The sequence below is a fragment of the Rhinolophus ferrumequinum genome, chromosome 17 (genome assembly GCF_004115265.2).
Source record: "Rhinolophus ferrumequinum isolate MPI-CBG mRhiFer1 chromosome 17, mRhiFer1_v1.p, whole genome shotgun sequence".
NCBI classification, from domain to species: Eukaryota; Metazoa; Chordata; class Mammalia; order Chiroptera; family Rhinolophidae; genus Rhinolophus; species Rhinolophus ferrumequinum.
The window spans coordinates 62674844-62730273 of NC_046300.1; the positions used below are offsets into that span (position 1 = coordinate 62674844).

Genomic DNA, 55430 nt, shown 5'->3' on the forward strand with positions numbered 1-55430 from the left:
CAAAAACCAGCGTCTATCCCTCCTTTGCTATTACAAGTGATACAATCAGCTACCCTGTTTTCCAAATCTGCATCCTGAGTATCGTTCTTGGCTTCTTCACCCTCACCCTCTGCACTAAATTGATAATCATGGCCTATAGATTCAAACTTCTGATACCAACTCACTTCCCTCCATCCTCTCTGCATTGTCCTGGCTCCTGGACTTCCACGCTCCTCTCCTACTTACCCTGCCTCCAGTCTTGCTTCCATACAATCTAGAGTGACCTTTCTGAAATTCAAATATGAGTATGTCACTTTGCTTTTTATTTGAGAGGCACACGGTTGAAGATAACATCCGAAGTCTTTAATGTAAGTTACACATTTTGTTCCTGTGTGATTTGCTTTGAAGACACCAAATGCTCTACTGCCCCAACAGATTCTTCTCACAGTCACTGCCAATAAAACGTCCATATTATCCGTTCCTTCCATCCAGGCATCTGGAGTCTCTGTTAATCGCCAATGGTATCTAAGAGGATTAGCCCCCATTAACACCTTATCAGCCATTAACTCCTTTACTGCAATTCATTCATCAAAGCATCTCTGTGGCTATTTAATCCTTTGGGGAGAGGTCACAGGGCAGATAAGATTTGAAAAGAGCAAGGGTTGTGTAAGTTAGTGCCTGGAGTCATTTCTGATGCACAAAAATTAAAATAGACTAATGTACATAGAATATTTAAGGATCTAGAAAGCTTCTACATTGTGAAATTATCCTATATTCCACTTTTTGAATGAATTGGATAAATAAGAAAATAAAGGAGGTATCCAATGAATGGAATAATGGATATAGCCACTTTAGATTCAAAATTTCAAAATCATCTAGGGAATCATTTAACTGTCTTCATTTGATAAGATTAACATAGCTAGAAAGCCAATCAAATCTCCAAAACTTAAATTCCAACGGTTGATTTACATGCATTAGTCACATAAATTCGCATTATTGATCATTTCTGGAAATTAGGGACACATCAGGCAAGACTCGAAAATTGTTTCCATGTATAGCTCAACTTCTCCATCACAATAGCATTTATTACTATGACAGAACTTGACCTTTAATAGAATTTAACATTGTTTGAAATTCAAGTTCTGTGTCCTTCTTATCCGTCTTCCACTGCTGTTCCACTTCTCCAAGTTCTTATCCAAGAAATGGAGCGCCGACTGCCCCTGCCGGCGGAATGCCCACGCTCACTGTCCTACAGGCCCAGGCGACTGGCGGTGTCCGCCGATGCCCCTGCTTCATGGGTCTTGTGCTTTACTCATTTTTTTTTTTTTCTGACACCCCTGCCACATTTTCCATCTTCTTCTTTCCCAGCAGCCTCTTAAGCCCCTACATCTTACCACGCAATTTTCCAAAGCGCCCATGTGTCATTTTCTGTAAAACCTGAATTCCGGTGATGATGATGACATTGACGATTAGTTAACCCTTCCCTCACTTTGATGTTATGTTATACACTGAACTCTTACCTGTAATCCTCACAAAACCACCACAACGTCTGAGTATCATTAGCATCTCTTTTACACAACAAGAAACTGAGGCTCAGAGAAGTCAAATAATTTTGCTGAGGTTGTACAATTCGTCAATATTTTAAAAAGATATTCTGATAAAGCTGAATCAGAAGATTAAATAGATTAGGACCAATCATTGAAAATCATTTGTATACACTAAAGTATTTATGAGTGAAATGATATGATAGCAAAGATTTGCTTCAAAATAATCCAGTGCAGGAGAGGATGGAGTGGAGATGACACAGCAGCTGCCCTGAATCGATCAGTGTTGTAGTGGGTGACAGGTACATGAATGCTCATTGTACTATTCGCTCTACTTTTGTGTACATTTGAAACTTACCAAATAAAAATGTGGGGTTCTTTTTAATGTCATTTTAAATACAATTACAAACAACCCAAGCCTACGGATCAGAATAGCCATTCAGAGTTTGTAGATAATTTCAAAATGTTGCAATATCCATTCAGGCTTCTACCTAACACGGGGATATGGGGAGAGCACTTCAGCTTTAGACACAAATGTCTCATCTTTGTCACACAAGTTTATTTTTTTCTAGACCTTTGTAATATGCATTGCATACTTGTCTTAGTGGAAGAAACAATTACCCAGGCTCTGTGTCCAACTGCATGGTATTAACTTTTAATTAACCTGTGTAGCCTTTTTTACTTAACCTAGTTTGAGAAGTGACAGCCACTTGGGCAGTCTAAATAACGTTTGCCACTGCTCCTCTATTCAATCAGAACAATAGTTCCCAGTGCGTGGTCCAGCTCTGCAGAGCTGGTTATACTTTCTATTCAGCCACGATCCTGTCACAAACATCAGGTAACAACTTGTCTTACTAACCACAGTGCTTAGAATGATTTCAATACATGAAACACAGATTAAACCAATATGTTCTCTTCTCTCAGTGTTTCTGTGCTAAATATTCTACAACTCTACTTCAAAACCCTTCTGCCAATTTATAATATCCAGTGTTGTGAATATGTGGGGAAGTCGGATGCTTGCATATCTGCTAAAGGGTTAAATGAAAAGTGCCACTTTTCTGGGTAGAAATTCATCAGTATGCCATCAGGTCTCTAAAAATGTGCACGCCCTGGGCTCCAGCAGTGCTCTATCTGGAATTTATCCTAAGAAAGTAACTGGGCAGATATACAAAGATGTATGTGCAAGGATATTCAAGGCAGTGGCTGTTTTTTTAAATATTAAATAGTTAGAAAGAGTCTAACTGCCCAATGATATGAGATTAGCTCAATGAAATTATCTGCAGACACTAAAAATGTTGATATAAATATTTTTATGGTAATGGAGTGGTTCCATCAAATCCTGCTAGTAAATGGCAGGTTACCCAGAAATATGCACTATATATATATATATATATATATATATATATATATATATATATATATGAGGTGGGACAATTTAGTTCACGAACTCATCCTAGAAAAAGTGCTACATACCTCACTGCTGAATATCACTATGGTCACTGTCATGTGGGGTGTCGTGCGGGGCGGCCTGTGGGGTGTCAGGCGGGGTATCCTGCCGACTACGCCAAGTGTCGTGCGGGGTGTCCGGCAGGGTCTCTGGTCCCGCTCCCCACACAAGAACGCAGGATATGGCTAGGCCAAAAAGGAACACCCACGGAGCCATAGGTAGGGAAGTCATACCACTCTGGTCTCACTGGAGGCTGGGTTTACACGACGTGCGACCTGCTGTCCGCTTTGCTGCCAACCGACTGACTCTCCTCCACTCTCCTTCAGTCTCCTCCTCTCTCCTCCACTTCCCTCCGTAGCCGCGGCAGTTATATTAGTGGCCAATGGCTCAATGGTTACAGCTGACAGCCAACCAGCCACAGCTGATGGCCATTTACTACCTGAGCCAGCACCTTTCCACATGAGGCCGAGAGCCTGGAAACTGCTTTCTGGGGCTCTGTCCCTACAGTCACCTTCCAAGTACTCCCCTTGGGAATCTATGCACCAACACCAGCACCTAGTCCACCCTTCAAAGCAATTTTGGAACTCTTTTTCTGGAATGGCCATCAGAGCTGTCGTCGTATTACCTTGATGCCCTGAATGTCATCAAAATGTCTTCTTTTCAATATTTCCTTTATCTTTGGGTAAAGAAAGAAGTCATTGGGGGCCAGATCAGGTGAGTAGGGGTGATGTTCCAATACAGTTATTCGTTTACTGGCTAAAAACTCCCTCACAGACAGTGCTGTGTGAGCTGGTGAATTGTCGTGATGCAAGAGCCATGAATTGTTGGCGAAAAGTTCAGGTCGTCTAAGTTTTTCACGCAGCCTTTTCAGCACTTCCAAATAGTAAACTTGGTTAACTGTTTGTCAGTTGGTACAAATTCATAATGAATACTCCCTCTGATATCAAAAAAAAAGGTTAGCAACATTGTTGCAACCTTTTATATGTATATACATATATGTGTATGTATATATATACACACATATATACGTATGTGTATGTATATATACATATACATATATGTGTATGTATATATATATACATATATGTGTATATATGTGTGTGTGTGTGTGTATATATAGATATATATATATACATATATCCCAGCATGATAAAAGTTATACTGTAGGTGTGTGTATAAAATTTGTGTGTATGTGTCTGAGGAAGTGTTAGGTTGTGAGCACAGCTTAGGTCTGGACTGATAAATACTATGGTTTCCTTCAAAGAAACCCATCTGTATTTTCATATATTTCTGTAAAGAACATGGAGTATCTACCTAAGAAATAAAAAAGAAGCAAAATGAACAGATAAAACCTACTCTGTCTAAATGGGTTTCAAGTATTCAGATAAAAGGAAAATGAAATAACCTGGAGAGGATGTAAAAAACCTTTGGGAGCATTGTTTCAATAAAGAAAAGCCTTTCAGTATTAATTATTGAATAGAAATGATGGAAAGGTAATGGGAAAGGAGCAGAGAGCAGAGCGAAGAGTCACTCTGCAATCGGTAAAGCTATCCCAACTTGAGGCTGAGAGCTCTGAGTGAGATGTGGCACCCAAACCAGAGAAACTGTGACACGTTTTTGATCCATTTTTGGGGGTGCCAGAGCTTTTTGGAACTTCTATAAGGTGCCAGGTATTATTCTCTGACCTTTCAGCAACCCCCTAAGATAGGTCTTCCCAAAGGGTGGCCCAGGGGATTTGCTCCTTGCCCAAGGTCATAGCTGGTAGACTTGAGCTGAGACTATGCACCCAGCTGTGCTTTTTATCCTCACTACACTTCAGGGACTCTTCATTACAAAGAGAAGAGGGATCCACATAAGCTCAGAGAGAGGCATTGTTACTGTAACTTACACAAGTGACTACGATAGGACCTGGGTAACGTCTGGGTAGAATTCTCTGAAGAATGGGGTCAAGCTCAGGTGTGCAGTCGGGAATGAGAGGACTTGTTTTAGGAACAGAAATGAGCCTCTGCGATTGTAAATTATTCAGGCTACATGTTTACAATGAGCAGTTTAGCTTCAGGCCAATACTAAGGTCCGTTCCTATTACTATCAGATTAATTGCCTTTTGTTGCTTTTTCTAAATATACTTCAAATCAGGAAACCTATAATTCAGCAGTTATTCATTAGAGTAGCAGTGGTTCTGCAACTGTGTTATCTGAAGTTTATCTACAAAATAAAACAAAAATCGAGGGTCCTTCTTTTTAGTATGATAAATAGAGCATTAATAATAAGTAACTAGGATATTGTTTTTAAGTTGAAAAATGTCTAAATTGAAAAATTCTTCAGATAACAAAGGATATCAAGGCAAAGAGACCAAAGAGGATTGAATGAATAGGGGTAAGTTTGCATTTTAAATAATGGATCCATAGAATATGTAGAAAAATACAGTTACAAAAATTGTCATTTCAAGATTAAATAAACCATAAAATATATAAATATTGTGTATGCTAGTATGTTCATGTACAAAGATAAGATGGACTAAAAGGGAATTAGTATTATCTGACAAATTTCAAATACTAAAGTACTAAAAAGTATTTTCTATGCACTTCAGAGACTGCATATATATTACATATATATATGCATATATATATGTAAGATTGTCTTCATTTTACATTACTCCTCATGATCTCATGCCTTTACATGCAGCTAATATCAAGGACTGTTCACAGCTGATCAATAAAACACAGTTTACATCAAATGACCAGCGAGTCGTCAATTTTTAAAAATCCCAGCCTCTCTTGTGGATTGCTAACTTCAAAGGCTTGCATTAAGGTTATTAAGCAAGTAATGATTGATTTATTACATAACATTAAGAAATGTTTTCTTTGAAGCACAAATTAAAAGGTCACAGATACCCAGATTTTTCTTCAGGTTGATAGTTAAGCATGCAGAATAGATCATTTTGCTGGCCGTGAAGGACACGTGAAGGGCATTTGAAATACCTCTCCTTCCCAGCAATATTTCAATGAAATGCTTAATATTCTGCAGTGGGATAATAAAATTGTTCTCTATTTTCAAACAATGGGTGAACAATTAAATCCTGAAAACAAATGGGAGTCGCTGTTATTTTGTGATGATATTTAACACGACCACTATTTAACATAACATTACATTTAACATAACAATAAGGCATTATTTAACAAGACAGAGAATAACTATTTACATCTAGCAATTCAGTGGAGACATCTGAGAAAAATAAAAATGTATATGGCAGTTACAGTTCCTGGAAATAAAGCTGACGTTTAGGACAAAAGCAATTTGACCAGCTGAAACCTAAACATGCCATGTGCCAGACTCAGAAATCACCCAAAATGCATGCCAATGTGCCGAACACTCCCCGTAAAGCAAGTGAGTTGTGCAATTTCTCACCCCGGTTTCAGAACACTTAAGGGAGAAGAGATGGGTGCAAATCGTTGAAGAGGTCAGACTTGAGAATGAAAGGAATTAATTAGTCACATGAGTATTTAAAAATAAAACAACATACAAAAAGTGTGGGGGAAATAATCTACATATGGAGATTAACTGTAAAACATTGATCTTCCACCTAAACTCAAAGTCCAATCCAAGACCGCCCTAAACACCTGTGTGCTAAATAATCAGGAACTATATTGCTCAGCAAGCTTGCATCACGGTGCAAACAGAATAATAAATTACCTCACATTTTCCCAGAGCAGTGTTATGGAAAATTAGGATAAAATTTTGGTATCATCAGTGTGATATGTAGATGATGTATTACAGAATTGTACCCTTGAAACCTATATAACTTTACTAACCATTGTCACCCCAATAAACTTTAATTAAAAAAAAAAACTTGGTGCCATTCTACAGGTAGCCAATGAGAATAAACTATTTTCCATGTTCGAGAGTCATATAAAAATCAAGGAACTTTTCTTATACTTTTGTGAATTACAATTGTGTTTACCTCAATATCTTCCCCGAGGAACACTCTTTCTAATTCTACTTCTTTCCAGTCTTTCCTTCCCAGGTTACAAATTTACGTTGCTTGCTAGTTTAGGTAAATTCTGTACTTCAGTCATGCTCCTCCCCTCCCACCTCTTCAAAAGAAAAGTCTGTATGGCCAAATTGATGTGATGAAATGATAGGCTTAAAGGATAATTCATTATACTATCAAGACCTTGGCATGCCAATCTTGAAAAGACTATTTTGAGCTGTCAGTTCTAAAGCACGTATTTTTTCATTGACTGACATGCCAAGTGGTTGATGGAATAATGAATCGCTCCCACTGACATCACCATTACACACCACCCTTGGGCTCTCTGCAGCATTTTTCAGAGTGATAAATAATGTTGCTGCTCTTTCCGTGATGTGTAAAACTCGGAGCGTGAGGTCAGTTTCAGGGACATGTTGAAGAGGAGTTTGGCTGAGGGGTGGTGGGAAGCGTGGGGTGAAGGTCAGCATACGCTGGACATCAGCCATGACTGTGGCACATGTCATGCACGTCACAATTTAAAATACATGAGTCTACATTTTTTTTTCTACTTTATTGGGGAACAGTGTGTACTTCCAGGCCTGTTTTTTTTTTTTTTTTTTTCAAGTCAAGTTGTTGTCCTTTCAATCTTAGTTGTGGAGGACGCAGCTCAGCTCCAGGTCCAGTTGCCGTTGCTAGTTGCAGGGGGCGCAGCCCACCATCCCTCGCAGGAGTTGAACCGGCAACCTTGTGGTTGAGAGGATGCACTCCAACCAACTGAGCCATCCAGGAGCTCAGCGGCAGCTCAGCAGCAGTTCAGCTCAAGGTGCCGAGTTCAATTTTAGTTGCAGGGGACGGAGCCCACCATCCCTTGAGGGAGTCGAGGAATCGAACCGGCAACCTTGTGGTTGAGAGGATGCGCTCCAACCAACTGAGCCATCCGGGAGGCAGCTCAGCTCAAGGTGCCGTGTTCAATCTTAGTTGCAGGGGGCGGAGCCCACCATCCCTTGTGGGACTCGAGGAATTGAACCGGCAACCTTGTGGTCGAGACCCCACTGGCCCATGTGGGAATCGAACCAGCAGCCTTCGGAGTTAGGAGCACGGAGCTCTAACTGCCTGAGCCACCGGGCCGGCCCCGAGTCTACATTTTGACATGACTGTAACAAAACACCACCTTCTAAGTATTCCACTTTGTTGCTTGGGAAAGTTTTCGTGTTTTTGTTTTTTACTGACTCAAAAGCTATTTGCTATTACTGCATTTAAGGAGAAACTAAACTACTCTGACTCAGAGACAAAAAAAAAAAAAAAAAGGCAGGAAGAAGCTACCCAGATCCAAGCCATGGGGGCACTGTCCTCAGCACCAGTCGAATAAATGTTCCCAAGATACACTCTGCCCCTAAGGTACCATCATCCAACCTGTATCTCCACGTAGGCCAAGTGCAAACCATTCCAGCCAGGGGAAGGCCTTCAGGAGGCCGTAAGACCCACCAAGCAAACTTGTCAGGAGTCCTGGGTAATGTCAGGGACCAGCTGGACAAAGTGCTGAATGCTGACAAAGATCACCGCCCACAGCGGCCATGAGCACTTCCCGTCTAAGCGAAGACCGTTTTTTCTGTGTTTAAGAGGCAGGTGTGGGCCTTCCCTGAGACCAGTGTCTCGCTGCCAGGCCCCGGCCTCCACTCCACGCTCCCTGAGCAAAGCGTCATTAGTAACAGCTGCCTCGAGAGGTCCCCCCAACTCCACCAAATAGCAATTCAGTCTTTTTTTTTTTCCCCCCACAAACCCAGCTGTCCTTTGCCCCCTCCTGACAGTCGTCCTTTACACAATGGAAAGTTTTCGGCTACAGCAAGATTTTCTGTAGGTCTCCGCCCACTCTAAACACTTCAGCAAACGAGTGAGACCCCCTGCTCAGAATTAAGAATGCATGTATTTTGTAAGAAGACTTTGGAATGAGGCCCAGAACCCCCCGCCCCCACAGCAGAGCCACCTGGCTACGTCACACAACTGAACTGTGGGTTTACAGAGGTGCATATACGTGCACAGATGCGCGTCCCATCGCCAGCTACTCAGAGACTTCATGAGCAGTTGCACGAGTTAGATATAGGTCCAAACTCTGCACTTACCAGCCGAGAATGCCAAGGCTGGGAGAAGGAAGGCTCGCAGACACCTTTCTACCCACGAGGTTCTCAGGTGGTGCTGACAAACCCACTCAGTGGGAAGCAAAGTCCAGTCCCAAGGCCTGGAGCCTGGGACTTCTGTCCAGCCATCTGGCCCGCGAGGGCCTTCGCCCAGAGGCTGTCTCCCTCCTAGACTGTCAGCCCATTGCTGGACGAGCATTCTGGAGTTGCCGTCCTTGGTGGCCCTGGCTGGGGCATTTCCGATTAAAGCTGTCACCTCCACAAAAGCTCCCCTGGTGCTCCCGGGCACAGGACCCCGAGTCCTCTGTGCCTGTGCATCCTTCCTCCTCATCTGCCCCCTCTTCTTCCTATACCCCGTTTATTGAGGCCTCACTAGTTGCTGGATATTAACTGTTACCTTACGTTGCCCTGGGAGTACCCTTCCCGGACTCCTCTGCCCCTCCCACCCGAGCCAGCAGCTTTCTCCTGGCTTTCAGCCCGTTCCGTTCCTTCCCTTCAGGGCGCCAACCCTGTTCACGCTTACATACCCTCCCTCAGTGCTTGTCTGATTAACCTCAGTGTCCCCTATTCCCTGATCATTGTTTTCCCAGCAAAGCGCCTTGCACACGGAATGACCAAATAAATCCTCACAACAACACTGAGGCTGATGGCTTTAATAGCCCCCATTTACAGACGAGAAAACGGAGGCTCGGTGAGTGCAAATGATTTCCCTCGAGTCACTGGAGCAGTAAGTGGCAGCACTGGCCTGTCTGACGCCAGGTCCTAAAACCATCACCACTCTACCACAGCCTCTGGTTATGGCTCTGCAAAGCCCTCTAATTTCTTGTAAGACTTCATGTACCTGCACTTGTCATTACCCTCAGTGGGTCTCAGGAAGTCTCAGGGGGTGAGGCAGGTATTACCCACAGGCTGCTGTGGGACCTCTTCCACAGCACAGCCACAGGCTGACAGAGCAAGTCCAAAATCAGCTGCAATGTCTCATCGCCATGGATGAACACTTGGAACAGGATCCCGTCCACTAGGAACCAACTAGCCAAGACCTTTCTGCAGGATTCCTGGCTGACGGGTGCCATTTACTTCCACTAAGAAAGCAGACTTTTAAATGCTAATATTGGAAGAAAGAGGAGGAGAAATTGTTGTTGGAGGAGGAAGGAGAAGCAAAAGGACAAAAAGCAGAATATAACATCTTTCCCAGCTGTTGGCCCTTTTCACTAGTTTAAAGCAATGCCGTAAAAGAATGGGTTCCTTTTCCTGCATATTACTTTTATTTCATCCTCCGGATTTATTGCTTGCACAAAGTAGCAGCCACCATAATCTCTTCTTTTCAATAGAATACTATTTGAATTGCAAAAGCAAGACTACCCAAGAACATACAATCTAGTAAAAGTAAATAGATAGTATTACAAAGTGATTTCTGAAAGGCGATGCATTTGCATAGCAATACCTGACAGGCGGAAGCAGAATTCCATCTTGGCTCCACGTTTCAGTTTGGTGATGGTACTGTGAGATGCTTCACCATCATATCTTGCTTTTAATTTTACAGAAAAGCAGACCTAGTGACATCCTTCTAAACTAGGGGAGGAAAATCTCCTGGTTCCATTTCTACAAAGATGAACCATAAACACTTCTAAAAGCAACTTGTGTACATCCTCCGCCTGAAAGTTGCTGAATATCCCCTACATTAAAAAAAAAAAATGATATGTAAACAAAGGTATTTCTGTAGAAGATTTACATTTTTTCTGTCAGTGTAGAATTGCTCCTACTGTGAATCAGTGCTTTCTTGCTTTTCTCCCCATTTTCCACTTGCCTTCGAAGTTTGAAGAGTTCCTACAGTAGGCAGGTTCTTGCTTCCTTAGATTTCCCATTTTCCTCCTCCTGCTCCCTCCTTCTTAGCTGCGTTTCCAATGTTAGTCCTGGCCTCTGCCTGCCTCGCCTGCAGTCTGTTCAATATATGTCTAGTACTTGCCTCACTTTCGTCTTGTCATAGATTTTATTTGCATGTCCACACCACTTTAACTGTGGGTTTTCTCCTGGGACTTGGATCGCCTACTTGCTGATGCCTCATCCAACTGCCTGATATCAAACTGGCTGGATTTCTCTGGCACCCTATTTAACATTCTGCCCAGCTTAGCGTTCCACCCAAGATAGTAGGCATTTCAACAGAATTGTGTCCTTGCAATTTATTTTCCAGATTTTTCTAGAAACTACCATTACTTTCTACCTACATTTGTCCTGCTGATTGCAAGACCGCCACTTGAGAGGCAACAAGATGTTAGGGTAGCTGGATGGAGTGGGAAGGCCTGGTCCAAGGCCTTGTGTCTCCAGGGTGTGGTGTGGAGATAATGACATCTGGAACACTGAGTGCCATGCTCCTTAGGACCTCTCAGACGGCCAGGGTGATACTCCAGTCCGTGACCTGAGGGGATGAGTGGCCTTGTGGATAACTGGGCAGTGCCTCTGAGGTATGCTGACCCCAGAGAAGCAGCAGTAGCTCAGATCTGCTGTCTTGGAACGAGGGACTTTGGTGTTCTTGCATCTCGCAAGCAAATGTCTCTTGCAGAAGGGTTCTGGGTGGGTCATTTATTTACCCTTTGTCTTGCAGCCTCCTAATTGGATAGACATTGGCTCAGCTATTGATCCCTGGTCCCATCAACTGTGACCAGGTAGCACAGTTGATTTAGCTCACAAACAAGGTGCAACTGACTAAAGCATCTTCACGCGGAAAGCTCTGCCTGGTACTCCTTTCCCCAGAGAAGGCCGTGGTCACAGCAAATGCTCATGGCAGCCGGCCTGGAGGGGGTTCTGGCCAACACTGATCCTCACGCTCCTTAAGAAAAAGATCCAGCGGTCAAATACAGTTGGAAACTGCACATATTACATCTTCCTGTTTAGAGATTCACAATGCACAGTAGTGTATCAGAGGTGCAGAGAAGCCCTGCAATAATAACCAACTCTAATTTGGCTCGAGGCAGCATTTCCAAGTAAACCGTCTTTTACGTAACATATCGATACACAGTGGAAGATACTTTGACAGGTGCTGTCTTGGACGGCATGCACTGTCTAGTACCACGAGCTTTATCACTGTCTCCTCAACGGCGGTTCCCAGCTCCTGTGCATGGAAACCACCTGGGAACATTTAAGTAGAGTCAGCTGGCTATACCCCAGAGGTTCCGATTTACCTGGTCTGGGGAGAGGCCTGAAGATCAGAATGAAAATGCTCCCCAGGCACTAGAGCTTTAAGTAGTGATTGTTCTATGTGTCATGGTAAACACAACAATAGCATTTACTGCGCATAGGCTCTGCGCCAGGCACTAACCAAGTGTGACTTTATTTCATTATTTTATCCTTAAATGTACCCTGCCAAATAGATATTACTACCACCAGTTTACAAGTAAGAAAACTGAGCAGCCAGGCCATGATCACACAGCTTACGTGCTGCGAGGCTGAGAAGTCAGGGCCTCCTGACGTCTATATCCGAATTCTTTAGTCCACGCAACTTGTCTCTCCCAGGAACCCTCCTCTCTTGGTCCGGAAGCGCCTGGGTGGGCAGTCGATAAACCACTGTGGAATGGGCAAATGCCATAAAGGACCTCCAAGGTCCTTTCAGAAAAACAGCCCTAAATTCTGCGACTGGAGGTTGTGAAGAATAAAAGATATCACACACTTGGAGAGCTGCATGAGGTCAGATCCACGGGAAGGCCAGCATTAGCACTGCATTGTTGATGCAGAAAAGCACTCCTTAATTAACACTGCACAGTTGTTGAATGTCTAGCGTTCGGTGAACTCCTCTGCTCACAGTTTGGTTCTGCTCAAACTAAATGACAACAGTAATGGAGTTTGCAATCACCTATAAAACCAATTCGAGAAAGAAACTAGCTCCTAAAAATAATGGAGGGGCTAATGTGCCATCCATAGATCCTAACACGGAGCTCCCATCCCAAGAAAATTCGTTTGTACATCAACGAAAATGCATTCCACTAAGCAGCTCCAGTCACTGAAAAGCATCTTCCCGGCGGTCAAATGCTCTTTGCACGAGGCGTTCAGGTATTGGGTGCAGCTAAAAAACTCCACACTTAAATCTGAAAACTTCCCGTGATAATTTGCCTACTCTTCCTCAAATCAGCAATGAAAAAAATCCATCACACACAGAAAGAAGGCCTCACTCCTGGCGCTCAGGACTCTGGAATCTGCGATGTGGTTTATTACACCGGCTTCCGAGCATAAAGAAGCCGTTTGGAAGGGCTTGACTGCCACCTCGTGGTCGAGATGTGCATTACCTCCCAAAGCAAGGGCCCACACACCTGTGCACTGCTTTAAGCCATTTCTTTTCTCACAGGGATGATTACGACGTCTTTTGACACCCGCCAAATAAGCTAAAACAGAAGAAAGGTATTAAAGTGTCTGGCAATAGCCCTTGGTTGGGAATAGGTTCTTTTAAACAATTCATTTCTCCAAGACAATCATAGCTGAACTGATTTACTTTTATGTGCCTAGTTTCAAAAAAGCAAGTATTTTTCAAATTCTGTTTCCATTAATTATGTTTCAAAAAAACTATTTTGTAACACCAAGAAAGGGCCTACCTCCAGGACTATTTCCTCTATTTCCTATTTCCCCCAGTTAATTTCTCTCTTCTCTTTCCCTCCCTTCCTCCCTTCCTTTCTCCTTCCTTCATTTTTCCTTTCCTCCCTACGTTACCTATAAACTTCCCTGTTTAACTTTAAATTCCTTTACAAAGAAATTGCTATATCCAATCCATCTGTTACTTACTAGCTGTGTGGCTTTAGGAAAGTTCCTTAACCTCTCTGCTCTCTATTTAAACATCTAGTAGAAAAATGGTTTTTACATTTTGAAAAGATGGTGGGGGCAAAAAATAATACTAATATGGGCCATGGCCCACAAAGCCTGCACTAGCCTTCTACAACGTGAAATACTTGGCGTTGTCTATAACTCATGTTTGAAACAAATACAGCCTGAACTTCATGAAGCCTTGAGATCTTTCCTTTGGCAGGCAGTAGAAGGGAGAATGGAAACAGCTCAATGGCACCACTTGCCCCTAGTGGATGCTGCACTGGGCCACCAGAACACCCCTGGAGGCCCCACCCCCACCCCACCGGATTGCTGAGAATGAGGCTGCTGATGGATCACAGCTGAGCTCCTCTCCAGGAACTGCCCTCAGCTAAAGGGAGCTGTCCTGCCCAGGTTACACCCCTCAGTGGGGTGGCCCATACGCGAAGATTCATTGATAAAAGGAACGCCTGCCTCGTCTGGGACCCCTCTGAAGGAACGTCCAGCTCTGCATCTCCCTGCTACTGCATGACAGTTCCATTTCTCCCTCCGCCTAAGCCAGGCCCCTTACTCACAGGTGCTGATCATGAACACCTTCCCCAAAAAACTACCTGCCGACAAACTGCCATCCTAGCACCTGTTTTCCAGAGAACACGACCTGCCATCCCTCTAGCCTACTCCCAACATAACAGCTAGAGTTACCCTGTTCAAAGTAAGTCAGATCATTACACCTTGGTTGAAATCCCTCCAATAGCTCCCATCTCATCAGAATCATAGCTTTGCCACGTGCACCCAGTCGCATTACCTTTTGGACTTTATCTTCTCCTCTGCCCCTCGATCACTCCAGCTGCACTGGCTTCTTTGCTGTCCCTCGGACGTGCCAGGCACCCTGCTGCCTCAGGGCCCTTGCTCGTACTCTCATCTTCCTGAAATGCTCTTTGCCCGGTTATCTGCACTGCTTCCTCCCTCACCGACTTCAACTCTTGAGTCAAATGTTGCCTCCGTGAGGACTTCAGTGACCCTCTACTTAAGCCCGCCAACTCTGCTCATCCTAGAATCCCCCATCCCTCATTCCTGCTTCAGTCCTCTCTACGGCAGGTATCACACCTGGCACACAATACACTTTCCTTGGTTATGTTGTTTAATATCTGTCTCTTCCACCAGAATGCAAGCTCCGTGAGGGCAAGGACTTTTTTCCTGTCCTTTTAACTGCAGTGTCCCCAGAACCTAGAATAGTAACTGGTACATAGTAGTTGCTCCAAAAACATTTATTGAATGAGCAAATGAGTGAATGAATGTTAGACTATGGATGTGGCATCAGAAGACCTGTGATCCTTGGTGAATGAAGAACCTTGAACAGCATCTGATTTTCTTCAAAAGAAAAACGGGAACAATTCTTATGTTATTTTTATGAGGACTATGCAATATGCTATTTGTGAAAGCATCATATAATAAACTGCTAAATAAATGTAAGGTGTAATTTTTATTTAAACTGAATTCATCAGCAAGCTAATTTTTATAATTTAGAGGTACCAGATTGGCAAAAAGGAAGCATACAATATTCAGACACAGAAAACTCTGAAAATGGTCTGGTATTCAAATTAAATATAAAAAGATTTATTCCAAAGCCATATCCAAAATGTACAAACTATGAAATGCATCTCTTTTAAAGACTTAATAAAAAGAGTAGTCTTTACATTGTAAATTTTATAACATTTGAAGATTTCTTTTGCTACCATACAAACCTGATAAAAGTTAATTCCATAAAGTGTCACATGCACTTTCTTATTTATATAAAACACATTCTCTTTAAATGCAAAATATTCAGATATAATAGTTTTATTATGAAACTGTTCCCAATTTCTTAAATTCTCGCTAGTCTTTTACTAGTGAGTAAATAGAATCACATTTCCACACGCGTATCTTAAAATGAGGTAAGAAGATAATTTTTTCAGGTGTTTATCTCTGACTACAAGTGCAATATGACTTAGCAACTCCTTTCATGAACTATCTTCCCAGTGGGCATTCAGGTTCTGCACAAAAGCCACTAGCAATATCACTCATTTAAAAATCCATATGTTGTAATTCTTTTTACACAAATTTAAGGTCCAAATCAAAGCTATTGCTACAACAATTTACTATTTTCTTTGTAGATATTTTCATAGATATTCCTAAATTCTGAAAGACTGTTAATAATCCTTTAAAGCAGGGGCAGCAAACTTGTTCTGTAATGGTCCCAGATAATAAATATTTTACGTTTCTCGGGTCATTTCTCTGCTACATGTTCTTTTCTTAAAAACTCTAAAATGTGAAAAAGAAAATATTGGCTCTCCTGTAATCTGCTAATTTTTAAAAGTAGACTTTAAAATATAGTCACTAGTTTCTAAGACTACTCAAGTGTTAATAAAATGTAAACGTCACCTTTTGCAGTAAAATAAATCCATGATTTTTGACTGCTAAATAGAAAGTTGATCAACAGTAAGAAATGAATCCCATTCAGAGTGGGCTGCATTTTTAGAGATACTTTTCCATCAATGGCACTTTCTATGGCTTTTCATTATGAATTAATTCACGTCTTTTTTTTTTTGGCCTTTACTTTTTTATAGGGAAACATTCCCTCCATGTAGCTAATTTGAAGTTTGCGAAATCAAACACATACTGGAATACTTCCTTGCTAAAAGAGGTAGATGCATACACCTAGGTACATGCAGTTACAATGCAGTGGAAACCACTATTTGATATATAAAAGCTCTCCCCAGTGAGGTGGAAAACAGCTAGAAGGTAGACAAAACAGTCCTAAAAAGTGTTCTGTTTTTATCATGTGTAGTTGTACAATTTGGGAAAACATGACTTGCATATAGGAAACATGTGAATATAAATTAATACATCAGCATGCTTCATTCAGGCTCTTGATGCACAGAACCTGAAGCTGACCAAAAGATACAGCAGAGGATTCCGTAGCAGTTAGTGTGGACTCTGATAGAGTAAAACTGATCCGTTTAAAACAGTTTGATCTATAACATGGTCCTATAGCCTGGTACTGAAAATCACAAGTGTGTGTGTGTGTCTGTGTGTTCCGGTTTCCTTTCCTACCACGAACAGTGCTATGAATAAATTATGGCAAATAAAAAAGCCATTGTGAATTTACTCATATATATCATAAACCACTTGGAAGTCTCTAGAATTACAATCCCATGGTATTCTGCAAAACATTTACAAATTCTAAAGCTAAGAAAGTTGAATACTTTGGTATCCCTAAGAAGGAAGCTCAATTACATCAGTGAACCCATGCCTGTGTTTGAACTATAAAAAATAAAGTTTTCAGTGCAAAAATAGTATCTTGATAAATAGCAATGACACAAAAATTCCACGAAACAGTTAAAGACTATAAGGCCCGTAAGTAATGTCCTAAAGGCATGGTTTGGTATAGAAAAATTAATTTGGAGCTAAGAAATACCAGGTCATTTCACTAATTTAACTGTAAGTGGGTGGTGCAGTGTTTAAACATTCCCTTTTTGCAAACAAACTCAACACATTCACAGCTCATCATGTTTTTTCTTAAATGGCCACTTTGGGTGTCGTGATACATGGTCTGCAGCCTGAAGGACGAGGTACATAAATTCTTCTACATCAAAAGAGTAGTTAGTAAATTTCGGATGCTCCCCCAGAGTTGGGTGGTGGCCCTGCAAAAACAAACCAAACACAAATTTGTAATTCACTGAAGACGTGGTTTTCTGAACAGGAAAAAAATTATTTTACTTTGGCCAAGGCAACTATTTTAATTCATGCTCTACCTCAGAGGTCAGAAAATTTTTTTGGTGAAGGGCCAGATAGCACATATTTTCTGCTCTATGAACCATATAGTCTGCCGCAATTACTCAGCTCTGTCATTGAAGGGCACAAGCAGCCATAGGTTACACATAGAGAGAAACTGTGTCCCAATAAAATTTTATTTATAAAAACAGATGGTGGGCCAGATTTTGCCCACTGGTCCACAGTTTGCTGATACTTCCTACATGCAATTTAACAGATGGTTCTAGGCCCAAATTTCATGAAGTTGTCTCATTAACATTACAGATATAGAGTGATTAGTTTCCCTTTTCTCCCAATTTGCAAATATGAGATATAACAACTCACTATTCCAGAGAACAGTTTATCTTTGAAGTTTAATGATAGTTTTTCATATTAATAATTAAATACCTTAAACCAATTAAAAAGCAAAACAAGGTGTTTTGCTATTGAATTTTACCTTAAATTTTTTTTTTTTAAATTGGGGAATATTGGGGAACAGTGTGTTTCTCCAGGGCTCCTCCACTCCAAGTTGTTGCTCTTCAGTCTAGTTGTGGCGGGCACAGCTCCAAGTCCAGTCGCTGTGTTGCTCAGAGCTCGAGCCCTAACCAAGTGAGCCATCCAGCCGCCCCTTACCTTATCTTGAGGAAAGACTTTGTTCTGTCTTTTCCATGTGACGTAGTGTACGCCTCTTAGCCTGGCCAGGTCCAGGTAACAGCGCCCATCTTCACAGTTGTACCTAAGGAGACACAGGCGTACACACATAAGACTTGGCTGCAGTTTTTGCCCAATCCACAATCCTCTGAGGGAAAAAAATGCACCTTCCATATAGGTTCTTGAAAAAGATTGTATAAACAGTAAACTAGATTGAGGGAGAGTATTTTTTAAATATTCTCATAAATAGATTACCTTAATTTTTAAAAAACAAAAGAGAATGGAGGAGACGGACCACTATCAACAGGGCCGACTATGAACTTGACATTATCTCATGATTCTGTCTCTGCACAGACGGAAGTGGACGTGGGGTAGACAACACATCCAAGGTCACAGAACTAGTGAAGCAGAAATTGAACCCAGACCTGCTGAACTCCAAGGTCTGAGCTTTCTCCAATACATTTCTCTACTTCCTCCTTCCTTCCTTTCTTTCCTCCCGCCCTCTCTATCTCTAGGAGAAATGAAGAACTGAGATAGAATCCACAATTATCTGGCTATTTCTCTAACATGTGTATATAATTTTGCAATGTTTTTGCATGGTGTTGGAAGTTCATGACAACTTTTTCTAAATAGTTTCCATTTAAATACCGAGTCAAGTCATTTCTCAAGTGAAACCATAAAATCAAAGGAGGGAAATGCAAAGGAGGGAAATCTGGCAACAAGTGGCGTGCTAAGCACTAAACAGGAAATACGGTCGAGTTATGAAGGGAGGAAAGGCCATGTCTCCATAAGCTCCCAGGCGGCCGTGCTGCCCCAGATGGCTGAGTTTCCGTGCATGGAGTCAGGGAGCCGTGGGTGAAGTGGGCTTGGTTTGGGAGCTGTGTTCTTCATGAGACACACAGGTTCTCCAACGCTGTTTCTAAGTTGTGGTAGAAAACACATAACCTAAAATTTACCATCTTAACCATTTCTACTGTACAGTTTAGCAGTGGAAGTATATTCCCATCGTCGTGTAACCAACCCCCAGAACTTTTCATCTTGCAAACTTCAAGTCTGTACCCATTAAACACTCACTCCTCCTCTGCCCCCAGACCCTGGTAACCACCCTTTCACTTTCTGCCTCTATGAATGGGACTACTTTAGGGAACTCATACAAGTCAAATCACACAGTATTTGTCCTTTTGTGACTGGCTTATTTCACATCACACAATGTCCTCAATGTCTATCCATGCTGCAGCATGTGACAGGATTTCCCTCCTTTTTTAAGGCTAAATAATTTCCACTGTGTGTATATACCACATTTTGCTTATCCACTCATCTATCAACAGATATTTATGTTGCTTCCACATCTTGGTTTTTGTGAAGTGCTGCTGGGAACATGGGTGGGCAATACACAGGCTCTTTTAACACAACAGTTAGTTACACTGAGTGTAGGAAGATGCCCCCAGTTTGACAGGCACACAGGAACGAAGTCAGAGTAAGAAATCCTCAATTCACATTTCCCAAATCATGCCGAGATGGGGCAAAGGGCGCAGCTTGCTTGCTAACAGCATAGCAGCCTGCAGGCTTCACGTTTTTAGCTTCAGGTCTTTTTTTTCTTTCTAGAGGCTTATGATGTGACTTACCTGTAATGATTAAATATCAAGCCTGTTGATGCTCTGAGTGAGTCTCAGCGCGTGGAACGAGCATTATGAGCTGCCTCAAGGCAAACCTATCGCCAAACACTTACAGTTCAAATACAGCAGCCCAGTCGGGAAGGAAAAGTAAGTGGGTCAGACCAGCTCCATGCATTCCAATAAATATGTCAGTGTTATGAGTGATCCTCAGTTGATCTAAAAATCCAAGTTCCCTGCGAATACAGAGCAAAAAGGACAGATGGAGAGGAGAACATAGTGAGTCAAGCACACGACTCACAGTAACAATATTTACACGAGTGTCTTCCCCCATTTAAATCACATTCCACCGATTTCTTTTGCCAATTTCAAGCCTACCTCAGTAATTAACAACGTAATGACTCAATAATTTAACTTTTTTCTAAGTAAACTCACTTTTTTAACAGCTTAAATGCATTTATTTTAGCAGAACACTTTTATAGCTATCTTAAATGGAAAACCTGTCACACATGACATAAACAAAACTGTAAAAATAGATACAATCAAACTAAAAAGTATTATTCAAATCTAAGTAGACACCACGGCAAGGCACAGCTCTGAGCTTGACGCCTGCTCTCTCCTCATGAAACAGTGAAATCAGCAAGTGCCAAAGAAATGTTACGGGACACTAGCACCAAATTGAAAACTACTTCCTTAAGGTGATAAAATGATTTTTAAAAATAGGAAATAAATTCCTCCTTGTGTGAGTTGAGTTACTCAATGCCATCTGAATAACTAAAATTATCTCAATACCGCTAAGCATGTTCTTGCCTTTGAAACAGACTAGTCCATAATTTTGTGCATGTTAGGATTGTAAAAGTGTCCTTGAATTCATGATACTGAACGATGTGCAAACTCGGAACCGAAATCAGGTCCAAAAAAGTTCACTGAGGTGAGTGTGGGAAGAAATTCTGGAGTAAGGATCACACTCTGAATAAACATAATGGGATTGACCTCCCAGTCCTACTTACCCAAAGTCAAGAAAAATAAACAAGATTATTTTGGATCTAAGAAGGGAAAGCTTTCCTCTCGATCAGCTTCTCTTTAAAGAGCCTCCTCCCACAGTACAACAAAAACCTCACACCCACACGGAGAAAGGAAGACAACGGGCACCAATGTGTCCCGCCCTCAGTTTTTCCAGGAATGTCAACCGATGCTGAGGGCAGGATGGGTACTCACTCAGGAGAACACACCCTCGGAGTCACCAGTATGGAAAATGCCTGTGGCTCGCACCTCACAGACCTGCACGTGATTGTGTTACTAACATTACCCTCAGACTGGCAAGAGCTGCATGTACTGGCATTCTTCCTGCATCTGGGAAACCCCTACACATTCTTAAAAGCCAGTCAACGACCGCGCCTCGGCGGTGCCCTCCCCAGTTCTGTCAGCCTGACACCCAGCCACCTTTGTGCTTCCCGTATTTCTTTATGTGGCAGTGAGGGTAGTCACCATGGCACAGTGTAATCTATAAAATGGGAATAGCTTTGCAACCTCACAAAAGTGTTGGGAGAGTGAGAAGAGACAAAGTAAAGCACAGTAGTAAGTCTCAATACATGGTAGCTGTTCTTATAATTGCTATTTATTTATATTCAGTGTCTGAGGTCCTCCATAACTGGATTCCTACTGAGATGCCTGTGACCAGCTCCTGGTAGGTACCCAATAAAGATCTGAACGAATGTATGATGAGTGAGGTACAAAACTCCCTGCTTACCAACATGTTTAAACCTGTCTATATCAGACACTCTTATGCTGATATACGTATATTTTTCTTTTTTAACATTGAAAGAAATGATTTATGGTGTTCAGTTTGAAAAACAAGACTATGGATGTGAGTGGATGAGGGTGGGGAGACAACAGTTCTCACCTTTCCTTGGGGACTTTCCTAGATGCTTTGACTTTCCAACTGGGCGCACATGCTGCCTTTACAGCATTATTGTTTGTACATCAGCAGGGGTTACTCAGACGGGGAATGATAGGCATATTCTGTCTTTGTCAGCCTTCTACTTCACCAGAATTTTAAAAGAAACAAATATAAGATTTCTAAAACTTTCCTATTATTCCATGAGCCTCAAATTCTCATATACGAGGTGTGATCAGAAAATACGGTGAATGTTTAAATAAAATATATTATCACAGTAAAAGACACATTGCTATTAATCCCCCTCAAAATACTACCCCTCGCTTTGAACACACTTATCCCATCGTTCTTGCCACTTTCTGAAGCAGTTCTGGAAGTCCTCTTTCGTGAGTGTCTTTAGTTGTGCTGTCATGGCTGCCTCAATGTCCTGAATCAATTCGAAACATTTACCTCTCATGGTCATTTTGACTTTGGGGAAGAGCCAGAAGTCGCACGGTGCCAGAATCAGTGACTAAGGTGGATAACAACATACTGTTAATTTCTTTATTTGACAGAAATTGCCGTACCAGAAGCGATGTGTAACACGGAATGTTGTCATGATGGAGGATAAAGTAAAGACACTCACGAAAGAGGACTTCCAGAACTGCTTCAGAAAGTGGCAAGAATGATGGGATAAGTGAGTTTGAAGCGATGGGGAGTATTTTGAGGGGGATTAATGGAAATGTGTCTTTTACTGTAATAAATTTTTTTTTTAATTTAAACATTCACTGTATTTTTCGATCACACCACATACAACTAATTTTAAGTCAAAAGTTGAAACCTGGCAGTTAGCAGGGCAAAAACATTTTTTTGAAATTCAGGATAAGTTGCCAACTTTAAAAATTCAAAAATTTCAAATGAAAATCTGAGTTAATCACTTATCTTGAAAAATGAGATGTTGACCGACATCAGGCCTTGTACAGCTGACGAGCAATTGCCCCTGTGCCCAGTGCCCTCACCTGCCCACTTCATTCACTGATGGAGTCTGCTTGGCCCTTCCAGGACTAAAGTGCCAACAACTCCAACTCAAAAAATCCTTTCTGTCCCCCATTAACTCATCCAAGCAAAAAGATGACAGCGTCTGCCCACGGGTGACTACTTACTTATACTTGTAATCGACAATCCGGACTTCAAATGTAGATACTGTTTTCAGTGCATTTACAAGCTAGGAAAATAACAGAAACATTTAGAATTCCTTTCCTTCTCTTTGGTTTTAGTTTCCCTTGACTCCTAACATTTCTTATTTCCCATCTAGAATATTTTTCACGTATTAAATATCCTTCAGGTCTATTGTTTTAACCCTTAACTGAGTTCAAATGCAGCTACCACCCCTTGGACACACCAATTCATTAAAAACCCACTGCAACTGGCTTGTTCTGAGGCTGAAAGGAGAAAGTTCAGGGAATGAAAGTGCTGGCCACAGGGCTCAGTAAGTGTTAGCTGTTATCATCACCCATTGTTAGTTATTTCCTCCACTTTCAACATATATTTGCTGGGCACTTACTTTGTTCCAGACATTATGCTAAGAATTTTCTTTCTATCCATTATCTCATTTCAGACAAACCACTAGTACTTTGGACCACATCTTCTGAACATACTAAATTCTTCACAGAAAAACATTGTCAATATTTCTACACAGACAAATAATGATTGTTTTAGTAAACAGAAAGAAAGCACATTAATCTATTATCAAAAACATAGCCACAGTTCTCTGTCCCTCAGAATTCGGCCATCTTAGCCCAGCACTGTGGGTCACTGGTCTTCAGAAATGCTGGCACTTATGCCCTGCTGCCTGTGGCACAGTATGATGCAAGGGCGACATCAGTGTTTAGAAAAGCATCACTGCACACGTAAACCGTGTCGGCACTTCTAAGGGCATTAGGTGCACGCCACTTAATCCTCATTAGAATCATACCTAGGAAGTATTACGATGATGCCCATTTTGTAAATGGTACACCCTAGGCTTAGAGGAAGTAACCTTCCCAGTATTGTACCTGCAGCGCCGCCTACAGGTCCTTCCCTGTATCTATTTATGTTGGTGCAAAAGTAATTGTGGTTTAAAAGGTTAAAAATTGCAAACACCGCAATTCCTTTTGCACCAACCTAATAACAAGACCCGGAACCAAAGTTTAAACCTCAGATGCACCATTTACGAGTAACACTTGTGAACCCGTAGCTGCTCTCCCCGCCAATGGAACCAAAGGACCAGCACGTGACAGCAACCTGAACGCCAGGACCCTTTCATAAGCAAAGGGTCTGTTGTCCGGGAAGATCTGGAGCTGAAAACCCTTAAATCTTGCCCTGAACCCTGGATCTGGAAGACAGATTTGAGTGGTGCTTCCTGCTTCCTGTCTCCTGGCCAGTCGACTTGCAAATAAAACCTTTTCTTTTCTCAAAAGCCAGGGTCATAGTATTGCCTTCTATGCGTGTGGGGTAGCGAGCCCGGGCTCAGTAACAGGATCTCCGAGTTAGCAAGTGTCAGGGACAAAATGAAATCTAGGTCATCTGACCCCAGAACTTGTATCCTTAGCCAGCTCACTCTACTCTCCAGCTTATAAAAAGTAACAGGCAGTGACCAAAATCCAACCCCTGTCCCTGTCACACACACACACACACACACACACACACACACACACACACACACACTGCTCATTTCTTTCATCCATATAGCTTACAACCAATGACTCATTACACCATGTTTGTTCACATCCTCCGTCACCCACATGGGTCTCAGGTTGAGATGCTAATCACATAATTTTGCCCAGCCTGTTAGGCATCCAAATTAATCTCTGTAAAACATTTTACCCATCAAACCCGGCCCCCCACCACCCTCCTACTACATTTTCCCATCTCCATTCCACTGAACTGCCCAAGCTCTAAGTCCAGGAGTTCACACTTGACCCTCAAAACTTTTCCTGCCCCTACCTCATGTGGTAACTGTACATTCCAACAGTAAGTTTCAAAGGCTCGATCTCCAAGATATATCTTGAATCCATTTATTTTGTGACATCTACTGTCATCACCTTCATCTAAACCCTTATTGGGACCATAGCAACCGCTCTTAATCTCCCTGCTCCTACTCTTGCAGCCAGAGTGATTTAAAAGTAAATAAGTCAGTTCATGTCTCTCCCTGTATATTCATTTTCTATTTGCTGCTATGACAAATCACCACAAACTCAGCATCTTAACACAACACAATTTATTCTCCGACAGTCCTGTAGGACAGAAGCCTGATACACTGAGATGGAAATCCCACTGGGTTAGAATCAAGGTATGGGCAGGGCTGCACTCCTTCTGGAGGCTCCAGGGAGAACCTTGCCTTTTCCAGCTTCTAGGAGCCACCTGCATCCCTTGGCTTGAGGCCCCCTTCCTCCACCTCCAAAGCCAGCAACATTACTTTTGCATTTCTCTAGCCCTGTTTCCATCATCATGTTTCCTTTTCTTTCCACTTTTAAAGAAGTGCTGTACTGAGATCTGATCAGTGAGAAGAATCTAGCTATGAAAAGAGCTGTCCAGGCAGAGGGAGGCAAAGGTTCTCTGGAGGAGTGGGCTTAGATCTCACTTATGACTACACAAGATTCACCTACGTAAACCCAGATAATCTCACTGTTGGAAAGCTGGCTGATTAGCAGCCGTAATTCCACCTGGAATTTTGATTTTTCTTTGCCATGCTCCCGAACCTAGTCACAGGTTAGAGGGACTAGGACCTGGACAGCTTTGAGGGGCCATTATTTTGCTGACCGCACCCTGCTTAAAACATCACAGTGGCTTCCCCTCAATCTGGAATAAAATCAGTCTTCTCAGCAAGGTCTGTAAGGCTGACAGGATACGTGACCGCCCACGTATGCCCGACCTCTCTCCTCTCCTGTGGTATCACCGCCACCTCTCTCACATGTATGCCATCCTGGTGTTCTCTCCGTTTCTGAAACACCTAAAGCTCTGGACACCAGAGGACATTTGTTTCTGCCTAGGAGGTTCCTTCCTTGGCTAGTCAGCTCTGATCACGCCTTCGTCCAGACAGCACCTCCTCAGACACCTGGCCTGCCTGCTTCCCCGTTACGTCCGCAGCCCCAGCCTCTAACACATCATCCAGTGTGATTCCCTTTGTGGCACTTACCACTACCTGCAATCGCCTTATTCACAGAGTTACTTACTATCATCCAGAGCGTAAGCTCCGTGAGGGCAGGGGCCTTAACTGTCTGGTTCCACTACAGCTCCAGGGCCCACCACATGACCCAGCACGTGGCAGGAGCTCAATACACTTTTGTGGAATAAACCTCACTATGGTGAGTGCACCTTCCAGCCATGCTGTGGCAGGCATGGTGATCTCATTGAGGTTAAATATAATTTACGAGTTGATGCTGCTGAAATCAGGCTGGGAGTCGAACACGTAGACAATTTCTAAGACACACAGTCATGCAAAGGATGGAGACTTTCAACTGCACCTGCTGCTTCCTGCCATAGTACTGCCACACTCCATCAACCGTTTCCCAAAAGATACTCTCACGTTTTTGCTGCTAGTTTTCCCAGAGGCAGAATGTTTGGCAATCCATGGCATTAATGGCAGGCCTTGGACACAGTTTTTGCCTCTTTCCCACACTGAGTTGGAGCAAATTAATGTTTAGAGTAAGGCAAAGCTAATTTGGTGATGGGTGGTTTGGTGCCTTTCAGTAAAAATTCAATAAATGGACAGGGCAGAGCCATCAAACTTTTCTAACAACTAATAATTTCAAACCAAAACATTTAATGCATTGAGAAAAACTAAAGCATATTAGTCATAGGAAGTTAAATTCCACATGATGATATTAAAAGTGCATACCAAAAACTAACCTCGTTTTGGTTTAGTATTTTCCGATACTCTGTGCTCCGCGCGAGAATGGTGACTCGAATTTTTCCATCCTGTAATCAAAAGGAAAAGGCAAAATAATGCTGTGCATTCCTGAAAAAATGAATAAACACCTGAACTAAAATGTGGTTTTCACAAACAGATGAAACTCAACAAGGATATATTCCTCAATAAGGATCTTTTTTTTTAAGCCTGATTCCTTTACTGTTCTCTCAGGAATGAAAATGCATCAACTTTAGCCACAGCAGAAAAAACCTGTTCATTATACTTTTGTTTGGTTGGTTGGGTACCTTTTTTTTTTTAGTAGAGGTTGTATGGCTTAGGTGGAAGTTTGGAGAAGGATGGGGAGATATGACAAAAGAATGACAAAAAGGAGAAAAAAAGCACATTCTTCCATTATCCCTAGTTTATCTTTCATAGGTTGCTGGCATCACTCCAGGTTAGAAATTGTTAACTCAGAAAACACTGTCTTCTTTTTTCTGCAAATGTGGTATTGATTTTTATTCAAGGTGAGAAGTCAAGCCCACCTCAGAACCCATAATGCAATAAGTCCTCACTTAATGTTATCTCACAGGTTCTGTGACTGAGGAAAAGACAAAAAGACGTCTAATGAAACCATTGTTACCATAGGCTAATTGACGTAAACAAGAGTTAAGTTCCTAGGGCACCGCACCAGTGTTATAATGAAGTGACATTGAATGAAACAACATTATTTGAGGACCTGCTATGTATTCATTACCTTGGGTCCCTCTTGTGTGATGTTCAATCTGTGTAGTACATGCTGGGAAAATGCCCTGAATAAGCCAGTATTCTGACATCCAGATATCTAAAATAAAAACAATTACAATGAGTGTTTCCGTATTACTATTTAAGATGTTGTCAAGTTATATATAAATGTTATCTTAAAAGTCTATCAGGAATAAATCCTATAAATACGAATGTTGACAATGGATAACATGCTTACCAGAGGAGTATTATAGAATAGCCCGTATCTCATCCGGGGCAGAAGTGAAAAAATAGCTTCTTTAAAACATACCTAACAATAAAGATATTTTAAAAGGTAAGAAAAGATCATTTGTACCCTTCACACCAAAATGACACTTATAATCATAGAAAATAAATTTTAATTAACCTCGATTTTACATTAAAATATTTTGAATAGTAAACTATTTCACTCAAGTGAAATTCATGTTTTTGGAAAAGCTATGGGGAAATGTTTTTAAAATGTACATGGTTAATAACCACATGGATTCCAACTATAAAGAAAACCTGAGAGGTCAGAAACCAACGGTAATAGCTAGTAGAAACTCCTATTAATCATCTACTTGATAAGTGAGTCATCTGCAATAACACTTATTTACAGACATTTCAATAAAGTGTCCAGTACCCTTTTGGAATCATAAGTTTTCAAATGTATAACATCATAATCAGTAAATGCTTTCCATGCGTCGGAGAATAGATCGCCATATCCATAGGAGCTCTGAAAGAGGAAATAAAGTAAGTTAGGTCAATAAAAGGATACAACATGGCTTTTCAAGAATGCAACAATGTCCCTAAATTAGCTTGTGAGTGTTAAGAACTAATGATCCTAAACTAGCTCATAAAATTCATATAAAAAATGGATTTTCATCTTCGGCCTGAGCAAGTACCTAATTTGACGTAGTATCATCAAAAATAATCACAGCAATGAGAATCTCAGTCCGTTAAAAGTGTTTTGTTTTTCCACTCTAACCCTTTGTATTTTCATGTCTGAAACTGTAGTTGTTGTGTTTTGTTTTTTTTTCACCTGTGAGTTTTCTATCCACATTGCAAATACACACGACACATACATACACCACCAGTTGTCCACACTCTGACATACCCAGTGAGCAAATACTATCCAGGTACATAGAACATGCCTTTGGAAATAAATTTCAGAGCAAGATAATGCCTTGAAAGTTTTAACATTAAAGATATAATGTATATAGCTCTATGACATGATCTACCCATTGACTAATGAGTAACGTGGTAATTCCATTAATATTAACAAGAGTAATACCCTGTTTCCCCAAAAATAAGACCTAGCCAGACAATCAGCTCCAATGCGTCTTTTGGAGCAAAAATTCATGTAAGACCCAGTTTTACATTATATTATGTTAGATAAGACCCGGTCTTATATTATAGTAAAATAAGTATGGGTCTTACATGAATTTTTGCTCCAAAAGGCGCATTAAAGCTGATTGTCCGGCTAGGTCTTATTTTCGGAGAAACACAGTAATAATAGCAACAACAACAATAATAATAGCATCTTGCATATTCCTGTGTTCACACAGGCACTGTCCTAAGCACCTGACATTATTAACACATTAAATCACCCCAAAAACTTAATGAGCTGGGTAATATTATCCCCATTTTACAGATGAGGAAACTGAGACACAAGTAATATGCTTAAATTGCAGGGCTGATGTGTTTGCAGAGCTGGGATTAAACCCAGTGTACTTGGTTCAGACTCCACACTCATAAACTCTGTACAGCAGTTGCCTCTCAGCAGGAACTGATTCTTTCTAGTACATTTACCAAACACATTTCATTTCTCAAAAGTAGAAATTAATTATGTGCTCCATCAGCTAAAGGAAGGAGATCAATTTATTTCATGGAATAAGTTAGATTGAAAAATTCAGCCAATAGAAATGAGAGATATGCATTGTAGGATTTCAGTCAAGGCCTCCGTTGGTAATGCATGCTGTTCATTATGTTCATGTCTTTTTATCCTTATGGCATTCTTTTTTCAGACTACAAAACCCACACTTTAGAGTTATTTCAAAGTGATTGAGAAATGTTAGGTTTGGTGATAAATTCCTCCTTTGATGGTTCTCCAATGCCATTCTAAGATCTGCCTTCTCAACACCCTCACAAGTGAATGTCTCTGTTCTGGCTCAATAATCAATCAAGGGCAATTAAAAGCAGTGACTCTAGACAGCTTCTTGAGATAAAGTACCTCAGATAAAAGAAGGTGCCATTGAGAGGAAAATTTAACAGTAAAATACAGTAATCCTCACTGATCCCTTTTAAGGAAATTGTGTATTATTCAGGAATAACCATCTCTAGAAGCCTCTCTTCCACATCCCTCAAATTCAAATTATCTGCCACGGAGGGAGGAGGGACTTCTTTCTGGTCTCATATTGAAGAATATTTGGATATTCTTAAAAATAACATAACATTTGTTCCTGTGTATGTCTCAAATTTAAACATGCACATAACCTATGACTTAGATGAATGTATAAAGACATGTACATATATGGTAACGATGTTCACCACAGCATTTCAGTAAAAAGCAAAGAACTGGAAAGGAACAAAACGTGATCTGGGTGGGGACAAAACTCATGCACTGAAGCACACACTGAACAGCTATAACACACATTGAACTGAATACAGCTAAAAAATGATCACCCTCAATGTACCGACCTGGAAAGATGTCCATGATATAATGGTAAATTAGCAATATGGGAGAGAGAGCATATTTTCTATAAGGATATATTTACATGTATTCCAGTAGAAAAAGTTTTACAAGGGACTCGCACATCTTAACGGCCGTTACCTTTAAGGGAAATGGAATTGGAAAAGAGGAAGAATTTTTTTTTTTTAAACATTACATACTTCTGTGTTGTTTGAACTCATTTTAACCAGATAGTCCTTGCGCAATTAAAATAATAATAAAGCTATATTACTTGTCAGCACAAGTAAATATGGAAAGCCTGCAGTAATCTCCCCTTTTATTCACTCTGTTCTGCAGAAGTGTTCCTTCATGCATCTCAGGAGGCTGGTGGCCTCACCCACGCCTGAAGGGAGAGGTCAAACTGCTAAACTTTGTGAGGATGAGAAGGAAGGTCTCATAGGCTTCTTTCTGGGGACAGTTTGTAACACGTCACTACGATCTGAACTGCAGCCACAGCCACCCCTCTGCTCTTCCTCTGGGCACACACTCCCCTCCCCTGGGCACACAGCCCCCCTGGGCACACAGCCCCCCTGGGCACAGAGCTCCCGGGCACAGAGCTCACCCAAGACCTTCAGGCCTAGCTCTGAGGTACCACTGTCCACTACCAGGGGTTCAAGTTACAGTCAGCCTGGGGGTCATAATGTTGCTTTATTCAAGGCCTTACCAACAAAAGGGAAAAGTCAGTGCCCACATAACACCTTAACAACACCTCCATCCTTCAGCCGTCTGTGGACCTCACTTCTGGAGCATCTCAGCAGGCTTGCCTGTCCTGAGAGCCTGAATGCGTGACTAGCAAAGCCACTGACCAAGAATGCAGGTTTAAAGTGGATGCACAGAGAGCAGCAGAGGCGGGCAGCACGTAAGGGCGCCCAACCTGACATCACGTGCCCAGTGCCCTGTAACCCGGGAGCTCCGTGGTGGCTGCGCAGACCATTCAGCCATCCCAGCAGACACTGAGAAGGGAGGGGTGGAGAGGTTGGCCCAGTTTAACTTAGTTCACTTGAGGAACACATGGAAAAGCATGAAACAAGACACAAGGAAGCTTCTGGAAAGTGTCTGGAAAACCTTCTGTCAACTTAGCAAGTTCTGTGGGAACTACAGGGAGGTGATAAAGCACTGTGTCGGGCGCAGGACTGGGGTAAGCCTGGACAGGAAGCCTGGGCGCCTCCCCTCGCTCACTGTCATCGCACAACAGCCTGAGCTCCCTTGCCTGGGAAACAAGCTAATGAAACACTGGTCCACCGAGTGCTGTGCACATTAAATAACATCAGGTGTCATTTAAAAAAGCACAACCTCCCTGAGTTCATCATTCAGGGCTGCTGATGGCTGGTGATTGAGGCCTAAAGTCGCTGACACAAAAAGAAGAAAAAAAAGGGACTGTTGAGCCCTTTGCTCACAGAAACATTTTTAAGAAATGAAACTGTGGTGGCAGCAAAACTGGAACACAAAGAGAAACGTAAGTACATGCAAGGAAGGACACCAACAGAGAGCGTTAACATGCCAAGAATCAAAGAACCAATTCTCAGTAGACTTCAAGGTCAAACTACAGGTTCAGGGAGCAGTGATAATAAAAACCTGTCTACACAGCTCGACTATGAGCGTCACATAAGAGGACAAAGTGGTAGCAAACCCATCTCCCCTTCTGCACAAGAATCTGACCCTCAGATGACCGCCTAGCCATGCTTGCTGGGAACGAAGACCGATGTGTCAACTGAGTTTCCAGGTGACACTGCTTATGATTTAAAAAGATGTTTGATAGGTAAATCTTCCCTGGACTGGGAAAGGGTGCAATGACCTTTGTAACTGGCCAAATCTCTTGTGGGATCCTGGGGGCTTTGCCAATGCAGTTTTCCCAGGAGATACTGGGACATGAGACCCCTGTACCTGCCCCAGGTGGATCCCATCTCCATGCATTTGACTGTGCTGTGTGGGCTGCTACCGTGTTTCCCTGAAAATAAGACCTGGTCTCATATTAAATTTTGCCCCAAAAGACGCATTAGGGCGTATTTTCAGGGGATGTCTTTGTTTTTCATGTACAACAATCTACATTTATACAAATGCCGTCATGTCATCTTCTTCTGGAACATCGTCATAATGTACTAAATGTGTCCATCTGGCTGATGATCTTAACTGGGGCTTATTTTCGGGGAAGGTCTTATTTTTGGGGAAACACCATAGAAGGACTCCTTCCAAAAGAAATGCCTGATGCTGCCCTGCCAGCACGCTGTGGTTCCCCTGCAACACTGTTCTAAATAGACTCAGGCCAGGATGGGGATGCCCAAGAGCGCCCCGCCCTGGAGAGCTGGAGTGCTGCTTTGAACCCTAGATGACTTCTTGGTGGGTGTTCCAACTTCCCAGCTTAGGCAGCCTCTCTCATGGACACTATACACCACATGTTCTCCTGATCCATTGTCTCTGTCATCGTTAACTCTCATAGCACATGTGCTGTGTGTGTCAGGCATTGTGACTGTTCCTACACTATAGGGTTTAATCTCAAAATGACACTGAGGCAGATACTGTAATTATTCCATTTCACAGTTGAGTGCGTTGGGGAAACTCTTCAGGGGATACCTTGACAGGTAGAGGGGCCAGTATGGAAAGCAGGGAGAAGGCAGGAATAAAAAGGAAAAGAAGACCACACTAACAGCAAATAAGCAAACAGCAGGTGTAGTATTTAGGTGCTCGCCTCAGCCCCACCCTAGGTAGGAGCTCAGACACACAGCACAGCTGCCATGGGGCACTGCAGGGAAGCTGCAGGCGAGCAACGGCAGACCTGGACTGGTGATTACAAGAGGCCAAACCCGAAGCAAGGCAAGCTCTCCCCTGTGCATCATGCAGGGGCTCACAGAGGTCAACGGAAGGTCAAGCCGTCACACGGCAGTCTCAGAGGAACACTGAGGAAGGCTTTTGGTGTTTGGAGCTCTACCGGCCCAAAGGGGGACAGAAATATTCCGCTGCCTCACTCTGACATGTGAAGAACAAAGGTATATAGCTATCTAAGTGTCTGCCCATACACATAGGTACATGTAAATACATAGTCACACATTCCCAAGTATTTGCATATGTATGGGTATACATGTGTACATGTGTGTATCTAAATATGTGTCTTAGAAAATTCCATTTTGCCACATCAGAGTCCCAGATTTACTGAGTGAGGCAAAGACAGAACTGAGAACTGAAGCCGAGGGCACACACTTACTCACCGTGTCCCACATCACGATGTACACATCTGTACTGAATGAATTGTTAACATGCTGAGTAATGTAAAGATTGATAAAGTCACAGAAGTGGTGGTACATGTTAACACCTAGTATTGGAAAAAAGAAATCAACATTAATTAACCCCAAAGAACACATGGTCGTACAATTTTTAATATACCCAATCTATTTACAGTGAGATGGACTTTTAGCTAAAATAAATGGGAAAAAAAGTTTTCCCAAACATGAAATAATCCATACTCAGTTAGTCCTCAATTTACAGGTTGATTGGGTTAAAATATTCACTTTAAAATTGGTTATTTAGAAATCAGGAATGCATTTTCCCATATACACTAAGTCACAAATAATCATTAAGTTCCCAGAAAAAAATAAATAACAGAAGCCTATTTAGCCAAAGTTCAGTAGAACTATAGTACCATGAAGGTTCATTGTTATTTTTTTGCAATTATTTATTTTAAAATATGAATTAGGCAACACCTGTCCATCATAAGTGTTGAGAATGACAGGAACTATTAACTTTGTGGTATTTTTCATTCCTGCCTCTATTTTTTCTATTTAATCACTACTTACAACATTGCTTCTTGGGAAGATATTAGCCAGCTATTATTTAAAAGGGCTGAATGTCTTAGGTTCTAACTGAAAGACCATGAACTTTGGAATCAGAAGAATAGTGTTGAAGCCCAGCTCAGCCAGTCATGAGCTCAGACAGTTCACAAAGTCCCTAAGCTTCTCTCCCAGAAACAGGAAGTCATTATACTTAGGTGCCAGCTTTGTTAGGAGAAATGCAAAGATTATCTAAAACGACCCAGCCCTGTGCCTGGCACATAGTGAAACCTGAATGAAGACTAGCTGGGTCCTGCTGGGTCAGACAGGAGAGGGGAGCACGAGTGCTGTTATTAGTTAAGTGCCTCAGTCCGTCATTAAAAAAAAACCAAACACATTCTCCATCTCTCTCCTTCTCACTTAGGTGTGCAGCACCCAATACTCAGCCTGGAAATGTGCAAATCTAAGCAGATAAAATTTCAGGAACTGACATTTAAAACATGCACCTTCGAGAAGGGAAAACGTTGATTAAAAGAAACCCAGTGACTCTTAAAAGCAAAAATTATAAAATATTCTGTCTTCATTCCCACAGTGAGTAACAACATTGTGTGCCAGAAAATAAGAGTTAAAAAAACCCCAGTTCTTTTGAGGCTGGTATCTTAGATGAATGTTTGGAGGGGGCTCCTTTTTTCACCCAGAGAAATCATGACATATTTTCAAATAAACAAGAAAAAGAAAGTTTTATTCAAACACACCCCCTTTCCCCAGGTGGCACAAGGCAGACACTAGCTTTCTCATGGATCATTCACCAGGTTCATAACAGTTATTGAAGAATGCAGCATGCACAGAAGAGCACTTTGGGCTATAAGGATTTATAAATGAGGGCGAAAACGTGGCTCCGTCCCTACGAAATGTGTCCCCTCATGAGTCTTGTTCTACAGAGTGAACATTCTCTCAAGGTAAGAGTTAATATGGAAAGGAAAACTGGAGGACAGCATAAGTTAGAAGAAAAAAGTAAGTTACGATTGTAGGAAAGAATGGTCCCTGTCTACCCCAGTCTGTTGTACCTACTTTACATACTTTATTGCATAAGTATCTACATAAATTTCACACTTCACATATACTCAACTTTTTTATAGGCAGATCACAGTGTTTTCTTGGCTCCTTTTTAATTTGCATATTTTAAAAATGAGTCATGACCTTGAACATAGCATTTTTAATTGCTCTTGTTTCAAAAACTTAAACTTGTCTGATTTCTGAACCTAATACTTTGTAATATAAGAATTATGACTACAGAAGGCAGAGCACATTAAAAATAAGATCAAGACCGGCCCGGTGGCTCAGGTGGTTGGAGCTCCATGCTCCTAACGCCGAAGGCTGCCGGTTTGATTCCCACATGGGCCAGTGGGCTCTCACCCACAAGGCTGCCTGTTCGTTTCCTCAACTCCCGCAAAGGATGGTGGGCTGTGCCCCCTGCAACTAATGACAGCAACTGAACCTGGAGCTGAGCTGAGCCCTCCACAACTAAGATTGAAAGGACAACAACTTGACTTGGAAAAAGTCCTGGAAGTACACATTGTTCCCCAATAAAGTCCTGTTCCCTTTCCCCAATAAAATCTTTAAAAAAAATCTGATCAAGAAATTATTGTGATTCGGAAATATTCACGACAGAGGGCTCACTATCTTTCACTGTAGGCCCAGCCTCTTGTGAATTTTGACACAGTGTGGCATAGTAATCTTCATCTCTCGGAGAACGATTCGTGCTTCTCCTCTCCAGGAGAAACTAGTCGCAAAGTTAAAATTGTGTTTGCAAGTTGAGTTAGATGCTATGGGCATCAATGGGGAAATCATTGTAATTTCCACTTTGTTTCCTACGAATATCCCGCAGAGCTAACCGCCAGAGGAATTGTACGCTAGCTTCAGTCATGGAAACAGTATCAGAAAGTTTGCCAGAAGATGTCATGGCATTCCTTCCCCACCCACAGTATACACAAGGCTTTAACTTTGAAAAGATTTCTAATGAAGCACAGTCTAAATCAAATTGTTAGAGAAAGGACACCAGGTAAACCTAGTTACAAAAGGTATACATGCACCTTCTCTCTCCTTCTGATTATTTTGATACAAACGTGCAGGTTTCTTCTAAAATACCAAAGGTGTTAAATAATGGGAAATTCAAACCAGTTCACTTCTTCAGAGAAGAAAGCAGACAACAAATCCACTGTTCAACGCCTTACTGTTTTCCAAAAAGTCACAGGAAATAGCTACATACATATATCAAAAAAGGAACAAAGCCTCATCAACTAATAACATAATTTCTCACCTGCATCCAATTTCATGAAGTAGGTTGGTTTTTCAATAACAATGTGACATTTAGCATCTTCTATAGGTCTGAAGTTGAGCTGAGTATAGCTTTGGAGCTCAGCAAACCTGGAATTATGAATTGGGAGATGCTTTCAAAGATACTCCTGAGCCTCCTACTGCAACATTGCAACTTAAGATCTGTTCATTAGGGTGACTGTATTTCCAGAATATTTCTTAGGAAGACACGTGGAACTTCTCAAACTTACTGACACTAACGTAACTTGACACCGATTTTGATATTGAGACAAGAAACAAAAATGATTTTAAATTTCAGTGCAAGATACGCTGGTAGCTTTCCAGACAAAAAAGAAATCTGCACACTGAGTTGACTAAATAATCTACCAGTAAAGTGGGAAGATTCAAAAAGCTTTTCTCTAGTCTGACCAGGCTCAGAAGTCACCCTGACCTAGAGGAGCTCTTGTGATGGACTTCCTGGATTCTGAGAAAGACGGCATTCCAAGAGCTAGCAAGTGTCTCAGAAAGACAGCAGACAGCTAGGCTTCCCAGAAGAAAGGGAAGTCTTTTTCTTGGAAAACATCTTTGGAAGCCACATGGCACAGGTTTCTTCCACATAAAAGAAGACAATCACAAGCATGTGACAAGAGATATTTAGAATTAACCTAAAGATCATTTGTAACGCTTCATCTTTGAAACTACATCTGATGTAAAACAAATATCAAACAGATCCTTCTAAAATACACACAATGCTGAATTATTGTGGTTTCAAAAATATGTCCACAAATTCTTTGGTACTTCTCCCTTCAAGAGGTGGAGATTAATTCCCTCCCCTGAAGGTGGGCTGGACTTAGTGACGCACTTCTAATGAACAGAATATGTCAGAAGTGATGGTATGTCACTTCTGAAATCAGGGTATACAAAGACTAAGACCTCCATCTTAGGGCATTCTCTCTCTCTCTCTCTCTCTCTCTCTCACCACATGCTCTTAGGGAAGCTGGCAGCCATATTGTGAGTAGGACTAGGGAGAGGCCCATGTGGCATAGAAATGATGCCTCCCGCCAATAGCCAGAGAGAAACTGAAACTTATGTAAAGATTAATTAACAGAAACCTCATTTAAATTGGAGTTGCGAGGGCCTGTAAGGGGAACTCTCATGCACTATTACTCCTTGTCAATTACCCCAAACAGGAAGATATGTCTTCTACAGGAAGATGTTTTGCTACTCTATTACTCCAACAGTAAGAAGGAGAATATTCTCACTTAGGAACTCAGTCAACCAATGAACCCACTCAACCCACCTCAGCCAATGAAAAGCCACTACGCTTCACATACCCAGTTTCTTCCAATAAACTCTTTATTTACAATAGCCCTCTAAACTTCCCCTTTCCTCTATAAAAGAATGTTCCTCTCTTTTGTCCTCTAGACTTGGGAATGGTTCATCGTTAGACTGCATGTCCTTGATTGCAATTCTTTGTTGTTTCCAAATAAAACCATTTTGCTGGAGAAACACTGAGCCATTTGTTTGAGGTCAACAATTACAACATAAGTGAGCTCAGAAGCAGATTCTCCAGGCCCAGTTGAAGCAAGAGATGGCTACAGCCCTTGTCAACAACTGACCTATACTCTGTGGGAGACCTGAGTCAGAACCACCCAGTTCAGTCGCCTCCAAATCCTGACCATCAGGAACTTTGTGAGATAATGAATGTTTGTTGTCCTAAGCTGCTAAATTTCTTACACAGCAATAGATAATGAATACACATATACTCTAGGGTATATGAGGTCTGACAATTTGCGAACTCATTCTAGAAAAAGTACTACATACCTCATTGCTGAATATCACTAAGGTCACCTTTGAAATACTTCCCTTGGGAAGATATGCACCCACATCAGCGCCTAGTCCACCCTTCAAAGCAATTTTGGAACTCTTTTTCTGGAATGGCCATCAGAGCTATTATTGAATTACCCTTGAAGTCCTGAATGGCATTAAAATGTCTCCCTTTCAATATTTCCTTTATCTTCAGGTAAAGAAAGAAGTCGTTGGGGGCCAGATCAGGTGAGTAGGGAGGGTGTTCCAACAGTTATTTGTTTACTGGCTAAAAACTCCCTCACAGACAGTGCCGTGTGAGCTGGTGCATTGTCGTGATGCAAGAGCCATGAATTGGTGGCGAAAAGTTCAGGTTGTCTAAGTTTTTCACGCAGCCTTTTCAGCACTTCCAAATAATAAACTTGGTTAACTGTTTGTCTGGTTGGGAAAAATTCATAATGAATAATCTCTCTGATATCAAAAAAGTTTAGCAACATCATTGCAAAAAGTTCACTAACTTATTTATCAGACCTCATATTTTGGAGTAATTTGTTACACAGCAGTAAATAACTAATACAAATGTATCCTAGGGATCTACTATGTGGAATCAGACATCAAAATGTACTACGAATTAAAATGTCTACTAAACTACAGGAACTCCTACTAGAAAACTGTTAAGTCAAGGAAGACACTACATTGTAGACTGTACAATGTCATACGATTGTAGGGTAGATTATTATCCTGAAGGATGTACTTAGCATACTTTCATACTTTTCTATATGACCTCAAAAATTACTATTATATAAGAGTATCCCATGTGACTTGTGGTATTGTGATTTATAATATACACATTCGATCTTCATGCCCATTTCTGGCACAGAGTTCCTAGAACCCTTGGGATTTCGTAAGTGATAAGAGCCACAAAGGTCTTTTGTTATGTTAATGTGGTAGCTTTTGGACCACCCTTTAGTTGGGGGGATGGTTACCAGAAAAACCAACTATATGATTAGAGGTTTGGAACTTTCACTCCCATGCCCTGACCTATGAAGAGGAGAAAAGGGCTAGAGGTCAAATCAGTCAGCAGTCACCGATGATTTAATCAACAATGCCCATGTAATGAAGCCTCCACAAAAAAACTAAAAGGCGAGCTTCCTGGTTGGGAAACTCTTAGAGATTTGGGGAGAGTGGCATGGCTGGAGAGGTCATGGAAGCTCGGCACCCTTTCCCCAGACCTTGCCCTATGTATCTGGCTATTCCTGAGCTACATTCTTTTATAATCAACCAGTCATCTAACCAGTAAAATGTTTCCCAAAGTTCTGTAAGCTGCTCTAGCAAACTAAACCCAAGAAGGGGGTCATTAGAACCTCCAATCTATAGCTGATTGGTCAGAAGCACAAGTGACAACCGACCGGGGTCTGAAGTGGGGGGAGGGGCAGTCTTGTGGGACTGAGCCCTTAACCTGTGGGACCTGATACTACCTTCAGGTACACAGTATCAGAATTGAGTTGAACTGTAGGACAGCCAGGTGGTTTCAGAGACTTGCTTGGGTCTATGTAAAACGCCCCCCCACCCCCCTCACACACACACATTTTAGAACTGGGGGCTCAGAACTTTATACTATCAAGGGGTAGCATGAGAGTTTCTTTGGGATGTTGGAACAGTTCAGTATCTTGATTCTGGTAGTGGTTACATGCACCTAGGCATGTGATGTAAATTTCACAGGACTATACATCCCCCCAATAATGAGAGCATATAAGCACTGATGAACTCCAAATGTGTTTACTTATTAATATTGTATCAATGTCAGTTTCATGGTTTTTATCATTGTGCTATGGTTATGTATAACGTCATCAATAGAGGAAGCGGGGGTAAGGGCATAATGGAAACTCCTTGTACTATTTTTAAACTTTTATGAGTCTACAATTATTTTAAAATAAAAAGCCTTTAAATTGCTGTAATTCCTTAATTTCTAGAGATGATAAATTTCTTGACAGACCATAGAACTAGTTTAATATTTAAAATGTTTCCAATCAAAACGTATTCTCCAATTTATATCAAGTTCAAAAAGCTGATCAATGGTGCTGAAAGTCAGGATAGGGTCTACCTTTGGGGAGAAGCATGGGGGTTGTGACTGGGAGAGTCTGGGGTGCTGATGATGGCCTCTTTTTGACCTGGGTAGGAATTACACAAGTAGGTTCCCTCTTTCATACTTCTCTATATGCTTGTTATATACTTCAGTAAATGTTTATTTCTTTAAAAATGTATTCCCAAAAACAAGGGCAGCAAGTATGAGGAGTTAATAAAAATTCATTTTTGAATTGATTTTTTTTCTTTCATTAGTAAACAGTAATTACTACATCATACTTCCTAATATTTTAAAAACATGTATTTGATTCTGATACAACTGACAGAATCACTCTATAGCCATCACTCCCCAAAAGTTCATGCCAAATTATCTACAAATGAAGTAACATTTTCCATTTGAAAGTCCCCACCAAAATCTGCAAGTGCCAAAAATAAAAGCAAATATTTTAGAAACATATTGAAGAAAAAAAAAAGTCTCACCAAGACTGCAGAGGGCTCTTACGCTGACCTTCAGACATCAATGTACGAATGTCAAGTTTACAGTGTCCTCCAATTTCACCAGTCTGGAAAAAATCTTCCTTAAACCTAGTGGACAACAAAAAATTAAATTGAGTTGAGAAAATTTTTTTCATGACTCAAACACATGGGTTGTAACCAAGGTGGTTTACCAATTTCTAAAATAAGTTTTTCATCAGAATTTATCTCTTTATAATAGAATATTTCAAATGTATACAAAAGTAGCAGAATGGCATAGGAAGCTGATGGATCCATAATCCAGCTTCACAATGATCAACTCAGGGCCCGTCTGCGTCTTCCTTCCGCACCCACCTCCCACCTCCTCGCCATGTTATGATGAAGCAAGGCCTATCCCTGGGTCTGAAAATATTTCAGAATTCCCATTAGATTTTCACATCAACCACTTAATACCTGTCATGGTTTCTCCTGACGTTTCTTAAATCAAGATAGAGATTGGCTGCTCTGCAGTACTGAAGATAACGGGAACATACCAGACTTGAGTCATTCTGAAATAAAATGAGAAAAAAGAAAAAAATAACTCCAAGTGCTCACATTTTGAGGACACACCCAGACTTGCTAGACATGTTGTCAGCAAATGTACCTTCAAGTTGAAACCACACAACACGATGAAGAAAGCTTCCCAAAGACTACTTCTTTTTAAGGAATTTTCCCTTCACAGCAGACTTTGGCCAAGCATACTTTTTCCAATTTTCACACTTTTAGGTGACTATGAAGAACCCCCAAATGTTATATTTATATTACCTCAGATTTTAAAGACAAGGGCTGTATGTGTGGCTCAGTCCTCAAAAAACAACAAAAAAAAAGGCACTCAGAACCACCTCTACCCCAACAACTATGTGAAAAAGCATTTTTCAAAGATACGCCAAATGAAACAAGGAAGAATAGCACACATGAGGCATTAAAATGCAAGGCTGAAAGGGCAGTTTGCCTATTTGGATAAGAGGTACTCTCTGCAAACTGCAAAACTTGTGGGAATCCCCGTCTCAACAGCAGTATGAGGGCACCGTTGTCTAAATCACTGAAATAAACACATTTAAGAGTTGTCTGCCAGAGTCTGTTTCTGTTTCTACCAATCTGGTTTGTGCTGAAAGAGGGATGGTTTCAAAAACTTTCATCCGCCCTGGATTTTACTTACAGATTTGAATGCCATCTCGTTGTTTCTCCCGTAATCCCCAATGACACCAGGCCTTATTCTTGGCCAGCATGGAACTGTGGAATCCAGTTGGTAAGGACCATACGCTGATAGCACGAAACATACCGAGGTAGCTCTTGACCCAGAAAGCATTCTACACACTGCCTTGGTGGAGGTGTGCCTGGTGCAGTGTGGCTCTTCCCTTGCCTTTGCCGCATGAACAGCTGGACTCCAGCCAGCCAGAGGATTCACCACGGAACACAGTGTCTGTTTGAGGCACCCGCTCAGTGCCAGAATGCCACACTTCCTTGCAAGAACCGCTTCAAGTTCTATTATGTGACATCCTCCAAAAGTGCTACAGAGCATATATTCAGTTGTGTAATGCAGGTGCATTTTAAAATATATATATATTTTTAATTTCCTGGATTGCCTGGAGATAATGGAGACCCTTAAGATGTCAGACTCAGCCAGGGTTCAAGAACATTGGGAGATAACAGACCTTAGTCATAAGTGCTTACGACTCCCTGGACCTTTAAAAACTAACACAGCCCTTTGCTGGGGGCCAGGCCCTGCAGGGAGCATGTTTATATGCAGACTCTCATTTCATCCTTCCCACAAGCTATGAAACAGCTACGGCTTAAAAGCAGAAGAAACTGAAACACAGGTTGGGTGCCCTGTCCAAAAATCAGGATTTGAACCCAGCTCTTCTACTGACTATCCCAAGTGTCTTGACAATGTGTTTGTCTCACCAACTTAGTGCAGTGTCGCATGGCTGACAGCAAACAGAAAAAAGATCTGTGTTTTAATTCTAGACGTATAATTCTGTGTCACAACTGTGTGGTCTTGAAGAAGCTGCTTAACTTCTGAGGACCCCGTATTCCTCTCCGGTCAAGTGTCATCAGGAATACCCGCCCTGCCTATCTGCCACGCTTGTGAGACGTGAACTAGCTTACACAGCGAACAGCTTTTGCAAACAGCAAAGTCCTAAACAAGCACAGAGCAGTATGGTGGGGTGTATCACCTGTCCCAAACTACTGGCAAGGGAATTTGGAAAGATGCAATTTATCAATGTATTGATAAATTCTTTAGCACATTCTGGGGGAAAATAGTAAACCTAGTGATGTTTTAACAGCCTCAGATACGGCCATGTGATATACAGAGGATGCCAAAAAAACGTATACACATTTTAAGAAAGGAAAACTATTAAAATTGTAATAATATATACCAATAACAAAAGATGAATACAAGTCATGTTTGACTTCTTCAATTACAAGAGGTGCTCAGAGTGGTTACCATCAGCGTCCAGACACTTCTGATTACAGCAAACTAACGGCTTGAGCAACGTCGATCAAAGTGTCTACTTGTATACATTTTGTTGGCACCCCCGGTATGTGTGAAAATGAGAACATGGCTTCCAGATGAAATAAAAGCCGAAGCCATAAATATGAGAAGGAGGGAGTCGGTTCACAGAGCCATCTATCTTGTTTTTACATTACGATCTAAACATTATAAGTATCTTAGAATAAACATGCTTGTTTATTAAGAGGCTAAACCCCCACCGGTTCCTCAGGCTGGCAGAGTATATGTAGTTCCTCCAGCCGCTCTCCAACGTATCCAAAGTCAGCTTGTTTCCAGAATATGTCCTGGGCTGATTCCAGGGTATCCGTCCTATGTGCAAACAAAGAGATTCCGTGATATTTTTCTTTTAACTTTCCTGAACCTTGAATTTTCTTTCTCAAAGTTAAATTGCTAGAAATTTATCATTAATTTTTTTAAGTAAACTATCATACTTTTCCTAAAATTATCCCATGTTACATGAAGTTACCAAAATAAGTTATTTGCAGACTTAGTCCCTTATAATAAAAATACACAACAGAAATGTATGAAGTTAGAGTCATCTGGAACTAAACAGAATGAACTGCTAATTACTGTATTTTCCTTACTCCACTAACCTTGCATGTATTGGAAATACTAATTATACTTACCTTTCCCCTCCAGAATCAAGAAGAAACCATCAATTTACCTTCTAAGTGTTTGTTGGGGGAAAAATATTTTCTGTGATCTATATATACTGTTTCCTCCCTCTAGCAGAGGAAATGACACATAGTCTGCTGGTGGGGGTGGGATTAGTCAAGTTGAATCCATGACTGTGTAAACAAATGATATCTAAAGGAATTACTATCTAAAAGCAAAAGAGCCTACTAGGAATTGGGGCATCAGCATATACTGCACAGAAAGAGGACTTAAAGGGGGGAGTTATTTCGTCTGGAAACTTACCATCCCATGTCAACATAGGTGCAAACAGGGTACCCAAACCTGAATTCTGGTTTGCAGGATTGCTCATAACCCCAGCAGCACTTTAGATTTTCTAAGTGTTTCTACAACATAAAACATGTACATTTAGACTGGTCGCCCTTCTTCTGACGTTTAGGGATTTTTCCATGAAGAAAACAAAGCTTTATTAGAAATTTCACTTTTATGTTTTACAATACAAATCCATGTAATAAAAATAAATAGAGTAAATTCTAACAGTAGTCTTAAGATTCTTACTAACAATTACCTTAATCACCCCCAACCCCACCACCATATCTGTCCCCGAACCAAAAGTCTAGGCTTTATCTAGACTACAAAAGACCACCTGAATTGGGACTTCTGGAAGTAGCTTAATGAAACTACCTTTCTCAGTGAGCAAACTGACTAGAAAATCAGTCTCAAAAGAGTAATATAAAATGGAATTTCTGTCACCCAAAGCATCACAGCTAAATTAAATGGATAAGCAACTTGATTCATCAATCAAGATCAGCAGAGACCACACAAGACACGGAGATCTCCACAGTCCCTGGGGGCACAGCAGCTGCTGTCGGCCAGGGAGCTTAGAAAGCTCTGCTTCGGGGCCCAGGAGCAATGCTGGGCGGTTCCCAGGTTCCCACGCCTGTCTGAACCAGCTTCCTGTGCAGGCACCATGGGAAAGGAAGCGCCTCACAGCTTGCTTTGATCTCTAAAGCCTCGTGAGAAGTCTTAATGGGCTCCAATTTGAGCCTTTCCAACAACTAAAACAGAGGGAAAGCCACAGTAACAGTCTTAATTATGCGGAGACAGAGGCAGAGGTGTTATTATCGAAATTAAGTGCTAAGAGACCCTCTTCGGTGCAGTTAAAGAAGAGATGTGAGATTCTTTAGTTACTTTTAACTAGATATTCTTTTCTGCATAAAATCTACTTGATTTATTTATAGAGTATATAAATAGTATTGGATGCCAATTTTACTAGTGATTGAGATTTTATTTTACTTGTGAGTGGGACATAATTTTAAACAAAGGTTAGTCACTTAGAAGCATTAGATGAAATACAATGATTGACTCAAACTTATAGTTGAAAGATAGAATTCTACCTGCAAGCTCAAGTTACAAAGCGGAACTCATAAGCTAACCTAAATTGCATACTTTTAAAAATAAATAAGAGAAGAAATACTTACTTTATAAGGACAATGTGAGTCTTTCTTACAGACGGTGGCAATCTGCCTATTGTTGTGCAGAAAGCAGGGGATGTGCTCTTCTGGCAAGCGGAGGCTGCCATAGTCAAACAGAGGTCCGCCCGGAAGGGGAACGCCATCTGCCTTGGGAGAAGCCTCTTCTTGGCTGCTCAGTAGGACATCATGAAGCAATGCTCCAAAGACAAACAGCATTAACATAGCAACCTCCACACCTAGAGATCAAATGGAAACACATGTTGGTTAAGACATAGCCTGTAAAAATAAAAGGAGTCAAGGGCTAAGCATAATTACAACAAACTTTGCTACATTTCCGAGTAATGTTCCTTTACTCAACAAATATTTACTGTGCACCTGTTATGTGCCAGGCACTGTGTTAGGAGTTGTTAGAGTAAAAATTATTAACTTCCACTGCTGAAAGTCTTTTTATAAGTAAGGTTTTATCGAGTCAAAAATGCTAGCCAAACAGAAAACCAATTTGGGGCATGGAGTTTAACCCACCAGCAGCATGGCGAGGTAGGAAAGACAGCATGTCCATGCCCCAGAGTTTTGTAAGCATTTCTATACATCGAGTAGAGGGAAACGGGAAGAAAGAGATGGTCTGAAAGAATTTACATGCGCTTAGGCAAAGGGAGGTGAAGCGGGGCCAGCTCTGGGACAGCAGGGTCCTTCCCACAAGGAATGTCCCCTGCTGTGGGGTGGCTGTGGGCAGCAGTCCCCAGAGCCCAGTGTAAACAAGCGGGGCTCCTGGAGTAGGATGGTGCCTGGCTAAAATCATCTGCGGAAATAACCACCTGGAAATGAATCCAAAATCCCAACAGGCAAAAGAGGAATGTGAGAAGTCTTTTGTCAGCTGGCCCACAGCCATTAGCAGACCAATAGTTCCGCCTCAGAGCTAAGTACACAAGGGTGATAAGACCAAGAAAGACTCCTGCTCTCATGGAGCTTGTAACCTAGTGCAAAAGACATAAAGGAAATAGTCAAATAAGCAGACACTTCAGAGAGGATGACAAGGATTGTGAGTCAAATAAACCAGGTGCTGGCAAACTTTTTTCTGTAAAGCGCCAGGTAGTGAATATTTTTGTCTCTGCAGACCATAGAGTCTTTATGACAACTCAATAGTGCCTTTGTCAGGAAAGCAGCCATAGGCTCTGCTAAAGGACTTGGGGTGGCTGTGTTCGAATAAAATTTCATTTACCAAAATGGGAGGAAGGCCTTGACATGACCCAGTTTGCTGATACCTGAAATAAAGGTAATAGGATAGACAACATAGCATGATGGCTAAGAACATGGACTTTAAAACTAGACCAACTAGGTCTGAATCCAGCTAGAGCTTCCTAGGCTGTATGACCTTGAGCAAGTTATTCAACCTTCCTATGCCTCAGCTTTTCCACCTGTAAAATGGAAATTATAATAAACCTTCCTCCTAGGGCTGTTGTGAGTTAAATATTGGTAAAGTGTTTAGATGTACCTGGCACATTAAATGCTATGGAAGTGTTTATTAAATAAATGTTTAAAGCCATGTTGGATGGGGTGGGGAGTGCTAAATAAGATTCGAGCTGAGGCCTGAATGATGAGGAGCAGGGGAAACATGCCAGGGAGACAGAGAAAAAGTGCAGTGGCTCTGGGCAAGTGTGCATCTGCTGAATAAAAACTAATAATCACAATCAGTATGTGAGTATATACTATGTGCCAGGTACTCTTCTAAGTACCAAAGATGCAGCAATGAACATGCAGTCAAGAACTGAACTCCTTGCCCTTGTGAAACTTATATTCTGATGGGTATAATAACAATCTATGATACCAATAGCTGAGACTTGAAAAACTCCAGAACTGAAATCCAGGCAGTCTGCCTCAGAGACCGGACCCTTAAACCCTCACTGTCCTGCTTTAAATTGTGAAAAGAGACACTGGTCATGGACCTGACTGTATTTCGGCTATATAGCATAGACAATAATCATGCTATTCTTGGTTCATTTTAGTGGTATCTTTTTTCTATTAAAAAAAAAAAAAGATGCTCTTTCCACAAGGTGATAGAGCCAGCTTACACATTAGCTGCTCCCCAGCAAGGTCTGCTGTCACTGGGCCATACTGGAAAACCCAGCTTTCAAAAGCAGTCTTCACTATGGGCAAAAATGGTGGGGCTTTCAGACTGCTATGTTCCATCAGGCCTCAAGTTTCAAAGCCAACAGAGCATAACTGGACAGTGGGGACACTGAGAAGAAATCCTTTTCCGTCTGGAGTGGTAAACATAGTGGTTTTGTTTGTTTGTTTGTTTGTTTGTTTGTTTTGTTTTGTTTTAGGTGTATCTAAAGAGTATATTGTTATCTGTTGTAAAGGTGAGCTGAATTTTTGGTTCGGACTTTTACCAGTGCGTAGATAGCAATTTTACAAAATTAAAAATACATGTTCATAGTCACAGTGACTTATAATGAAAACATTTACCTCTTTAATCCTCAGAACGACCCAGAAGCTGTCGTGCTGTTTCAGGTATATAAAACCTGTCAGAAATGAAATACATTACCTTAAAAAGATGCTAAAGTAGACTTTACCACCCAGGTGATATTCTGAATTAAAGGAAATACTAAGAGACAAAATAATTTAGTGAGCTAAGCACTGAGCAGAAGGCCTGGATGGTGGTGCTCTTTGCCTTGATGGATGCCATAGCTAACAGCAAAGTTACAGGGACCACCTCAACACAGTAACTGAGACCAGATTCGCAAGGTGGGCAGGGAGGAGATGGCCATCTTTATGCAGACATCAGCTGGGACAGTCGGATAAAACATTCCTGGGAGCAAACGATTTGCTGGGTTCTCACCACAGTGCTCGTCCTCACCGAATCACACTGCTGCCTGAGCCTCCCGGTTCAACGGGCAGGACACAGGCCGTCCTACTTCTTGACTCGCCCTTCCCAGTAACAAAGTCATTGTTATGACCCAGTCCGGCCCCGTGGTTATCCAAGTCCATTGTCCTGGACTGAGCTCTGCCAGCACACCTAAACCCACTGAGGCCTGGAGAAGGAGTAAGGCTGAGGTCATGGGAAAAACCTAGACTCAGATCAGAAACCTGGTTTTTGCAGAGGGCACGCACCCACTTGCATAAGCTAGCAGAGGGTGGCTGCTGGTGCATGAAAACACACCCTCAGGGCCTGGCAGAAAGCCTTTCTGTGCTGAGTCCTGTTGCAAGGCCTCCCAGGGAAGGGTGGAGGTACTTCTCCAGCAGATGGGAGCTTTAGCAGCTGAGCTACTTTTTCCTTCAGCACAAAGCAGCTGGCTCCCTCCACTTCTGGATCCCTTGACTGGATTTCCAGAGGTCTAAAAGCGGGCAGGAGGAAAGGGGAAAGCCCGAAAGATGATTGATGAGAGGGGAAACGCAGAGGCTGACAGGGACCACAGTGGCTGGGATGCGGCAATACTCTGTGACAGAGATGGGAAAGTTGAAAGAAGGCGTTGGACAAATGAAAAGCTAAACTCGTCTGCGCCTCACAATGACTCGTAAACTGCTCGCCCCCACTGTGCCAGAAGCCTGGCGGTCGGTACAAGGCGGGGGGTGAGAAGGAGTTTGGCCGCTTGGGATGCCCAGGTGGAGGCCCGCCAGCTTCCCGCTGTAACTGCAGGTGGGGAACCAGGGCTGCGGAGTCAGCTGAGCAAGCCCTTGCACGGCCGCGATGCCGCGCTGGGGTCCTCCACCCGGGACAGCTCCGGGGGCTGCTCGGGGGCCCGCCCACCACCCTACAGCGCACCCCTCACCCCTACGCCTCTGGCCCGCGTTGCGCCTCGAGGGGTCCAGGGGAGCGCCTCCGCCCCGGCCGGGGAAAGCGGGTCAGCGCGGGGCGGCCCAGGAACCCCGCATCCTGCCCGCTCCAGGCGCGGCGAAGAGGCCGAGCGCCGGGGGCCGGGAGGGCCGGCGCGGGCCCGCTGGCGAGGGGAGGGAGGCGGCGGCCCGCCGGGGAGCCGCGCGGGGAACCGGCAGGAGCGCGCACAGCGCACGCGGGCGAAGAGGCGCGCGCAGCCCGGCGGCCGGGGAAGGGCGCGGGAAGCCTCCGCACCTCCCGGGGCGACTCTCACCTGGAGCCGGGAAGTCAGGGCCACGGAGGAGGAGGAGACGGGCTCTGCTCGGGGGAGGGAGTCGTCATAACCGGCCGCTGCTGCTCACCGGAAACCTCGGGCGCCAGAGCCTGCGCGGGGAGGCGGGCCCGCGCCCGCGGGGCGGGGGGGGGGGGCGGCCGGGCCGGAGCCGGGAGCGGCACCCGCCGGGCGGCGAGGGGCTGGGGCGCGGTGAGAGCTCCGAGCCCGCCGCCTCAGCCTCGCTGGAGAGAAGCTCGGGCCAAGACGCTAAGGCGCCTGAAGGACTCTAGGCTAGGATGGGAGCGAACCCGACTCTCCTTTATTCTGATTGCGCGGCACTGCGGTGGATGCTTACTGTTTCCTTAATTAGGGCAGAAGTTGTTGCCCTATCTTTCAAGTTCGGGGCACATTCCGGTGCTGAGGATTCTTTGGCGTCCCCGCACATTCTATAGCAGTATACTTGCCTCTCTCCTTACCTATCCCAAAACTCACCAAGTTCAAAGGCTATTACTCTGTGCTGTTTAATTTTCATCATTTTATTATTTTATAATTATTTGGATTCTGATTATTTTTATTATTTTATCAGATTTACTTGAACGCCCATCTCCCACACTGTCTTCTCTTGGCATCTTCGGTACTAGCGTGCTTTCTAGTATGGAGCTGATCATTAAATGCTGATTCAATTTGAACTGATTATATGAAGGTTGTACCATCAAAATAAACTTATGCTCGCATGAAGTCACCAGTATGAAGTCAGATGATCATAAGGAAACACAGCAGTTCATTTTCAAAGGTTTACATGCTTTTAAAATAATTTTTAGATGCTACTATGAGAATTGCTTACAAGTTCCATTAGTAACCTGGTATATGGATTTTTTTTTCAAATAACGCAAAAACATTGGTATTTGACATGTGCCAGTCATTATTCTAAAGCACTTCACAGTATTAACCGTTTGTTCTTGGTGTAGAAGGCTTTGCCGCTAAGGGAACTACTGCTCTATTATTTCATACTGTGCCCACCCTATACCAATAAGGACAGTAATTCTTTTCAATGCTTTTCTCAGCTTACTTGTCACCATCCTATTTTTGTCATGTACAGGAAATGTAGCTTTCCTGTTAGCTGATTCAAAATGAATCTTAGTCTTTTAAAATAAATTTTTTGAAAAGCTGTTTTGCCTCTGAGTGATGCATGTTTGTGTGTACGTGTATGGAGAGAGATTTATAATATGTAAAATATATTTATATATTTTAAAAAACAATACATGAGAAAGGCTTATAAAAATAGGTTAGTCTCATTATGAGGACATACAAGCCAATTAAATTGGTGTGACATGCACATGGTACTATTTTAAATGGCTACACATTAAGTTGTGGTCATTTTGACTTAGAGGAAACAAGAGAGAGCTTCTGTTTTACTGCAACAGCCATTCTCAACACAGAATTTGCCCCTCAAAAATATCAGTCAATATTAAAATTCAATTTTAAACTTTCTTCATATCGACATTACAATTAACTCATATCTCTTAATAAGAGACTGATTGAATAAACTATGGTATATCCACACAGTGTAGAACTATGCAGGTATACACTGCAGTGTATAGATTGAGGAATATCTCTATACACCGCAGTATTCTCTATACAACATAGTATTCAATGGAAAAACAAGGTGGAAAAAGGATGTGTAATATGCTATCATTTATCTATGAAAGGGAATATATATATGTATGTATATGTTAATATATATCTTCTTGTATATAAATTATATAGATATGACTTTAGAATCACATAAATATTTCACGTTATAAAACAATTAAATTTTTAAAAAATAATCCTTGGTCATTGAAAGTAAAATGAAACTAATGAATCTAAATGCTATAATGTTGTGGCATACCACAACAGAAGAACTCTCCCAAGTGATTTAGAAACAGTTTGTACATCCCAGTGGGATGTACCCTCAGGAGTAAAAGAATTAGAAAAAAAAATCATAAACTGTTTTCAGTAGGCAAATTGTAGGTGGCAATGCGGGTTGGGATAAACCACATGGGAGTGGTTAAGATGGTATCTTTGAGGCTGAAACTTACGACATGCAATATCATAAGCCTGAGGAGGCTATATAAATACCCTGTAGTTCTAAATCTGAATTAGAGGTACCAATATGAATTAACAATATATTTTATCTTTAAAAACAAATCTCTCCTCCATCATCCATTGAAAGGCCTAAAAACCACCAGCTTTGTAGCAACATCAGCGTAAGAAACATCCAAACCTGTGGATAATTTTTATGAATTTATTTGGTCAAAAACTGATGATTGCCGGGAAGCAAGATCTTAAATGCTCCTGAGAATAAGAATTTGCAGTTTCTTTTATGCATTTGGAATTTAGGAAGGAATGTAAGGAAGATTACATAAAGGTGGGAGGTAGTAAGGCAGGGATTCAATTATAGGATAGTTAACAAGGTTATGTGCTCTCTGGTTACGCCTTTGAGGGGCATTACTTTGAGTGGTTATGCCTTTGAGGAGTATTCCTTCTGGCATTTCAAAGGTGTGTTAACCCAGATTCTCAAGAACAGTGGACAGGGCTTGCTTAGAAACCTCTCCTCACTAAAGAACTTACAGGCCTGGGGTGTGACCTGCCCAGTTAGGAATTTATGATTTGTTACAGCACCCTTTTCCGTCCATAGCAACAGCTCTCCTTGCACCCAGATTGCTACAAACCATTTCCTATTAAAAGGAACAGGACTCCATAGAAACATGGGTAGTCTTGGGTCTGGGGCAGCAAATGAACAAGATGAACCTGAAACATGTTGCATGAGGAAGCAGGGCAGCAAACAAAGGCTATGAAGGTCGTATCAGAAAGACTCAGGAACCAATTTGAAAAGGCTCCCTCTGGCCAAAGATAATTTCAAGCATCAATAAAGGTAACTGTAATGGATTCAAACACAAGTATGTTTTAAATATTATACTCAAAGAGATTCAACAAATCTACCAAATACACAAGCCAAAAACCTCATTGTTTATCTTTGATGATAGAAGGGAATCCACTTATTGTGAAAACTGATAAAAGTATCAATTATATTAATATCCTCTTTCCTATATAAATTACAATGGAAGTAACCAAATAATTGATGAAACAGTTACTTTTTACAGGGATATTCCATACTCAAATATAATTGAAACATATGTCTGAAATTTGCTTCAAAATAATAAGTGTGGGTTGAGAGGCACAAGTATGAAGGAAACAAAATGGGCCATGAACTGTTGAATAGTGGTCAAGAGTGTATGTGGATGAGTATATGGGGATTCATAATCTGTTCTCTTTTGTGTAAATTTCAAGTTTTGTATAATCACAATTTGTACATTGTATTTATTACAAGTTTGCTAAATGTAAGTTTGCTGCTCTTATATTGACATTTTGGATAGCTCATAAAGAGTGATAGCAAAATGCTGAACTATCAGCAGAATATAGTTTACTGGTTCTGATATATCCAGCTTTTTAAACCATAATTTGAAGATATTAAAGTTTTAAGCAATAAATTTTTACTAAAGTTGATGTTATGCTACAGTTGATCTATATGCTTATGATTTTACAGAAAACAAGAGAAGCAGCACTGTGTAATCGATCAGAGCGTGGACTCTGGAGCCAAACTGTACAAATCAGAATCCTAGCTTTGCCATTTACTTGCCATATGATCTTGAGCAAGTTACTCAACCTTTCTTCATTTTAAAAATGGATATGATAATGGTATCCACTTCAAAAGGTTGATTTGAAGTGCAGGTATACAAGCCCTTTTCCCAAATCCTTGGGACCATATGTGTTCCTGATTTTTTTTTTTTTTAACAGAGTACGTACTCTTTACTATCTGACACCCTAAATGTGTCCTGGGTCAGCACCCCATAATCTCAAGCAATATTTCTGCAGCAAAATGTATGCGTGTTCACACTGAGAAAAGCCTATAAGTAACCCCATGTCAATGTAGGTCATGCTTTACTACCAAAGCAGATTTGACAGCAAACTAAAAATTTTTGTTTTCAGAGCTTTCTAGATTTCAGAACAGTAAATGGCCTATGATTTTGTATAAATGAATTCCTTAAACGGTAACTAAGCACTGTGTTTCCTATTAACATGACCACAGATGGTTAAATACGTATTTTTTTAAAAATTAAGATTTTAATTTCAAGAGAAATGGGCATGGGGTTGTATAAAACTGAAAACACCTCTATCTACCACTCTCTGCCCAAAAGCGAAACGTTTAATACCAAGCAAACAGAAAAGCTTCCCATTACCTCTGTCAGCATAAGAACATTCAAACCTATAGAAAAATATTGTAAGAGTTCATTATAGTATATTAGAGCTGAGTAAATGGCAGTTTTGCAGGTCATTTTATACATTTAGAATCCAAGGAGAAATGCAAAGGTTAAATGAAATCCACTGGTGGTAGATTAAGGGGTGGAAGAAATCAAAGTGGGGTGGGTATAATCTCTGGGATTGGATAAAGCCAAATGGAGAGAGACAGACTTCTTTAACATTGGTGGGTGCAGGACAGTTAACATTTACCATTCACAGTAAATAGAGATGTTATTCAGGCAACAGGATAGAGTGTAGGTGCTGTTCCTGTCAGGGGCTGGAGAAGAGTCCTCGGGCATTTTAAAGGTATGTTAACCTAGATGCACAAGTACAACGGATACTTAGCACAATACTCTCAAGATCCATCCATGTTGTCACAAATGGTTATCATTTTTTATGGTGAGTAGTATCCCATTGTATACATGTACAACATCTTTTTTAATCATCTGTCAAAGGACACTTAAGTTGTTTCCATGTCTTGGCTACTGTGAATAATGCTACAGTGAACACAGGGGTACATATGTCTTTATGAATAAGTGTTTTCAAATTTTTTGGGTAGATACTCAGAAGGATTGCTGGCTCATATGGTAATTATATTGTTTTATTTTTTGAGGAACCTCCATACTGTTTTCCAAAGAGACTGCACCAATTTCCATTCCGACCAGCAGTGTACGAGGCTTCTCTTTTCTCCACAGCCTCTTCAAAACTTATTTCTTGTCTTATTGATAGTAGCCATTCTAACAGCTATACGGTGGTATCTCATTGTGGTTTTGATTTACATTTCCCTTATAGCTAGTAATATGATTTCACTCATGTGGGATATAAAATAGAAAGCAACAAATGAACAAACTCATACGTAACAGTATAGTGGTTACCAGAGAGGAAGAGGGTTGGGGGAAAATGAAGAGGGTAAAGGGGGTCAAATATATAGTGACAGGAGACTACAATGAAATATATACCGTATTAGAGTTATACACCAGAAATTTGTATGTTATTAACCAATAAATTTAATTAAAAAGAAAAGAACAATGGACAGGGCTCGCTTTAGGCAAAGATAAACCTTTTACTGAGAATGCTATAGGCCTGGGGCATGACCTACCCACCATGACCTACCCAGTTAGGATTTGTGGTCAGATCACCCTATGAGGTTACTTTTGGTCACTGGGCTTGTCAGGCCTGCCAAGTAGTCTGCAGAGCTTGTCAGATTTTCTACATAGCCCTTTTTTCATTCACACCTCTTACGTTCTTAGTATTATTTGAGGATTCTAAAATTAAATTTAGCTTACTAGGGAGTGGGGCAGTATGGTGAATAAATTCTGGACAGCACTAAGAGTAAATTCTCTGAGTCACAATTGTGGATTACTGAAGCATTTCAGTTTTTGTGTTGTTTTTTTTTAAAAAGTACTTAAGTATTTTAGTAGAGTATCTTCATACTATTTCAGATTTTAAAAAGCCACAAATCATCCTTACAGTACTTTCCAGTTAATTACAATAAGCAAATCTTAAAATTATGTTTTCCAAAAATACATCTGCATTAGAAAAACTAGGTGTAATACTAATAATAATCTTTATGATTCATAAAAAATTTGGGCTTATCCTCATTTTCTTAAAATATGAATTCTAAAGTTATACAAGTTATATTATTTTCATAAAACAATACTATCTCCATTCACTGGTATTGACCACTTTAAATTGTTAAAAATGAAATACATTATTACTAT

At 41.5% G+C, this 55430-nt stretch overlaps 1 protein-coding gene across 2 annotated transcripts; it reads right to left on the reverse strand.

Annotated features, from left to right (window-relative positions):
• Window positions 1-16434: 16434 nt before the first annotated feature.
• Window positions 16435-49440, reverse strand: EOGT (EGF domain specific O-linked N-acetylglucosamine transferase). Of its 2 annotated transcripts, none has more exons than XM_033133223.1 (17): window positions 49366-49440; window positions 47744-47799; window positions 45284-45513; window positions 44088-44188; window positions 43370-43478; window positions 41069-41163; window positions 40622-40726; window positions 36255-36361; window positions 33377-33480; window positions 28086-28178; window positions 27663-27734; window positions 27438-27524; window positions 26683-26751; window positions 22956-23017; window positions 20033-20152; window positions 18286-18388; window positions 16435-17543 (listed from the first exon to the last, which is right to left on the reverse strand). In XM_033133223.1, exons 3-17 carry the CDS (start codon window positions 45497-45499, stop codon window positions 17397-17399), a joined length of 1590 nt encoding a protein of 529 aa, XP_032989114.1. In that variant the 5' UTR covers window positions 45500-45513; window positions 47744-47799; window positions 49366-49440; the 3' UTR covers window positions 16435-17396. The 2 variants fall into 2 exon arrangements, with proteins under 2 accessions (XP_032989114.1, XP_032989115.1); XM_033133224.1 differs by lacking the exon at window positions 49366-49440 and adding an exon at window positions 49048-49169.
• Between the last annotated feature and the right edge of the window lie 5990 nt (window positions 49441-55430).

Bases quoted from the DNA above. Each gene is read 5' to 3' on its own strand.
- EOGT (XM_033133223.1), bottom strand. From the start codon at position 45,499: ATGTTAATGCTGTTTGTCTTTGGAGCATTGCTTCATGATGTCCTACTG. The intron at 36,362-40,621 runs GTGAGACTTTTT...TCATAATTCCAG, and splicing joins AAGAGCCCTCTGCAGTCTTG to GTTTGCTGAGCTCCAAAGCT. The intron at 17,544-18,285 runs GTAAGGGGCGGC...TTGTTTTTGCAG, and splicing joins AAGTCTTTCCTCAAGATAAG to GGCCACCACCCAACTCTGGG.